General features: G+C 40.8%; 2 long non-coding RNA genes across 2 annotated transcripts; both read left to right on the top strand.

The window, feature by feature from the left end:
• Window positions 1-40000: 40000 nt before the first annotated feature.
• LOC117531225 lies at window positions 40001-57754 on the top strand. The gene is made up of 3 exons (XR_004566573.1): window positions 40001-40076; window positions 44676-44682; window positions 57621-57754. It is a non-coding gene; the product is annotated as an uncharacterized LOC117531225 (long non-coding RNA).
• Window positions 46638-51780, top strand: LOC117531218. Its single transcript, XR_004566565.1, has 3 exons — window positions 46638-46667; window positions 48301-48431; window positions 51770-51780. It is a non-coding gene; the product is annotated as an uncharacterized LOC117531218 (long non-coding RNA).
• Window positions 57755-72089: the final 14335 nt, after the last annotated feature.

Raw genomic sequence — 72089 nt, 5'->3', positions numbered from 1 at the left:
ACTTCATCTTCAGACAACTTTATTAAATTCACAAGGGGCAGTTAAGTTTGAGCAGCTCATAAAACCAGTGACATATAACATATAAGAACAATAAAACTAAAAATGGATGAAAACAGACTTTGAGAAGGAGTTAAAATGAGTAGCCAGGTAAAATGACAACAACAAAAAACACACCAGACCTGCATTTAAAAGTTGAATTGCCGAGAGAATAATTGACTTTAAAAGAAAGTTTGTTTTACAGACTGGTTAAGAATAACACTATGTAACACAATTTTTGTTCCTGGCTTCTAAGTGTTATATTTCAACTGCTTATGTCTAAAGTCTATGGAAAAATGACTACATTCAGCACAAACTTTGATTTTATTTTTTTTTTACGTTCTAGAAAGTTCTAAAAGTTTCTTGAAATTTGTAGATAATTCTGGACAGTTCTAGCAGTTAAAGAATATTCTAGAAGACTACTCAGTAGTAGTGAAGGCGAATCGAAAATATTCTTGAAAACAGACAAATTTCAAAATATCATTGTCCTGATCACAGAAGCAAAGTTTCTGTGGAATAACAGCTATGTTCTATTTATATAAGGCATAACTGGTTAGGAAAACACACTGTGTTCTCAGGAACAAAACAAAAATAAAAATTTGTTACATAGTGTAATGGCGCCCCGAAGGCAACAGAGAAAACTCCCCTGACACAACATGACCTGACAAAGAAAAAATGCTGACATCCTTCCAGAGGATCTGTTGATTACAAAAAGAGTTTAAGTCTTTTTGTTTCACGCCAATAATCTTTGAGCAGGTTGTAACAATGTTTTACAGGCTGTTTCTGTCTTTGACTGAGAGACTATGAAACCAACAAGTAAATGAAAAGCACACAAGACATTAAAGGGACAAAGGGCGACAGGCCTGACAGAAAAGGAATTCAGCTTACAGAGAAGATAAATTCTCTGCTTTCCCCGCTTCACAGTTGCGTCTGTGTTTACATCAAATTTCAGCTTGCCATCACCAATAGCACCAAAATACTTACAGTGCTATGAAAAAGTTTGTGCACGCTCAAGGTTTTACATGTTAGAAATTTTTAGGTCATCAAAAAAATAAAATAAACAAAAACAAAAGTTCAGGCTTTTTATATTTAAAATTTCTAAAATTCTGCCCTTTAAACTTGCATTGAAAAGTAATCTGTACATCTTGAATTAAACTAAATAAAAATCTAAAAGAAAAATGATGGTGTGAATAAGTAAGTACCCTCTTTTTAGTGTAACACATACAAACCATCACTTTTACATTCAGTCTTCTTCAGACAAGTCAGGGGATGGATACATCAACATTTCCAAGACACTGATTATGTCTTGGTCTTTATTTACATCAATTATGTGGAAATACAAACAGTTTGGCACTCTATGGTAAATCTCTGTGGAGCAGACAGTTCTCAAAAAGTAAGGGACCGTACAAGAAGGAGACAAGTGAGGAAAGTCACCAACACATCCAGACAACTCTGAGCAAGTTATAGGCTTCTTTGGCAGCGACTCGAGAATTTTATACTAAAGGGGGCACTTATTTATTCAAACCATAATTTTGGCTTTTCGATTTTTTTTTTTTGTTCTTTTAATTCATGATGTAGAGATTACTTTTCACTGTGAGTTTAAAGGGCAGAATTTTAGAAATTTTAACATAAAAAGCCTGAATTTGTTTTTTTTTTTTGATGTCCTAAAAAATTTCAAACATAAAAGCTTGAGGAGGCACAAACCTTTTCACAGCACTGGATGTGACATGCTCCACTTTTTCATTATGTAAAGTGCAGTCCTTGGTCACATCCCTGTTATGTCTGAAGTCAATGGTCAATTCTTTGCTTTTGGACACATTTAAATCCAAGAAGTTATCACACCAACAAATGAAATCCAATAAAGCAACTCCATGGTCTGATTCTGAACCATGGAGAAGGGACAGCAATACAGTGTCATCAGATAGCTGTCACCTTGAGAACTGCTGCAGCTGTCTGTATACATGATAAAAAAGAGGGGTGAAAGAACACACCGTTGTGGTGAGCCTGTGGACAACACAACAGAGTCCAAGAGGCAGCCACTTACAGAGACCCTCTGCTCTTGGTCAGATAATTGTTTTTTGTTTTTCTTACTGTCTTTTTTCTTTGGCTACTTTGTTTATGAGTTTTGTTGTTGTATATGAGTGAAATTTTGTTGCATGAGTGTCTAATAAATCCAATTCAATTGAAATTTTGTCAAACTCCATGCAGCAATTTTGATGTAATCCTATTAACAGTCAGACAAATGAATAAATAAATAAAGAAATGCTAATGATATTATGTCCTTTGCAAACGTAATAACTGTCAAAGTGCCTCAATGAATTCTGGAAAAAAAAACTGTGGAAAAATATTTCCATTCTTGATATTAAATCAATGAAAAAATTCAAAACCCATAAAACAAGTTGGTGAGGCAGGTGGAAATTATCTCGCAGCCTTTGTACTACAAGATACAGCTGCATCGTATTAAATACTAACAAAGTCCACAAACAAGAGTCTGGCATGTGCATGTGTTTCTTCAGTTTATACAAGGAGTCAAGAATAAAAACCTTTGCATCCTCCACCCCACCCTCCCTGCCTGGTAAGCTAATTGAAGTGTGTCATGGGCTCCGTCCACACATTCCAAAATAAGATTCTTCACAATACTCTCAAAGCTTTTCATTATTAATGATGTTAAAGCGACAGGTCTAAAATCGCTAAGTTGCTTCAGTTTAGTTGTCTTTGGGACTAAGTTTGAGGTGCAGTCGTGAGAAAGACAAAGGAGCTTCCACAAAAGCTGACAGAGGAGATTATTTCATCACACTTGACAGGCCTTGGGTGTAAAAATTAAGCCCCGTCAGCTGTTCCCTTGTTTTCACTCGGGGTTGCCACAGCAGATCTGAGGTGGATTTACATGTTGATTTTATTTCCAACTGACAGGGACTTGGTTGGGTTGATTTGGTAATTGATGTTTCCCTGTCAAATCTACTCTTTGAGTCACATCGAGCCTGTGAAGGGATGCTAGAATGTCTGTGATCAAACCTCCTGGTTGTCATCAAAACTCTAGCAGCAGTATTCTGTACCATCTGTAGACATCTCATACTCTTATGTAGAAATATAGAAAATGCATAACAATAGTCAATTCTGGAAGACAAAAGCTGAATTAAAATGGGGGAAAATGTAAAACAAATCCTCCTGAAGTACATTTCCACTCTAGTTCCATCAGTGCTAAAATTTACTGTCATCAGGTCAAACTCACCACTCTGCTACTTTATTTCATTGAGTGCTGTTTTAACATTTATTGTTAAATTGTTTCTTTCCAGACATGCAGCCCTTGTTGGTGATGAAAGAAGAAACTCTCCCTGAACACCAGGAATGGAGTCTGAGTGTCGACCAGGAGGACATTAAAGAAGAGAAGCTGTGTATAAGTCAGCAGGGAGAGCAGCTTCAGCAGCTGGAAGAGGCAGATCTCACCAAGTTTGGTTTCACTGCCGTCCCTGTGAAGAATGACAATGATGATGAAAAACCAGAGTCATCACAGCTTCATCAAAGCCGAAGTGATGAGAGCACAGAGGCTGAGCCTGTCGCCAGCAGCTCATCTGTACACAGAACACTGACAGCAGAAACTGATGGAGAGGATGATGGTGGACCACAACCAGCCAGCAACTCAGGTCCAAACAGTCATTTACAACCAGATACCAGTGGCAGTAGCTCAGACAGTTCTGGAACTGAGACTGATGACAGTTGTGACTGGAAACAGACAAGAAAACTTCTGTCACATTTTAACTGTCAAAAAAATTCAGGCAACACTGATGAGAAACAATCTAATTACTCTAAATATGGAAAAGGATCTGGTCACATAAACAACTCAGAGCAACAGAATGGGAGGCAAGTAAGCAGAAAACCATTTCGTTGTTCTGGTCAGAGTAAAAGACAAAAACAGAAGGGAACTCTGAACAAACGCATGAAAATTCAGACAGGACAAAAAACATTTGTCTGTTCCGAGTGTGGTAAAAGATTTAGACAAAAGCGCACTCTGAACACACACATGATAATTCATACAGGGCAAAAAGCATTTGTCTGTTCTGAGTGTGGTCAAAGATATGGACTAAAGAGCACTCTGAACAGACACATGATAATTCATACAGGACAAAAAGCATTTGTCTGTTCTGAGTGTGGAAAAAGATTTGGACACAAGAGCACTTTGAAAAAACACATGATAATTCATACAGGGCAAAAAGCATTTGTCTGTTCTGAGTGTGGAAAAAGATTTGGAAACAAGAGCACTCTGAACACACACATGATAATTCATACAGGGCAAAAAGCATTTGTCTGTACTGAGTGTGGTCAAAGATGTGGACTGAAGAGCACTCTGAACAGACACATGATAATTCATACAGGGCAAAAAGCATTTGTCTGTTCTCAGTGTGGAAAAAGATTTGGACACAAGAGCACTCTGACTACACACATGATAATTCATACAGGGCAAAAAGCTTTTGTCTGTTCTGAGTGTGGTCAAAGATTTGGACAAAGGAGCACTCGGAACACACACATGATGATTCATACAGGGCAAAAAGCATTTGTCTGTTCTCAGTGTGGTAAAAAATTTGGACTAAAGAGCAACCTGAACAGACACATGATAATTCATACAGGGCAAAAAGCATTTGTCTGTTCTGAGTGTGGTAAAAGATTTGGACGAAAGAGCAGCCTGAACACACACGTGATGATTCATAGTTGAAAAATTCTGGAGACCACTCTTTGAAGACTCAAAACAACACCAAGAGGCAGAGTGGATTGAAATTATAAAACATAAAAACAAAGACAAACAGCAAATGCCAGCAATTGTAATCACTGAAGATGAGATTAGAAAGAAAATGAGTGAATACAGTAACGTCAATGCACCTGGCATTGACAAAATCCCAAATTTTTGGTTGAAAAGACTGACAGCATTGCACCACCACTATGCCGTGGCTTTCACAAAATTATTGAATGCAGAAGAGGACACACCAGACTGGCTAATGACTGGGAACACAAGCCTACTTCCAAGGACCAAGGAAACACAGCTTCCCAACAAGTACACACTCCTGGATCATGAGGTGCTTAGAACTCTACAACATCAATGAGGAAATAAGATCTTTCCTGAGAGCACAAATGAACAAGTGGAACATCACCATCACCCTCAATCACACAGAGGGACAAATAACAATCCCAGACGTACGAGTTCAGAGAGGGATATTTCAGGGAGACAGCCTCTCGCCACTTTTATTCTGCTTAATCATAGACCCGCTTAGCAAGATCCTGAAGGAGCATGACACCAGGTATGACTTAAGTAGAGGCAGAGGACGGAAAAATCAAAAACTTGTGAACCATCTGTACATGGATGATTTGAAAATCTATGCCAACACAAAAAAGGGACTCAGTCAGTTCATAGAAACAGTCCATAAGTTCTCCAAAGACATTGGTATGGAATTTGGACTGAACAAATGCTCAAAATGCACAATCAAAAAAGGTAAAAAGACAAAAACCAAACTTGCAAAAAACTTTGGCGGAGAACTCTTACAAGAGAGAGAAAGCAACAGTCTGACGCGTGCATCAAAACTAACAAGACAGACCAGAGAACAATACAGCAAAAGAGAAGAAAAACATCGAGTGGACAGATGGAAACAACATAAAAGGGCCGGGCGATTCCAAGAAGAACTCAAAAAGGAATATACATTGACAAAGTTGAATCAATGCAGTGGCTGAAAAATGGAGAACTTGGATTTGATGGAGAAAAAAATTCTAATTGGAGCACAAGATCAGGGACTTCAAACAAATGGCTTCAAAAAATGGCAGGGATCTCACAAAATGATAAATGCAGATTCTGTCATACAGCTGTTGAGAGTGTAAAACATCTCACATCAGCATGCCAGATCCTCATGGCAGACAGACATTATATACTCAACAAAAATATAAACGCAACACTTTTGGTTTTGCTCCCATTTTGTATGAGATGAACTCAAAGATCTAAAACTTTTTCCACATACACAATATCACCATTTCCCTCAAATATTGTTCACAAACCAGTCGAAATCTGTGATAGTGAGCCCTTCTCCTTTGCTGAGATAATCCATCCCACCTCACAGGTGTGCCATACCAAGATGCTGACAATAAAAGGCCACTCTGAAAGGTGCAGTGTTGTTTTATTGGGGGGGGATACCAGTCAGTATCTGGTGTGACCACCATTTGCCTCATGCAGTGCAACACATCTCCTTCGCATCATCCGTAAAGAGAACACCTCGCCAACGTGCCAAACGCCAGCGAATGTGAGCGTTTGCCCACTCAAGTCAGTTACGACGACGAACTGGAGTCAGGTCGAGACACCGATGAGGACGCCGAGCATGCAGATGAGCTTCCCTGAGACGGTTTCTGACAGTTTGTGCAGAATTCTTTGGTTATGCAAACCGATTGTTTCAGCAGCTGTCCGAGTGGCTGGTCTCAGACGATCTTGGAGGTGAACATGCTGGATGTGGAGGCCCTGGGCTGGTGTGGTTACACGTGGTCTGCGGTTGTGAGGCTGGTTGGATGTACTGCCAAATTCTCTGAAACGACTTTGGAGACGGCTTATGGTAGAGACATGAACATTCAATACACGAGCAACAGCTCTGGTTGACATTCCTGCTGTCAGCATGCCAACTACACACTCCCTCAAATCTTGCGACCTCTGTGGCATTGTGCTGTGTGATAAAACTGCACCTTTCAGAGTGGCCTTTTATTGTGGGCAGTCTAAGGCACACCTGTGCACTAATGGTGTCTAATCAGCATCTTGGTATGGCACACCTGTGAGGTGGGATGGATTATCTCAGCAAAGGAAAAGTGCTCACTATCACAGATTTAGACTGGTTTGTGAACAATATTTGAGGGAAATGGTGATATTGTGTATGTGGAAAAAGTTTTAGATCTTAGAGTTCATCTCATACAAAATGGGAGCAAAACCAAAAGTGTTGCGTTTACATTTTTGTTGAGTGTAGATGCAGATACAACAAGATCTGTCAATATCTCCACTGTAAAGTATGCAAGGAACTGGAGATGGAAGTCAAGGAAAACATCTGGGAGCATGAGCATGAGTCTCATCCAACAGAAAAGTAACTGTCTTCTACGACAAAGAGATCCCAGCAGGAAGACATATCAGAGGAGGTGCAATAAAACCTGATATTGTCATCTGGAACAAACAAGACAAAAACAGCCAAAATCATTGATGTGACAGTCTCCGATGACTATGGCCTGAATCAAGCTGGAAGGGGAAAGATCACGACATATCAAGACCTGACAAATGACCTGCGAACAACATGGTCTTTGAAAGACATCACTATCATCCCAGTTGTGGTGGTGCAACAGGCCTGGTGAAGAAGAACCTGAAAAATACCTTGAGGCAATCCCCGGTCACCCAAGCGCACATGAAGTGCAGTTGTCTGCAATTAAGGGAACGATCACCATCTTGAAGAGAGGCCTCGGATACAATGCCAGCCATGGTTAGGGTAACTGTAGAGCCTAGGGTGCAACTTTAGACCCCGGGTCTGGGGCCCACTGCATTCTTTTAAAAAGAAATCAAAGATAAATGACAAAACAAAGGCAAAAAAGACATACCAAGAGGGCGACTCACCACCCAAAGGCACAACTTTGTCACACAGAAACACCTGGGATTGGCTAGACTCGTCCCAGAAGGATCTGCATTGACAGATTTAAACTGTCTATATTATGAAGCCACAATGGAAAAAGAAATTACATAAAAAAAATCAGACGTCTGAGATCAGAGCTCTCCCTTATGGCAACATTTTTGGGTTGGCCAAAACCACAAAAGGAATCTCCTTAAAAAGTCAGTCGCATTAAAAGAAAATAAAATGTTGAAGATAAACAACTTGGTGGGACGCTGGCTGAACATCAAGCCTTAGTGAAAGCTTTTGCTGCACAGATTAGGAATAAAGACAAAAAATAAATAAATACAAGCAAAACAGATAAACAAGCAGTTTGCAAAAAAAAAAAAAAAAAAAAGACTAGTGTACAGGAAGTTGGCAAAGGACACAGTAGAAGTACATCAGCCACCCGAGAAAGAAACAGTTGAAAAATTCTGGAGACCACTCTTTGAAGACTCAAAACAACACCAAGAGGCAGAGTGGATTGAAATAATAAAACAGAAAAACAAAGACAAACAGCAAATGCTATTCAGTTTTTTTTTTGTTTTGTTTTGTTTGTTTGTTTTTTGCTTAATCTAAGCTCTGTTCAAAATTCTTACTCCCTTCAGTTTTTGATTTTAATTCTGATGGTGGTTCATTTAAAAACTGTTCACAATTCCTCCTCACAAAACTAAATTTTGTTGTAAACAGATTAGTTGTTTGAAATATAATACATTTCATTCAAAATGCTTCTTTTCTTCCAGTTTCTGATCAAGTTTAATTTTGATAGTTTTGTTTGATTCATCAAAGCTCTGTTCTTGAATGCAGAATTTTGAAATTTAAATTTGAGGAAAATCTAAATCCAAAATTGAGCATGGTCCTGAATTTCATGTTTTCTGATAGAAAAAAAAAAAAAAAACAAGACAGCATTCAAGAAAATTTACAGGTTGTCATTAAATTTTTGGAAAAGAACCTCAACTTTCAGAAAAAATATTTCCATCAAATTTCTGTTCCCCTGATTCAGTTGACACACTGCTGTCAACATTTCAGCTGGTACTTCAGGTTTCATTCAAAAGTCTATTTACACAATAGTGTAAACACTAAAGGGTGATTCTTTAACTACGGGCACTATTGGCCTTGTAAATGTAATTTCCACCACACCATTGCCTTACAATATAAAGCGCCTTGGGGCAACTGTTTGTTGTGATTTTGCGCTATATACATGTGCTCTGATGTCACTGTTTATCTCCATAGAAACTACCCAAACAGTCTTTCATACAAACTGTTTAAAGGGACATTACAGTGTTGTGGTGGAAATTACGGCAATAGTGTGGGACAACTACATTTTGTTTAAAAATATCGCAACAGTTGTATGACATTGAATACCCCAATTATGTTTTGATTATTTTACTGATATTTTATTCATAGATATTTTAAAACATTAGAAAAAACGTTTCTTTACCATTCATTTTTATCATTGAAGATCAAAAGTCTGGGTGTGGGACAAGCACAAAACGGCAATATTTGCATATAATGATGCTGGAAAAAGGTGAAAAAGTCATCATAGACTACTAGAATAAATTTCACACACTTTCATTGTAAAGATAACTATAAAAGTGTGAAATTTCCCCTTTTTTCTGTTTTTCATACAATATGATCAAAGGACATAATAAGTGCCCGTAGTCTAAGAATCACCCTAAAATGACTTACAAAATTTACAGCCATTGGTAAAGAATTTTATTTGGGGTATGTCATCATTTTCCTCACCTGCATAGTGCGGGGAAATAGTTGGGAGAATAAACCTGGCTGAACTCTGGTTATTAACTAGAACTGGTTCATGATGTCTGCTGCACCTGTAGGGATCCTTAATGTACTGTTTTGTATATTCGTGAACATTCAAGGAAATTGTATATGTATAAGGGAAAGTTATGTTTTAGTTCACTATTGTGTCCACCTGAGGGCAGTGAATCATCATGAGTTCCTGTGTGGATGTAACAGTCTGATATATTTATATTACATATTTTAAAATCTGTTCTAATGTCTGCATTATTCTGACTGAAATTCATGACGTTGTAGTTCAGCATTATGTCCACTTGAGGGAAGCAAACACTCAGTTTAATTTCAACTCAGAATTTGATTGGCTTAACATTTTTGTTGTAAATAATCTCTGCAGCAATGTCTACATTATTCATTCAATGTGGTGTTTTGTATATTTGTGAATATTTAATGAAAAATATAGCTGCCTGCTGTGCTACATTGTTATGTCTCTTCCAGAGAGTGATGGAGCTGGAGCCAGAAGTTACGGGTCATGAACTGATTTTTGTGGATGAGGCAACCTGAGCACATGTGACAGACGTGAAAGTGTCTGGAGAAGCTGTGGAGAACATTATGCTGCCTGAAACATCACTCAGCACGACCTGTTTGGTGGTCTGATCTCATGCTGATGTAGTGGGTCCTGGGTTCCTCCTGGTGTGGTCCCGTGGTGAGAGTATGCAGGCAGTTCCTGGTGACCCCCACGCTCACCTGACCTCAATCCAACAGACATTATGTTTTGGTCAATCTGACACCACCAGGCTGCACCTCAGTTAACTGATGCCCTGATCCAGATCTGAGAGGACATCCCCCAGCAGACAACCTGTCCTCTTTTTCAGAGTCCTGATGTTGTCAGGCAGGAATACAAGCACATGGGGGCCACACAAACTACTCAGTACTATTTGAGTTACTGTGAAGAAATTTTGGCAAAATGCACAATCCTGCTGCATTTTTTTTTTTTACTTTGATTTTCTGGGTGTCTTTGAATTCAGCCCTCTGTAGGATGACAATTTGCATTTCCATCAAACGATGTGGCGTCCTTTCATTCCTCACACATTACCCACAACACATCAGGAAAGATAATCAGGATTTTTTTTTCCCCCTTTGATATGATGTGTTTTACAAGGACTGGATTCTTTGATAGTTAATTATACATATTTTGGACAAAATTGTTGGTACCCCTATATTTTCTGACCACCCTTTCAAATATGCTGAGAAATAAATGCAAACAAAAAGCAATTTTGTTTTGTTACAGTGTTGTCATTGTTTTGCAAAAACAGCAACTGAACTTCAGTGTTTCACTTATGGATGGTGTAATAATAAAAATGTATTTATTTATTTTCTTTGCCTGTTGATTTCAGCCAAGAGAGACACATCCATGAATTCACAACGTGCAATGAACGCTGTGACATCACCGGATAAAATGGCCAACAGCCACTTCAAAACACGATCGGTCAATTTAAAGAAATAAATAAAAACACAACCAAACAACTTGTAAAGGGAAAAACCACATCTCCCACAAAATACACCAGTTTAATGCTAGATCTCAGTGTGTCGGCCATTAAAGAAACACCTGAATGCTGAGTGACTCTGGGAAGATGATGAACAATCAGGACATTTCAGAGGAGGTTTTCTAGGCAGCAACACCTTTGAACATCCAGGCAGGTTTTATGATTAGTGGAATTTATCTGCTGAATCCAGATGTTTTTCTGGATAAACTCCACCCTCCTCCTGCCACAGAGGCTCACGACACCTCCAAAATCCAGGTGAGTGAAGCTGTCAGAAACCTGGATCAGAGTAGCTGAACGGCAGCGTTGTAAATCTGGACACCCTATTGTCCTCAGTTCATGTTCGTCTCTTCTGTCATGTTGATCTTCCAGCATTTCTGCTGCCAAATTGTCTTCATGACAGAATCAGAAACGCCACTGATTCAGGAAAACTGTTGTTCCCCTTTAAGACACTCCTCATTCCACCTCCACCATCGACTTCTGTCACCGCTGATGGTTTGACCTCTGACCTTACAGGTATAGCAGCAGACATCATGAACCAGTTCTAGTTAATAACCAGAACTCAGCCGAGTTAAGTCTCTCAACTATTTCCCCGCAGTATGCAGGCGAGGAAAATGATGAACTCCAAATAAAATTCTTTATCAATGGCTGTAAATTTTGTAAGAGTCATTTTAGTGTTTACACTATTGTGTAAATAGACTTTTGAATGAAACCTAAAGTAGCAGCTGAAACATTGACAGCAGTGTGTATCAGGGGACAGAAATTTGCTGGAAATATTTTTGCTGGAAACAGGTTATTTTCCAAAAATTTAACGACAACCCATAAATTTTCTTGAATGCTGTCTTGTTTTTGTTTTGGTTTTTTTCCCCCTATCAGAAACATGAAATTCAGGACCATGCTCAATTTTGGATTCATATTTTCCCCCAAATTTAAATTTCAAAATTCCCATTCAAGAACAGAGCTTTGATGAATCAAACAAAATTATCAAAATTAAAACTGACCAGAAACTGGAGGAAAAGAAGTATTTTGAGTGGATTTTATTATTTTTCAAACAACTAGTCTGTTTACAACAAAATTCAAAGTTTTTAAATGAACCAAGCAAAACCATCAAACTCCTACATCTCCTTTTGCGTGAGAGGTTGGCTTGTTCTGGTGTTATTTGCTGGATATGTGTTTGCTGAGGAGAGTCATTTGTAGGTTGTGTGAGAGGACATATACCATACCATTTTTGTCTTTTTTTTTCATTTGCCTTGAATTTCCTTCTACTAGAGTGCAGTGGGCCCCAGACATGTCCTGTATGAATTATCATGTGTTTTTTAAGGTAGCTCTTTTGTCCAAATCTTCAACCACATTCAGAGCAGCCAAATTGTTTTTGTCTTTTTTTTTTTTTTGCCTTGAATTTCCTTCTACTAGAGTGCAGTGGGCCCCAGACCCAGGGTCTAACGCTGCACCCTTAACATTAAAGACTTTGTATCCAAGGGCTCTCTTCAAGATGGTGACCTTTCCTTTCCTCAAATACTGCCTATGATCTCCTGCCCCACTTCTCATGTTTGAGTAAGCGAAGCAGTGAGAGATCTTTTTCTTCTCCCCAATGGACCAATTTACAATGATGCAGTTTCACTGGATTCTTTTAGCCCTTTGATGGTATTGTTGCTGGGGTCCAGGATCAGAACTATCTGGTGGATGACACCGCTGATCTGGTGGATGACCCAGCTGAGTGCTGCTACAGAAGAGATGTCTCCCTACAGCACTGGGAGAAGTTGCACCATTTTCTTCATACGCCCTGATGCCTAGGCGCTTTGTGGAGGATTTAGCTGGGGTTTGTTTCTTTTGAAACATCCTCATACCAAGATCTCTCCTGGCAAACCCCTTCACAGTGGGACTGAGGACACTTGAGGCTCGTGTCCAGTAGGAACTCCAACCCACCATTTTTCTCGTTTTTCTCATTTTTCTCTTTTTTTCCTGTATGAATAATTATGTGTGCATTGAGGTTGCCTTTTCTTCCAAAACTTTGACCACACTCAGAACAGTCAAATGGTTTTTGTCATGCCTGAATTCTAATGTGTTTGTTCAGAGTGCCCTTCTGTTTCTGCCTTTTACTCAGATCAGAACAGCTAAATGGTTTTCCGCTTGCTTGCCTCTCCTTTTGTTGTTCTGAACTGTTCATGTGAACAAATGCTTTTCCATATCTAGAGCCTTTAAATTGTTTCTTATCAGTGTTGCCTAAACGAACAATATTGGTATTTTTTTGACAGTTAAAGCTTGACTGATGTTCTCTGCTCTGTTTCCAGTCACAACTGTTATTAGTCTCAGTTCCAGAACTGTCTGAACTCCTGCCACTGGTATCTGGTTGTAAAGGACTGTTTGGACCTGAGTTGCTGGCTGGTTGTGGTCCTCCATCATCCTCTCCATCAGCTTTTGCTGTCAGTGTTCTGTGTACAGATGAGCTGCTGGCTACAGGCTCAGCCTCTGTGCTCTCATCCCTTTGGCTTTGATGAAGCTGTGATGACTCTGGTTTTTCATCATTTTCACTCTTCACAGGGATGGCACTGAAACCAAACTTGGTGAGATCTGCCTCCTCCAGCTGCTGAAGCTGCTCTTCCTGCTGACTTATCCACAGCTTCTCTTCTTCTTTAATGTTCTTCTGGTTAATACTCAGATTCCATTCCTGGTGTTCAGGGAGAGTTTCTCTTTAATCACCAACAACGGCTGCTGGTCTGCAAAGAAACAAATAAATGTTAAAACAACACATTAAAGTATTAGAGTGGTGGGTTTGACCTGATGACAGTAAGTTTTTGCACTGATGGAACTGATAAAGTGGAAATGTACATCAGGAGGATTTATTTTACATTTCACACATACTTTACTTTTTTCAAAGAGCAAGATTCTGCTTTGGACGACTTCTTTATGAGTTTGATGCATAAAATCAACACAACGTGGTATTTGTGTCCAACAATATATTTGGTTAAGATAGCCATGACAGAATTATTCAACACCAATATAATATTGTTGATTTTAAAGCTGTCTGACAGTTTTTATGGTCTAAAGTGGAGCTGAACCATAATTAAGTCTTTGGGAACTAGAAAATGATCATTTGCTTCTGCTGTGTTGTAAATATAAACCCCACCCATGAAGGTATTCAAGGTGAGGTCCAATCATGGGAAAGATAAAGGCTGAGAGAGGACATTATTTCATCACACCTGAAGGGTCTTGGGTATAAGAAGATTTCCAAAAAATCTAACATTCTAAAAGACACCTTTGGGAGCATTATAAGGAAGTTTAAAACTTACGGAACAGCTGGAAACCTTTCCTGGCCTTGAAAGAAAGCCCATCATTTCATCAAGGACCTTTAAGGTGCCTTAACACTTGCCCGAATTTGATCCGTGCAGTGGCACGCAATCTGCCATGCAGGAGAGTAACCTTGTTATAAACTCATTGAAAACCACTGTAAACTGTGCGCGGCTTTGTGCAAATGTGCAAAGAAAATTTTGAAATGTTCAAACTCCACGGAGACTGATCTGTATAGCAGATACAAATCAGTGTCCCTGGAACTCCGCGAGAAAAATCCCTCTTTTGGTGTAAACATCCGTGGGAGCATTTTCATTCTTCTGAGTTGAACCGGAGACTTTCCTAATCCTCTTAGCGGCATTTTCTTTGTTAAAAACGACTAGCGACAAATCGAGCTTCTATTTCTGGTGGGGTTTTTTTGTAGCTGCTTGTGTTTGGAGACTGACTTCTATCACTCTTTCTGACTTCTATCGCAGTTTCTGTCCCTACCGAGCTGCGGGTGCTGCTGAGCTCCTCCACCGTCACAAAGCACTCACAGGCGGACAAACTTCACACTAGCCTCCCGCCAGTCCCAGGTAGTGAGCTAGCTAGGTAGCAAGCTGCACATAATAGCAGACAATTTGAATGTTGTGGACCGGATTTTGGCGAAGCCATTTGATAGTCTTCCTTACAAAGAAAAACGTAGAGTTAAACAGCAGGGCAGATCAACTCCTCACATTACGTGACTTGGTGCAAAAGGTGGGGAAAAGTAGCTCAGCTGTCAATGGTTTGCAGGCCAAAGTTAAAGCAACAGCCCCCAGTGCAATGTTTGTGCATTGCTATGCACACACATTGCTGTTATGTTGTGGATTTCTATGTTCATTTTGGAGATTATTTAAGTATTTATTATTTAAGTATTTAATTTTGATTAAAACTTTATTTTTCTGTAAGATGATGTGAATGTCATTTGATTCTATTTTGTATTTGGATATTGAACATTTGGCACACCATTGCACATCTGAAAGAAATTAAACTATTTAACGTGTTTACTATAAATGCAGTCTCCTGCCTGCTGATGTTGCTTTCAAATAGTTAAATTAATGAGCCATACTTATACAAGTCTGTTAGAAAAGTATCTACGGCTGCAGCTATCGATTATTTTTGTAATCAAGTAATCTATCGATTATTCTGGCGATTAATCGAGTAATCGGATAAAAAGTACTTTTGCTTTTTAAAACATTAACAGTCCAGGGCTCTCCCTAAGTAATGGCACAATGTCACTGCGTCATCACAGAGATTGTCAAATTTAGTGTATCCCTTTCTGTTTTCCTGGGTAATTATTTATGTTTTCACATCAAGTTTTGGATCTTTCCTGGTGTCAGGAGCTCAGCCAAATTCAGGCCAAGGTCTTGACATTTTGCTCAAATGGTGATGGGTTGTGGCTTTCTGTTTTTTGTTTTCCCAAATTGTAAAATGCAACCATTTTTATTTATTGATTGATTGACTTATTAAGGTGGTGGACTGGGTCCCTACATGAATTTCTTAACACTGCGATTCAGCCAATGCTTTTCATTTTCAGCTGGAGGTTGAACATGCAGCCTCGCAGTCACTGTTTTTTATTATTATTATTTTATTTGAGTTCCCGTTTTTGTGAAGCATTGCGTGTTGTCCAAAAAAGCGAAACACTTATTACGAATCTAAGCAAAACGCAGAAGAAAGCGTGGACTTCTTCCAGAGACTCTGTGGCCGGGACGGAGCTGTGTGAGGGCAGTGCTGAGCCGCTCACACCGTGTAGAGAGAGACAGCAGCCGGCCGCCACGCGTAGAGCGGCCAGTGGACGAAACTGTGTTGTTTAAAAAAAAAAAAACCCACACTGCTTTGCTTTAAATGCACAGTAAACTATTTCAGATGATCAGCGTGGACCGTCTTTTTCATAAAAGACTTTATTTCATTCTGTTTGTCGCGTTGGAAAGCTGTAGCTATTGAGCTAATTTGATTAGCGCTTGCTCTAGTCTTCTTATGTTTGTTTTTCTGGGGACGTTACAGCGCCACACACAGGCCTGGCATATGTACTACAACGTTAAACGAAGCTTCGAGGCACAGAATTTGCCTCGAACATTTTTTGTAATCGAATGATTCGAATTACTCGACTAATCGTTTCAGCCCTAAAAGTATCCGACCTTTTTATTTTTTTCAAAAACTATATGGATTTGAATCACGTGTGATTGCATCAGACAAGCTTGAACCTTCGTGTGCATGCGTGAGTTTTTTCACGCCTGTCGGTTGCGTCATTCGCCTGTGAGCAGGCTTTGTGTGAGCAGTGGTCCACTCCTCTCGTCGGATTTTTATTGCGAATAAATGTTTGAACGATTTGGAGCTTTGCTGCATCAATTTTTTTCAGAAACTGTGAGAGCCCTCCAGGTGGTAACCATTCGGAAAATTCAAATGGCTTTCAGGGACGATTTTATGGGGATTACACAGATTAAGGAGTCCTCCAGCCGGTTTAAAGACCGCCCACAGCTGCTGAGAGCACGCCGCGCTCAACAGGCTCAAACCCCGCTGAAACAACCAGATCATTTCCAACGTGAAGGCTTTGTTGATCCGGGACGTGGTCTGACTTACACAAAAATGGCAGGAGACGTGGACATCAGTACTTTTTCGGCACATTCCACTGTTACAGGAGTTTTTTTCATGGAAAGAAAAGCGGACGGATGCGCCACCATGCCGCTATAGCGCGGCACAAAACCACCTCCGTGTTGGTGTCACAGGACGGCTTTGAGATGGCTTTCAGACGGCTGTCGTTGGGTTTTCAGTCATGTGACTATCCGAGAAATTGTGGATGAGCCTGGACATGCCAGAACGTCCTGTGAGGCTTCATCACGGCATTGCTTTGCGCCATGCGGCTCCGTCCCGACGCGCGGAATTCCTCCGCTCTTTCCATGACAAAAACTCCTGTAACAGTGGAATGTGCCGTTAATTTCCAAACTGGACGCTGTGTTTTATCCGGGATGTCCTCTGACTAGCACAGGAATTGTGGAAGACGTGGACATCAGCACTTTTTCGGCACATTGAGACAGACGTGCAGAGGAATTCCGCGCGTCGCGGTGGAGCCGCATGGCACAAAGCAGCGCTGTGATGAAGCCTCACAGGACATGTTCTGGTATGTCCAGGCTCATCCACAATTTCTCGGTTAGTCACACGTAAATTTCACAGTCACAGTAAATTTTCAATAGCATCAAAGTCATAAGGTGTGGTGACACAAAATTCACTGCACACAACAGCTGTGTCCTGTTGATTATACTACAGGACTCAGTTTGGGAAAAAGTCATTTTAAAAAAATTTTGGAGAAATTTTTATTGTTTATATTTTCAATAGCATCAAAGTCATAAGGTGTAGTGACACAAAATTTACTGCAGACAACAGCGGTGTCCTGTAGATGATACTACAGCACTCAGTTTGCAAAAAAGTAATTTTAAAAAATTTTGGAGAATTTTTTATTCATTATATTTTCAATAGCATCAAAGTCGTAAGGTGTAGTGACACAAAATTTACTGCACACAACAGCCATGTCCTGTAGATTATACTACAGCACTCAGTTTGGAAAAAAAGTAATTTTAAAAAATTTTGGAGAATTTTTTATTGTTTATATTTTCAATATTTTATAATATATATTTTTTGCCAGCTTGCACTCGGCCGAGATGGACGCACTTTTCTCTTCTCCCTCCCTCCTTATCTTTCCTGCTTCTGTGGCGTGTTGTCTGTGAGGCTGCAGCTTTGCTCTTCTGGAAAACGACAAAAATGGATCTGTTAAAGTGGTCTCTGAACGCAGTTGACACTATTTTTTCTACAAGACATTCGGGGGCAGAGGACCCGACCTGTCCTGCTGGGACGCATGTGATGGGTTACGTGATGGACTCGTGGAGGAGATGGCAGGTCATGTGCCTTTACATGCTTTCTGTGGAGGATGACAAAGATGTGTAAATATTCGGCTTGGTGGTGACCGGCTTTCTGATGTGTGGAGCGGCACTATGCTGGTTTACTGGAAAATCAAGAAAGTGGAAGCAGCTTTGATTGGTCCTTCCAGGCTGCCCTACATGATTGATTCGATTGGGAAGGCAGTGGCTGCGCAGTCGGCGGGGGTTAACTGCGCGTTGGAAAACATCTCGAGCAGAATTGCAGCCCTGGAAACCTGCTCTGACCGTTTGTGAAGACCACATTCTACATTCAGATGCATTGAGAGCCACTCTGTTCTCAGAACTGTGGAATCTTTCAGGCGTCTGCTAATCTGGCTATTCATTTGGCTTCCCCAAATACAGCTGCACTTCAAGGTCGCTGTGATAAAACCTCCTCAGAAGATCAACACTTAAGCCTCGCTCCCTGGTCTTCCCCCCTCTCCTCAGCTTCTCCAGCTCTGACGTTGACTGTGTTCAGCTCAGGACTGCTCAGGACTGCGCAGGGCTGCCCTCTCCCCCTCCAGGATTGTCGGACAAGGCCGTTGACGGCGCCAAACAGGCTGCCTCCGGAGTGTTCTGATAAACTGGACCTTTTCAAATCTCGGTTGTCGTCCTGTGTCCTTGTTTTTGTCTGTGTGATTATTGTTTTTCTGTGCTGATGGGGATTTTTTTTCTTCATTGCCGCTGTGTAATGTAGCGGCTATGAGGGTTTTTTTTTTCTCCTTTTCCCTTGTGTTTTGCTTTCATATATATGTTTTATGTACTGGACCGGCCTATGAGTTGTGTGTATGTTGTTTGTTATGGGTCAGTGTTGGTTTGCTCAGCCCTGCTGTTGACCAAGGCAGGGATGTACATCTGGAGCTGGTCCCCGGGCGCCTAATGGCGACTTCTGCTCCTACTGGCAATTAGGATGGGTTAAATGCAGTAGACATATTTCATTGTGCAGGGAACATGTTCTTCTGTGCATATGACAATAACATTTCTTTGAATTTGAATTGAATAGCATCAAAGTCGTAAGGTGTAGTTTTCATATTTAAGCTTCATAGATCCAAAGGATCCAAAAGACCTAGGATAGAATTTTGCCAAACATTGTACATAACAACAAAATACTTTATTATCACAATCAACATTTTTGTTTAAAAAATATCACACAGCACAACTTAAAACAAAATCTCCTGAGGTAGAAGGCTGACTCCAGGAGAGCACTGAGTGGGCGGGCCAGGCTGAGCCTACCTGCATGGCTGTTGGCTAGCGCCGCTGAGCCACGTGACAGCGCAACAACAAAAGACCAGAGGCGGGGAAGGTGCGCTGCTCCTTGTTGTGTGACACAGTGCAGCACTGCTCTTACAGACAGAGAGTAGACTCTGATGAATCTGCGTGCACAGCAGTCAGTCCGTGCGGGAGAGAAAAAAAGCTTGAGTATTGATCTTTTTACATGAGGATCGTTCAATATCAATACCAGTGTTGGTATCGATATTATCAGTATTAGGATCGATCCGCCCCCCTCTACTACACAAGGCTCTGGAACGCTGACCAACCTTGGTCCTGCAGTAAGTGCACATTAACAGTGAATCCAAATAACATTTCACTTTCTGAAGTCCAAGTCGAACACCTACCCCCAGAACCAAACTTTAACTGTTTCAAACAGAAAGGCTGCGTTTCCTCCACGTGAATGCATGGAGCATGTTGCCCAAAGTGGACAAACTTCGTCTGATTGCTGAGGGATCCAGAACTGCCGTTATAGGTGTGAATGAAACCTGACTGGACAATTCTGTGACGGACACGTAGAAACTACAACCCCTGGCAATAATTATGGAATCACCAGCCTCGGAGGATGTTCATTCAGTTGTTTAATTTTGTAGAAAAAAAGCAGATCACAGACATGACACAAAACTAAAGTCATTTCAAATGGCAACTTTCTGGCTTTAAGAAACACTATAAGAAATCAAGAAAAAAAATTGTGGCAGTCAGTAAAGGTTACTTTTTTAGACCAAGCAGAGGGAAAAAAAATCTGGAATCACTCGTGAGTTTTTTCACGCGTGTCGGTGACATCATTTCCCTGTGGGCAGGCCTTGAGTGAGATGTGGTCCCGCCCTCTTGGCTGAATTCCTTTGTTTCACACGCTGCTCGAGACGGCGCGCGTTGCTTTATCAAAATTTTTTCTGGACCTGTGAGGAATATCCGAGTGGATCCAATTCGAGAAATTAAGATGGTTTTCGGTGAAAAGTTTAACGGCTGATGAGAGATTATGGGGTGTTTCTGTCGCTGTAAGGAATTCCCACGCAGCGGGACGTCGCACAGCGCTTCCAGGTGCCGTCGTCGGCCTGTTTCGACCTGAAAACATCCTAATTTAAGGCGTAATTCACCCAGGACGTCGTGAGAGAACAGAGAAGATTCAGAAGAGGCCGGCATGAGGACTTTATGCGGACATTCCACTGTTTAAGGACATTTTGTAATGAAAGACGTGCGCGCAAATTCGCCGAGTCGTTTCCGTGACGACTCGGCAAATCTGTGCCTTACAGTTTTGAAAAAAATTTGATCAAACAAAGCAGCAGTCTGAGCCATTCCTAAACAATGAAAAAATCGACGAGAGGGTGGGCGACTCCTCACTCAAAGACTGCCCACAGGTGAATGACGTAACCGACAGGCGTGAAAAAACTCTTGCATGCCCACGAGGGTTCAAGCAAGTCTGATGTAATCACACGTGATTCAAATCCATATGGTTTTTGAAAAAAAAAAAATAAGGTCGGATACTTTTCTAATAGACCTCGTAAAGCAATAAACAATTTACTTCCTGGAAATATTAAAAACATGTTCTTTAATAGAGTAGGGGATTATAATCTGAGGGGGGAGGTTAACTTAAAACATAAGTGGGCACGTACAACATTAAAAGGTTTTTGTATTTCTGTTTGTGGAGTGAGTATGTGGAACAGATTGAGGGTGGAGCTCAAGCAATGTCCAAGCATGAACCAGTTTAAGCAGCGGTACAGGTACATGTTTTTTTCTAGGTATAAGGAGGAGGAAGGGTGTTGAGGGTTAGGGTGTTTTGTTGATCATTGTTTAGTTGTGTGCACTTAGTTTTTCTGTCTTGTAAATATGTCGTATAAAATCACATACATTGCATATGTGTGTAGGTATGTGTATATATGTATGTAGCTACACTAGAGATGTTTATGATGACAGGACTTGAGTTTGTGTTGTGTTAAATGTGTTTGTAGCATGGCCCAAGCAGAGGGTCACCCCTTAGAGTCTGGTCTGCTTGAGGTTTCTTCCTCAATACATCGGAGGGAGTTTATCCTTACCACTGTCGCCTGTGTGCTTGCTCTGGGGGTTGGTAATGAGTATATATGTATGTTTGTATGTATATAAAGGGTGGGCGTTTATAAGCTTTGCTTCTGCTCTCCCCCTTTTGGTCACACGTCACTGTGGAATTGTCTTGTGTATCAGTTTTTTGTTACTGTTGAGTTTGTGTGCCAAATAAATTCATTCTTTCATTCATTCATATATTCACCTCTGTATGTTTATATTGATTTTACAAAATAAACTCAGTTAATTAGACAGTCCACACAAACACTATATATATATATATATATATATATATATATATATATATATATATATATATATATATATATATATATATATATATAAAATATACTGATGCTGCAACAGTGAAAAGCATGCTTGCTCTCGGGGGTGGTAAGGTTAGACCTTACTTGTGTGAAGCGCCTAGAGGCAACTTTGTTGTGATTTGGCGCTATATAAATGAAAATGAATTGAAATTAAGAATGTTTAACTCCGCGCACGCTGCTGTGCTGCTGCTGTCAACACGAGGGAAGTCCGTGATCGGTGAAGCTACAGCATTTAATTGGTGCAGTCGCTGAACCACTTCCTGACTGTGTCAAAATAAAAGCCTTGTAAGAGTTTCATACACAGTTCAGTCATACACTAGGTTTGTTTTATTTCCGTTTGATCCTACAACGGTGAATGACAATCAGCACAATGACTGACATAACGAAGAGCCAGTGACAATTGAAAGAGCACACAGGATGGCCAATCAGATTACCAGGAGAGCGGGGTCACCCTGCCACCATGAAAGACGAATTGGCTCCAGTGACCGGACAGAACAATGCTCTTCGATTGAGTATAAGGTTGGAATCGTCTCTTTTATCTTAGTTACCTGTGCATTGCTTTTGTTAGTCTTTACGTTCAACAGCTGCGGATTTTAGCTCATGAGTTTAGTGCTGTGTGAAGTCTAGCAGTGGTTAGCTTCTCGTTAAAGTTTATCTTGCGCTAGCTTTCGGTCCTCTCTTGTTTTCTTCGTGCGCAACTCTTTAAAATAACTTGTGCGATGTTGTCACACAGGTTGGCCCTCTGAGAGAGCCGTGCCCGTAAGTTAGAGCAGCTTCTGAGTTCAGAGGAGTTAAATATCACGGACACTCCAGACGATCTGAATGTCTGGTCGGCTAGCGGGCCCGTTAGCATTAGTTTACCTCCGCCGGCTAAGACAAGCTTTCAGCCATAGCTTCGCCCTCCGAGGTTGCTGGGAACTAACTTACGTAAAATTATAAAGATATTCACAGATTCGAAGTTCACGGCTCAAAAGATGTTAAGAGAAATGTTGTAGAAAGACAAACACCACTAGTTTCTAACCTCAGGAAGGTAGACAACAAGCTACAACCTTATTTTTTATCCATATTAGCCGTCCTCTGAGCTGAAAAAATAACACTGATCTGAACGGGCAGCCGGCAGAGAAACGGAAGCTTAGGGACCGTCTTCAAAGTGCATACATGGAAAAAAAAAAAAGACACCAGAAAATTATTGAATAAATCATTGTAATAAGGAGTGATATCACCAAATTGTGCTGCTTATTCTGCTGATTATACTACAACCCCTGGCAAAAATTATGGAATCACCGGCCTCAGAGGATGTTCATTCAGTTGTTTAATTTTGTAGAAAAAAAGCAGATCACAGACATGACACAAAACTAAAGTCATTTCAAATGGCAACTTTCTGGCTTTAAGAAACACTATAAGAAATCAGGAAAAAAAATTGTGGCAGTCAGTAACGGTTACTTTTTTAGACCAAGCAGAGGGGAAAAAATATGGAATCATGAAAAACAAAAGAACGCTCCAACGCGTCACTAGTATTTTGTTGCACTACCTCTGGCTTTTGTAACAGTAAACTGAATGAACATCCTCCGAGGCCGGTGATTCCATACTTTTTGCCAGGGGTTGTAGTATAATCAGCAGGACACCACTGTTGTGTGCAGTAAATATTGTGTCACTACACCTTATGACTTTGATGCTATTGAAAATAAAAAAAATCAAAAATTCTCCAAAATTTTTAAAAATTACTTTTTCCCAAACTGAGTGCTGTAGTATAATCAACAGGACACGGCTGTTGTGTGCAGTGAATTTGGCGATGCCACATCTTGTGACTTTGATGCTATTGAAAATTTATACAATAAAAAATTCTCCAAAATTTTTTCAAATTACTTTTTCTCAGTGAGTGTTGTAGTATAATCAGCAGGACCCCACTGATGTGTGCAGTGAAATTTGGTGATATCACTCCTTATTACAATGATTTATTCAGTCATTTTCTGGTGTCTTTTTTTTTTCCATGTATGCACTTTTTAGACGGTCCCTAAGCTTCCGTTTCTCTGCCGGCTGCCTGTTCAGATCACTATTTTTTTCAGCTCAGAGGACGGCTCATATGGATAAAAATAAGGTTGTAGCTCGTTGTCTACCTTCCTGAGGTTAGAAACTAGTGGTGTTTGTCTTTCTACAACATTTCTCTTAAGATCTTTTGAGCTGTGAACTTTGAATCTATGACTATCTTTCTAACTTTACTTAAGTTGGGAACTTCTACCCCGATCCCCAGACCAGAACACCGTGCATTAAGCCGTGGTCACAACCCGCCGTACTTGCACGTGCGTGCAGACTACTTGCAAAAACGTGGGCTAAATTTGGAGATCCGTACGTCATAAGTACTGCCTCAGTACGAATTTAGGAACACGCAGACACGCCGTAGAGGTTTTAGTGCATGCAGAACTTTCGCTGCGGTCAGGCTGCGGATTCACCAGCAGTACAGATGACGCACGTTGTGAGTACTGCCTCAGTACGGATTCAAAGCAGCACATTTTCATTCAATTACTATTGAATTAACCAAATACGTACGTAGGCAGTAGGCTACTCACCACATACTATGAAATTAAATTGTAGGTATCAGATCTTGAAGATTGTGATACACATATATCAATTAGAATTAAGTCGAAATTTAAAAATCTGGTAATCAAGTGTGTAGTGAATATATTCCTCTATCAGTGTTTCACACCTTGTGTGACTTTTCACTAACTCTGATGTGGGGAAGCCGATAGACTTGCATGCACGACGCAGCTTTTCACTTGAACTTGGACTTTATTTCCAAACTTCAGCAACACAGACACTCCACAGCTTCAGTCTGATAACTAGCTGTAACTTTTCGAGGCAAGTAAACACTCGTACAACTGACTGCTGCAGGCTGGACATGCTCATGCATCGCTGACGCCGAAAAACACCTGTCGCTCCGGTCCCACCATAAAAAAGAAAACGACCCCCCCGCCACACACACACTGCTTTATTGTCATCTCTATTTATCGTTATACTCCTAGAGATGTGCGTTGAACGTACTCCCTCCCTCCCTCCTCTTGCTACTGCCTCCGTACGTTTTCACAAAAACGTAGTGGCCATGGCATCCGCAGAAAACGTACGGCGAAAAAAAACGCACGGTGGGTTGTGACCAGGGCTTTAGTGAGAGGGGATTTACTTCGATTTGTATAATAATGTAAAAACAAGAATACATTAAAATACAGGGTAGCACACACAAAGCAACAAATGCACTTTTCCCCATTGTGGCCCAGTAAGAATAAGACTAGATAATGGACATGCCATGGGTTTCCGCTCTGGCGCATTTCCCATGACCCTTTGCGCTAGCCGTCATGTTTTGTGGCACTGATTCAGTTTAACAAAAGAGACACTGGCACATATTGTCCCAAGCGACAGTATCATATCTTCAGAATCATATCTTCAGCATGGTCAATGGATACCAAGTGGGTATTAGGACCATCTGAGATTAAAATAGGACAGCTTAATTAAGATTTCTGTTGCTTGTATATTGTATATGGTAAATTGTGTGCTCCAAGAAATTTAAAAAGGGTAATTGTAATAAATATCTTGATTTTTAAGTTCAGTGTGTAATCTTGACTTGAAGGTGTTGATGTTTTCAGCTGTTACTGTATGACAAGATAGCTTGTTCCAGATGGGGATGACTCGGGTGGCGAAGAAGTGCTTTTGTGGACCTGTTGCTGGTTGTACCTGTAACTTATAGGGGTGACCCTGTGTTGTTGATGCCAGGCTGGTCTCAAAGAGCACCTTAACACCACACACCAAGCAGTCTGTGATGGTGGTCATGTCGTCAATGCCTCTGATGACCTTGAAGCATTGCAGAAGGTCTGCTCTGTGACGTCTATACAGTAGCGTTGGTAGATTGAGGTGCTTCAGGCAATCCTCATAACTGTGGTGCCGAATTTTGTCGTACCAGCTTCGTTGCCCGTCATTGGATGCTCTCGATCTTATCCATGTCCTTCTTGTAACGTGGTGACCAGATATATGAAGCGTGCTGAAGAATGGGGCATTCCATAGATTTGTAGAGCTGGAGAAAGACTTTCATGTCAGGGTACCTGAAGGTGTGGGCCAGAAATCCTAGGATCTGGTTGGCTTTGACTGTGATCTCCTCCACATCACAATCCAGGCACATTTTTAGTATAGCGGAGCTGGTGGTAATTATCACCCGAGGCGGCGTGCGTTGCAAGTCATTTTGACTGGTTTTAGATGCATTGAAAGCAAGAATAATAGACAAAAAAATGACGCTTATGTTGTAATATCAGAGTTCTTTTTTGCATTTTTCTGTCTAAGTTAAGAAAATAAATAACATTGAAAAGTTTAAAAACACATTGTTTGATTGACATAACATTTGCTGTCTTCTTTAAAAATGACACACTGTACCTTTAATCCAGTAAGACAGGCAGAGTTTTTCTGTCATGTTGACAGTGCAGCTTTTTTTCAACATTTTTGAGTGGGATTGCATACTTATTTAAAAAAAACAAAAACAATATAACCCCTAGTTGTCTTGTTTGAAAAAGAGCTAAATCTGGACTGATTTGATTGTCAAATCAGAATCAGTTTTACTGCCAAGTAAGTTCTCACATACAAGTAATTTGATCTGGTGTCATTGGTGCACAAACAACAATAATAAAAAAAATGAAAAAAAAAATTCTGGAAGAAGTAACTGAAAGAAGTAAAGGTGTAAATCTGCTCTTTTAATGATGAGATCCTGGATGGAAAAACTTGACACTGTACTGTTTCACTGAAGCTGTGTGGTGAAGATAATGGTTTTTTTTACAGCGTGTAGCGTCTGCTGTTCACACTGTGTGTGTGTGTGTGTGTGTGTGTGTGTGTGTGTGTGTGTGTGTGTGTGTGTGTGTGTGTGTGTGTGTGTGTGTGTGTGTGTGAGGGAACGAGAGACTCACCACTCTCACATCGTATTTCAGCAAACTTTGGAAACATGAAGGCTTTCAACTGTAAAATAAAGACTATAAGTGAATTTCTAGAGCTATGCAAGCAGAAGGAGTGCTTTTTATCTGAGGACTTTGACGGAGTTGTTTTTTCACTGCGTGCTCTCTCAGCTGCAGCGCTGTTCTGGTCGGCTCTCTGCCGGCGGTGGAGGGGTGAGCAGGCAGTTCAGCACAAACAGCCTGACTAGATTTTAGAAAACTACCTGAAAGCAGAGAACAATATAACGGCTCTGTGATAACTCTATAATGGTGTAACGCCGTTGTCCCATTGTCTGGGGAGAACCCTGCATACTGTCGCTGTTCATCAGAGCAAGAAGTAAAACTTGATGTTTAACTGTGAATTGTTTCAACATGACTTTTAGCACTCAGATGTTGGTGAATTATTCAAAGCACTCGATTGATACTGGCTCAGTAATAATAAAAATGCCAGTGCTGCTGCGGATCAACGCAACAACTGGGTGCAGCGTAAATCCCGGTGTGATTGTTCAGCCAGCAGTAGCCTGAATCATCCTCGTCTGCACGTACACGACAATTGTAGGCTTTCATTTCCTCTAACGTGTACGCACTCATACCATATACCAAATAGTTGACAAGATCTGGAAGGTAATGGTTGGGAGTGCTTCCTCCTCCGAGCACCGTTCTTCTTTTCTGATTGGGTCCTTATTGGCAGTTTCAACAATTTTCTGTAAATGCCTCGCTTTGCAAATTGGATTCAATGTGTCACGATATATTGGTTTTTCCTTCTTGCTATTTTTATTCGGCTTTGATGTCAACATTATCGTGGCGATGTTCAAGGATTCAAGGAAATTTTGTTGTCATATGCACAGAACAGAAGAACATCTTCCCTGCACAATGAAATGTGGCTACTGCATTTAACCCATCCTATTTGCCAGTAGGAGCAGAAGTCGCCATTAGGCGCCCGGGGACCAGCTCCAGATGTACATCTCTGCCTTGGTCAACAGCAGGGCTGAGCAAACCAACACCGACCCATAACAAACAACACACACAACACATAGGCCGGCCCGGTACATAAAACATATATATGAAAGCAAAACACGAGGGAAAAGGAGAAGAAAAAAAAACCCCTCATAGCTGCTGCATTACACAGCGGCAATGAGGAAAAAAAAAAATCCCATCAGCACAAAAAACAATAATCACAGAGACAAAACAAGGACACAGGGCGACAACCGAGATTTGAAAGGACCAGTTTATCAGAACACTCCGGAAGGCAGCCAGTTCGGCGCCGTCAACGGCCCTGTCCGACAGTCTGGAGGGGGGAGGGAACAGCCCTGCGCGGTCTGAGAAGTCCTGGACAGTTCTAACACAGTTCACGTCAGAGCTGGAGAAGCTGAGGGGAGGGGGGGAAGACCAGGGAGCGAGGCTTAAGTGTTGATCTTCTGAGGAGGTTTTTATCAGGGCGACCTTGAAGTGCAGCTGTATTTGGGGAAGCCAAATGAATAGCCAGATTAACAGACGCCTGAAAGATTCCACAGTTCTGAGAACAGAGTGGCTCTCAATGCATCTGAATGTAGAATGTGGTCTTCACAGACGGTCATAGTGGGTTTCCAGGGCTGCGATCTTGCTCGAGATGTCTTCCAACGCGCGGTTAACCCCCGCCGACTGCGCAGCCACTGCCTTCCCAATCGAATCAATCATATAGGGCAGCCTGGAACGACCAATCAAAGCTGCTTCCATTTTCTTGATTTTCCGGTAAACCAGCAGAGTGCCCGCACCACACATCAGAAAGCCGGTCACCACCAAGCCGAATATGTATACATCTTCGACGTCCTCCACAGAAAGCATGTAAAGGCACATGACCTGCCATCTCCTCCACGAGTCCATCACGTAACCCATCACATGCGTCCCAGCAGGACAGGTCGGGTCCTCCGCTCCCGAATGTCTTGTAGAAAAAATAGTGTCAATGTTACCGATCTCTATATAATAGATCAGTGACTGAGAAAGTTGACTCACAGCATGGCGGACTGCGGAATTGTGGGAAATCTGTGACGTCATTGGAGACACATTTATATTGACAAAAATGAAAACACAAGAGTATAAGTATGGTATTTACAGAAAATAAAGTCTAGAAATAGACAAAGTTATCAGTAAAATTGTTGACCATCAAGGAAAAAACATGTTTTTATCCTGTTTAGAAAATCATCCATCCATCCATCCATTTTCTTCCGCTTTATCCGGAGTCGGGTCGCGGGGGCAGCAGCTCAAGCAAAGCCGCCCAAACCTCCCGATCCACACACACCTCCCCCAGCTCCTCCGGGGGAACCCCAAGGCGTTCCCAAGCCAGCCGAGAGATGTAATCCTTCCAACGTGTCCTGGGTCTTCCCCGGGGCCTCCTCCCAATGGGACGCCCCCGGAACACCTCTCCAGTGAGGCGTCCAGGGGGCATCCGGAAAACATGCCCGAGCCACCTCAACTGACTCCTCTCGACGTGGAGGAGCAGCGGCTCGACTCCGAGCTCCTCCCGAGTGACCGAGCTCCTCACCCTATCTCTAAGGGAGCGCCCAGCCACCCTGCGGAGGAAACTCATCTCGGCCGCTTGTACCCGTGATCTCATTCTTTCGGTCATGAGCCAAATCTCATGACCATAGGTGAGGATCAGAACGTAGATCGATCGGTAAATATTATAAATTATATTTATAAAGTCAATTGTGTGTAAATCAAGGCTGTTTCTAACCTTAGCACCAGTATAAGAAAAATATGTTGTCCCAAAGGACCCAACAAAGGGTATAACCAAGCAGGGGTGGATCCAGAATATTTTCAGGTGGGGGCACAAGCGGTAACAACTGTTAAACTTGGGGGGGGACCCAAAGTGACACAATGAAGGCTGTCGCCGATCTCTGTCTTTAATATTTAGTCTTCTAAGTGGGGAAAAAAACTTTTCTTAGATTGTACAGTTGCACAGTGTATTTTTGTTCTGTTTTTGTTGGCTACATTAACTCTTATCTTGTAAGGAAGGTGATATGACCTTTTCATTTTCCACAGTTAGCATTAAAATACTGACAGACATGTCCCATTGTTTATAATATTCTCATCAACATCTGGCTCTTATGTGCAACTGGTAAGCTCACCAAGAGGAGCTGTTACTGCATTGTTAATGATCACATCACATATTGCAATATTTATTTATTTATTTAAATTATTACATTACATTATATTCTCACTGTGAAATTGAGAACAATAACAACATTCTGTACTCACTACTTAGTGCTCAGCTCTGTAAATATCTGAGTGTTCTATATAGTACTCAGTGTTACACAGAATAAGTACCACTCAGATTGTCAGTGGAATTTCAGAGTTCTTATCATTTAGAGGTACAGACACTTCAGTACAACTGTATTTTGGAATTTCCATGATGGCTACTAAACAACCTTATGAACTCGTCCATATCCAATGCCTTGGCTCTCTTGAACTCCACATGTAGCTCCCCAAGATCACTGTCTCTCACTGTTCATAGTGGTGTGCTAGTGAGTTCTTCTTTTTTTTTTTAAATCACTTTCAATGTGGAAAAGCTGCGTTCACAAGCAGCTGTGCTTGCAGGTATGGTCATGGCAATTTTGCACGATCTGAACAGTCCAAAGAAGACCTCACTGAATGGGAGGGATGCGACCGATCCTGGATAATTCATGTATCGGAAAATACCTATTCAACCCGCAACATTTTCCAATACCGGAGAAGAGCCACTGTGAATTCTCTCAACTGCTGTTGTTTGCTCTCTGTTTGTTTGCTGCCTAGTGGGAGGTTTTCTGAAGCCAGGCTGTTTGAGAGAGCTCTCTTCTACCATGTTCTAGCTGTGGGTAGCGGCAAATTTCCACTCGGCTCTCCGGTTCCAATTGTCTGTTTGTCGACCACGGATTTTCTGAAAAATTAACTGAATTGTTGCTGAAAATGTGTGCTAAAAAGTTAGCCCCTTCACTATCCCGAGGCTGTCAAACGCTGTGAAACGCCAGCTCAGTGTGCAGCCGAGGAGGAGAAGCTGACAGAGATTCTGTCCACTGAAAAGGAAAAAGTCTCCATTGAAATCCTGCGCTTGAGCGTCGGTGATGATACATTTATTTTTACAGTTGAAAGGCTTCATGTTTGCTTCAGTTTGAAGTTTGCTTAGCACAAAAACAGGAACAGAGAAAGGGGGAGAAAGAAAGCAAGTGAGAGAGAGAGAGATGGGGGGAGAGAAAAGGGGAGCGAGCGAGAGACAGAGAGAAGGAGAGAGACAGGCAGAGATAGAGAGACAGAGGACTTAATTTTTAATTTTTATTCTGTAACGCTTTGACAATGTAAACACATCAATAAAGCTCCATTGAAATTGAAAAATGAGAAGGTCAGACAGAGTGCTGTCTTTTCTCTTTAAGTCTATAAAAACAAGGCTACAAAAGTCTATAAAAAATAAAAGTACTTAATTCGTTCACCAAAACATCAGATCTAGGCTTTCATCTTAGATACACCTTCTGGCAAATCGTAGCTGAACTTTCAGGTCTCCTTTTTAAGTAAATCCTCATATAAAATCAACAGTTATGATAATAATATTATTAAACCAAACAGAGCTCTGGTATCGGATCAGAAAAGTATAGATATTGGCAGATATCCAAATTCAGGTATCAGGATCGGATCGGAAGTGAAAAATTGTGGATCAGTGCATCCCTAGAGCAGAGCTGGTCTTTGGCTGCCTTCTGGAAACCCTCCGGGTGTTAATGTTGCACTGCTGAGGAACGTCCACCACTTCTGTCCACAGCTCCTCAAAATATGCTCCTGCAGTGCCTCAGTGAGTTCAACTGCTCTGGCGAAGTTCAGTGATGAGGATCGCGGCTTATCACTCAGCAACTTTGTGTCTCCAAGTATCCTCTGAAAATTTGCCAGAGAAGTTTAGGTCTATCTGCCCACGCAGTCCACATGCCTCTACGCATCTGTCTCCATTGTTCTCCTCCTCCAGTGTTATGGAGGACACGGAGAACAGCTGGAAGCTGGTCCATAAGGTTTCGACAGGCATAAAACCTGCAAGCCCACCTAACATCACTGAGTCTCTGGGCAGCTCTTGAGGCTGACCCCCCAGATACATTGAGCGCTGTATGTCCTGCCACCTCTGGTGTACATATGATTCAGACAGAAATGTGTATACGAGGTCTGTTAGAAAAGTAACAGACCTTTTTATTTTTTGCAAAAACCATATGGATTTGAATCACTTGTGATTGCATCAGCCAAGCTTGAACCTTCGTGTGCATGCGTGAGTTTTTTCACACCTGTCGGTTGCATCATTCGCCTGTGAGCACCGTTTGTGGGAGGAGTGGTCCAGCCCCCTCGGTGGATTTTTATTGTTAGGAAAATGGCTGAGCGACTGCCGCTTTGCTCCATCAAAATTTTTTCAGAAACTGTGAGAAACACCCAGGTGGACATCATTCGGAAAATTCAGATGGTTTTCAGGGACGATTTTCTGGGTATCACACATCGACAGGCTGAAAGGACCAGATCGTTTCCGAAGTGAAGGCTGTGTTGATCCGGGACGTCATTTGACTACCAGAGGAAATGGCAAGAGAGGTGGACATGGCACTTTTTCGGCACATTACACTGTTACAGGAGATTTTGTAGTGAAAGACGTGCGGTGGAATTCGCGCGTCAGGACGGAGCCGCGTAATGGCGCACAACAAGAATCACCTCCGTGTTGGAAGTCTCACGGGACATGCCCAGCTCTTCCACAATTCGGAAGATTCAGATGGCTTTGGGTGGCTTTTCAGTTGAGTGAGTATCCGAGAAATTGTCGAAGATCTGGGCATGCCACATGTCCTGTGAGACCAACACAGAGGTGCTTTCGTTCCGCGCCATTAGCGGCTCCGTGGCGAATTCCTCCGCTTCTGTTTTCATGACAAAATCTGCTTTAACAGTGGAATGTGCCGGAAAAGTGCTATGTCCACCTCTCTTGCCATTTCCTCTGGTAGTCAGACGACGTCCCGGATCAACACAGCCTTCACTTTGGAAATGATCTGGTCGTTTCAGCCTGTCGATCACCGCTCGGAGCGCGGCGCGCCCTCCGCATTGTGCGCCATCTTTAAACCGGCTGTAACACTCCTTAATCTGTGTGATACCCAGAAAATCGTCCCTGAAAGCCATCTGAATTTTCCGAATGGTGTCCACACCTGGCTGTTTCTCACAGTTTCTGGAAAAATTTGATGCATTGCTGCTCCAGCCGTTCAGACATTTTCCTCACAATAAAAATCCGACGAGGGGGAGGACCAGTGCTCACTCAAAGCCTGCTCACAGGCGAATGACGCAACCGACAGGCGTGAAAAAACTCATGCATGCGCATGAAGGTTCAAGTTTGGCTGATGCAATCACACGTGATTTAAATCCATAAGGTTATTGCAAAAAATAAAAAGGTCCATTACTTTTCTTACAGACCTCGTATGTGCCTTTTTATGTGCACTGCTTCATTACGGATAAAAGCAGCAGAAATGAGATTCCTCTGTCAGGTATCTGGGCTTACACTCCTGGACACACGGGAGAAGCTTAATTATCTGGGAGGGACTCGAAGTGGAGTCGCTTATTTGCATCGAAAAGAGCAAGTTGAGTTGGTTCCCTGGTCGTCTTCCCAAGGAGGTCTTTCAGGCACGTCCAACTGGGAGGGGGCCCCGGGAAGCCCCAGGACATGCTGGAGAGATTATATTTCCCAGATGCTTGGAAACGCCCTGGGATTCTCCGGGAAGAGTTATAGGATTTGGCCGAGAATAGGAAAGTGAGGGATGAGCTGCTTGCTCTGCTTCCACTGCGATCTGAACACGGATAAGCAGCTGAAAATGAATGAATGAATTGTTTTTTTAATCTGACATGTTTTCTGCAGGCTTCAGTCAAATTATGTTTTGTAGCAAATTACTCACTCATCTTCAACCGCTTACTCCAATTAAGAGTCGTGGGGGGGCTGGAGCCTATCCCAGCAGTCACCGTGCGTGAGGCGGAATACACCCTGGACAGGACACCAGTCTGTCACAGGGCCACATATAGACAAAAAAACACATTCACACCCGCACAAACACCAAAGGAAAATTTTTGAAGTTTCCAATCCACCTAACCTGTGTGCTATTGGATGTGGGAGGAAGCCGGAGCACCCAGAGAGAACTGCAGCAAATTACTACAAGAGATAATTTGACTGAACCTCTTTCACTTTCCGCCGTGTTTACTCAAGGCAACCGCCGATAACACGTTGAAACTGGCTGTACATTTTGTACGTCGCGGGCAGATTGTGTCATCAGCATGTACTATTGCGATATTGAAATAGAATTAAAATCTCTATCATAGGCCAATTTTGTATCGTTTATGCTGCATATCATTTATATCACCCATTACTACTCATAAAGATCAGAATTGATCAATGTGGGGAAAATAGTGATTCTATTTCTTGCCATATGTCCCAGACCAAACCAGATCAAAAATAACAATTTTTCAACAAACCAAGAAAATTAAATTCACTCAACAAGGCTGCAAATTTGACCATTGAGGCAACGAAACATATACAAATAAATCTAAATGAAAGCAAAAGAAAGTTTTGTCCTTAAAATGAAAGTTTTGAATTTGTTGGCGTGATATTTGGCAATTGTCGCATTCTAAGCAAGTTGCCCTTAAGGGCAACAGACACAACTATAAGTTTATTTTTATTTGTCAGTCCATTTTATTTTCACCAAAAGTTAACTTCTGAAATGAATAAACAGTCAGGATCTTGCCACCCATTGGAGCACCTTTGTTTGCCATCGAGCAGGTGGTGTGATCATTTGCACATACATCCTACCTCAAACATGAAATTTAGTTTTTAAAAAACAAGACAGAAGGAAAAAGCATTTATAAATGTTTAAAATGCATGATTTTTAAAAAACTTGATTATGCACTATTAATGTTTAAACATTTAGATTCTTGAGAGTTTTTTACAGTCCTTAAGTTTAAGGACACGGGAGGTTTTGCCGTAAGGACGGACGGAAGGACAGCAATTTCTCTTGATAAGCACAACTTACAGTTGTGAATCAAATTGTCCCATTACTTTGCCACAAAATGGGGACAATGTCTCACTGTCTTCTTTGTAATCACTGACCGTGTAAGTTCAGAAGACTTAATTTTATTTTAACACAATCTTAGTTTGATTTAAACAAACATATTATGGACATTAATATCATATCTCTCTATCCAGTCAGTATGTAAGGAAAACCTTCATGTCGCTGAGATCAGGGTTGGTGCCTCCTCCTTTAGGACGTCTGTCCCAGCACAGGGACATTTCGCTGTTGTCTCACACTTCTGATTGGTCAGCCTGGGCAGCAGAGCAACAGCAAATGATTAAATTGGCCTGTTTTTAGTCTTTCTTCCACTTGGTCGTTGACTGTCTCTTTCTTTTGTGTGTTTTAAAGTCTTTCTACAAACATGTCTGAAGTCGAGCAGCTGAGGGACATGTTGAAACTACAGCCAACACCTGCTGATGAAGGAATGATCACAGATCAGGAAGATAAAATTAGTAATTTAAAAGAAGAGAACAAAAGAGGTAAAGAGCTGGATGCTGTTTTTAATCCTCCAAATCTCTTCTGTAGAACAGCTGACATCTTATGATCTACGGGCGTCAATGAGGAATTACACAGGGGTCAAAATTTAAAACTGTTCCAATCATATTGAAAGGTATATCATATTATTATATGGCTGCAACACTACGCGCACTCTGATTGGCTAATTACCAGTCGGATATTGTCAATACACCGGTGTCTTCAATAGACCGCTTTCCATGACAATCGGTCTCAAACATGTATTTTCTTTACAAACCAAGAAGCTAAAAACGCGATTAGAAGAAACCAATTTGCACACAAACGTACTCCATAAATATCTAAACAGCATCTGAAAAAACACAGATTGAAAGCTTACCAACTCGATCAAGTTCCTGCTCTGCTCTGGTGTTCTGTTGGGACACCGGCCGTCATCTCAGAGGTGAGTTGAGGTGAGCCACAGTTCATCTCAGCTTCAGAGCTCTAAGGGAATATCAGACCTCCATGTTTTTCGCACGGACTGAGCATCAGCGAGGTCCATACTGACAACACGTTGGTCTGATATTTCCCTGTTAAGACCTTGCAGTTGGTTAATAATCCATTATTATTTGTCTCATCATAACTATTCCAAAAAGGTATAGTTTAGACGATCCTTGACTAAATATTGTGGCGTTACAGGGTAAAAACAGCAAAACGATGACAAAGATCAATTTCAGTTTGTTACAGGGGTCAAATCTTAAATCTTAGTTGCACCAGTTTTGGCAATAAAATGATGCTAATTATTGGTTGAGCTAATAGAATAAAAAAAATTGAGTAATTTTGTCTATGTTTAATGCTTGGTCTCCACAGTAAAGGTCACACTAGGTTGATGTCAGGACAGTCTGTACCAACACCAGTAAAAATGCTGCAATAACAAGGAATTAGGGAAAATACATATGGATATTGAGGTCGAATATCTACAAGTTTTGGGGTGCTTCTGATGTGCATTGGACAGGAATTGTTTTTCTGAGTGGCACAAATATAATTTGTGTGGCATCTTATTGCATGTAAATAGCCACAAAAAACACCTGAAGCATTTCCTGCATTTTAATGTGAATTGTTACCTCCGCCAAGGAGGTTATGTTTTCAGTCGCGTTTGTCTGTCTGTCAGCAGGATAACTCAAAACGTTTTGAACGGATTTTGATGAAATTTTGTGGAGTGGTTGGAAACGACAAGAGGAACAAGTGATTAAATTTTAGTGGTGATCTGGATCACGATCCAGATCCAGGAATTTTTTAAAGGATTCTTCACCATTGCGGGATAGGGGGAATTTTGACATTCTGGTTTCTAACTCCACAAAAACAAGGCAGAAAGGCTTGAAAAAAATTAAGGTGTAACATAGTCAAATGTTCTATCAAACAACAAAGTTTTGTGATGATCGGATCCGGATTCCGGCTCTGGTGATCCAGAATATGCAAAAATATAGGGAAAATAGAAAATGTATCAGTGTGAGGTGACAAATGAAGCTAGAAATGCACAACTAACACCAAATTGTAGCTGAATCTGTACTGATTCAGTAAGGTGTCATCAGATTTGATGTAGCTTCAAATGTTATGGAGCCAGATCCAGAAGAAAACCGCCATTACCGCCATTTTTATACAATAACTTTTCAACTAATAAAGACATAAAAGTGATTCCAAGTTCTAGTGGTATGTTTTCATGGTCAAGGATGTCAAATATACAGGAAAGAAAAGTGTATGTATCATAGTTTTGGTTGTAACATTGGATTGTTGAATAGATCACTGTGCCAAGGAGGGAATCTCTTTAGGGTCAGTGACCCTATGGCCTTGGCGGAGGTTTGCACTCTGAGTTGCCCCTGGAAGCTCATAAAAAACCTTTGAAAATGGCTAGTAGTCTGAATGATGCGGGCCTACGGCAGCATTCAGACTACTGACCATTTTCAAAGGTTTTTTTTTTCTTTGCCCATTCTCATTCCCATGTGAAGCCAATAGGAACTGGTTGCGAGAATAGGCCCGCCCTTTGTAACGGGGAGAAGACTCCCACATTCTATAAAAAGCCACTGTATTTGTGTTTGTAGTTCTTGAACAAGTTTCTGCATGAGCTGCGTTCGGTTAGAACCCAGATCTGTGACTTCACATGAGATTTCAATAAAGTGTCTTTTCTGTATTTAAATCATAAACTTCTGAGCTCTTTGTTCAGGACAGTTTCATCAAAAAACCAGGTCATTACAGCAAGAAAAGGCTCTCAACTCTGCTGACTTTTTTTAACCCTTGGGACACAGAGCAAATCTGCATCCAAGGAGCACAGGGCATGAGGATGCACATAAGGCTTAACAAGTTCAGCAAGATAGTTGAGTTTAGGGTTGAGCATCAAGAACCAGTTCTTTTCGGGTATTGTTAAGAAATGAGTCGATCCACCAATATCAATAGTCTTTTTGCTTAACGATTCCCTTATCGGTCCTTCAGAGCAGCCATTGTTTTTGAGGGTGTTTGTTGGGAAAATTATCATTCCTCTACGTTGATTGGAGACCCTGCAGTGAGTCTGTAATCAACTGTTTCAGCAGGGCGACTCCAGTTTGAAGCATGAATGAATGAAGCAATGCTTCGATCCGCTGGCTTGTTGGTTCTTTGATTTGCTGCTCTTCAGAAGTGGCAAGTGTGCTTCTTAACCTCTCTCAAAGCCATTAAAATATGTTAATCTTGAGTCACGTTTGTGTGGCTTAAAGTCACTAACAGGGACTCATGTCTGGTTGCAGTCAAGAAATGAGAATCATCCTCTGTTCCGTTGGCACAGCTGCAAACGCTGCGCCGCTCTCTGCCGAGACAGACTCTGGTTGGAATTAATAACTTCAAAACTACTACTTTTAGGAGACACAAAGTTCACAAGAGGTATCAATAAGGAATGGGATCGATATGCGAAATCGATCATGGTATTGATTAAAATCTTATCAATACCCATCCCTAGTTGAGTTCATGACCATTTAGAGCTTTATATGTTAGCAACAAAACCTTGAAATCTGCTCTTTGAGGCGCATGGAGCCAGTGAAGGGAAGCCAGAATGTCTGTGGTCAAAGCTCCTGATTTTCATCGAAACTCGAGCAGCTGTATTCTGTCCTATCTGTAGACATCCTATACTATTTTGTGGCAATCCAGAAAATAAACCATTAAGCCATCTTGACACATGCACAAATTTGATCCCTGCACTGCTGCACAATTAGTCGTGCCAGTGAGTCCCACTGGATGCCATGCTTTGTCCTGTTTGATGCCACGTTATATAAAATAATAACTTCATAGCTCATGACTCCTTTGCTGTTGGAACTGTCAGAACCTTAACCCATCTCTCATCACTCTCACAGTTACAGAGAAATTAGCTGTACCTGCAGTTTGTCTCGTGCCCTTTGTGCGGTGGAGAATGTATTTGGAATAGTCTGAAAGGTAATTATTTATTATATATATGGTTTGGTAAACAGTTGCATTTTCATTCCTTCTCATGAATTTGATAACATATCTGTAAAATTACATTTATTATAGCATCTCATATTATAACATCTCATAATCATTCAGACGCGTATTGGCATGCAGTGACAGTCTTTTCGAATTGGTGAGGCAACGTTCACGACGAGAATGCATGCCAGAACTTTTGAACATTTTGAAGATTCCTTGCACACTGGCTCGCAGCTGTGCACAGTTCACGCACAGTTTACAAGTTTATTCACTGACGCACCAGATTGTGTGCCAGTACAGCAGTCAAATTCATGCAAGTATCAGGGTCCCTTTACAATTGTGGAAGACAAAGACATTAATTAAAATTTGTGAAATATAAAACAAATCATGATGTACATTTCCACTTTATCAATTCCATCAGTGCAGTAAGTTACTGTCATCAGGTCAAACTCACCACTCTGATTATTTTAATGAGTATTTGTTCTCACAGTTATTGCTAATTTATTTCATTGCAGACATGCAGCCGTTGTTGGTGATTAAAGAAGAAACTCTCCCTGAACACCAGGAATGGAGTCTGAGTGTTGACCAGGAGGATATTAAAGAAGAAAAGAAGCTGTGGGTAAGTCAGCAGGGAGAGCAGCTTCAGCAGTTGGAGGAGGCAGATCTCACCAAGTTTGGTTTCACTGCTGTCCCTGTGAAGAGTGAAAATGATGACGAAAAACCAGTGCCATCACAGCTTCATCAAAGCCGAAGTGATGAGAGCACAGAGGCTGAGCCTGGAGCCAGCAGCTCATCTGTACATAGAACACTGACAGCAGAAGCTGATGGAGAGGACAATGGAGGACCAAAACCAGCCAGCAACTCAGGTCCAAACAGTCATTTACAACCAGATACCAGTGGCAGGAGTTCAGACTGTATCGGAACTGAGACTGATGACAGTTATGACTGGAAACAGACTGGAGAACTTCAGTCAAGTTTTAACTGTCGAAAAAATACCAATATTGTTAGTTCAAGCAACACTGATGAGAAACAATTCAAAGGCTCTAAATATGTAAAAGCGTCTGGTCATATTAACAATTCAGAACAACAAAAGGAGAGGCAAGCAGGAAGAAAACAATTTAGCTGTTCTGATCAGAGTAAAAGACAGAAACAGAAGGGCACTCTGAACAAACACATTAGAATTCAGGCAGGACAAAATGCATTTGTCTGTTCTGAGTGTGGTCAAAGATTTGGACAAAAGAGCAACCTGAACACACACATGATAATTCATACAGGACAAAAAGCATTTGTCTGTTCTGAGTGTGGTAACAAATTTGGACGAAAGAGCAACCTGAACACACACATGATAATTCATACAGGACAAAAAGCATTTGTCTGTTCTGAGTGTGGTAAAAGATTTGGACAAAAGAGCAACCTGAACACACACATGATAATTCATACTGGACAAAAAGCATTTGTCTGTTCTGAGTGTGGTCAAAGATATGGACTAAAGAGCACTCTGAACAGACACATGATAATTCATACAGGGCAAAAACCATTTGTCTGTTCTGAGTGTGGTAAAAGATTTGGACGAAAGAACAGCCTAAACGAACACATGAAAATTCATACAGGACAAAAACTATTTGTCTGTTCTGAATGTGGTCGAAGATTTGGACAAAAGAGCACCCTGAAAATACACATGATAATTCATACAGAACAAAAACCATTTGTCTGTTCTAAATGTGGTCGAAGATTTGGACAAAAGAGCCAGCTGAAAATACACATGATAATTCATACAGGACAAAAAGCATTTGTCTGTTCTGAGTGCGGTAAAAGATTTGGACGAAAGAACGGCCTGAAAGAACACATGATAATTCATACAGGACAAAAACTATTTGTCTGTTCTGAGTGTGGTAAAAGATTTGGACGAAAGAACGGCCTGAACCAACACATGATAATTCATAGTTCCTACTGGAAACGAGCCTCGAGTGTCCTCGGTCCCACTGTGAAGGGGTTTGCCAGGAGAGATCTTGGTATGAGGATGTTTCAAAAGAAACAAACCCCAGCTAAAACCTCCACAAAGTGCCTAGGCACCAGGGCGTATGACGAAAGCAATGGTGCAACTTCTCCCAGTGCTGCGGGGAGACATCTCTTCTGTGGCAGCACTCAGCTGGGTCATCCACCAGATCAGCGGTGTCATCCACCAGATAGTTCTGATCCTGGACCCCAGCAACAACACCATCAAAGCGCCAAAAGAATCCAGTGAAACTGCATCATTGTAAATTGGTCCATTGGGGAGAAGAAAAAGATCTCTCACTGCTTCGCTTACTCAAACATGAGAAGTGGGGCAGGAGATCAAAGGCAGTATATGAGGAGAGGATAGGTCACCATCTTGAAGAGAGCCCTCTGATACAAAGTCAGTAATGTTAAGGGTGCAGCTTTAGACCCCATGTCTGTGGCCCACTGCACTCTATTAGAAGGAAATTCAAGGCAAATGAAAAACAACAAAAACTATTTGTCTATTCTGAATGTGGTCGAAGATTTGGACAAAAGAGCACCCTGAAAATACACATGATAATTCATACAGGACAATTAAGGGAACGATCACCATCTTGAAGAGAGCCCTCGGATACAATGCCAGATCTGGTTAAGATAACTATAGAACCTAGGATGCAACTTTAGACCCCAGGTTTGGGGCCCATTGCATTCTACTAAAAAGACATCAAAGATAAATGAAAAAACAAAAGACAAAAAGCATTTGTCTGTTCTCAGTGTGGTAAAAGATTTGGGCTAAAGGGCAACCTGAACAAACACATGATAATTCATACCCGAGCCTCGAGTGTCCTCAGTCCCACTGTGAAGGGGTTTGCCAGGAGAGATCTTGGTATGAGGACGTTTCAAAGAAAACAAACCCCAACTAAAATCTTCACAAAGTGCCTAGGCACCAGGGCATGTAAAGAAAGCAATGGTGCAGTTTCTCCTAGTGCTTTGGGGAGACATCTCTCCTGTGGCAGCATTCAGCTGGGTGATCCACCAGATAGTTCTGATCCTGGATCCCAGCAACAACACCATCAAAGGGCCAAAATAATCCAGTGAACCTACACCATTGTAAATCAGTCCATTGGGGAGAAGAAAAAGATCTTTCACTGCTTTGCTTACTCAAATGTGAGAAGTGGAACAGGAGATCATAGGCAGTAGAGAGGATAGGTCACCATCTTAAGGAGAGCCCTCTGATACAATGTCAGTAATGTTAAGGGTGTAACTTTAGACCCCATGTCTGGGGCCCACTGCACTCTATTAGAAGGAAATTCAAGACAAATGAAAGACAATAACCATTTGTCTGTTCTGAATGTGGTCAAAGATTTGGACAAAAGAGCCACCTGAAAATACATGATACAAGACAAGCAAACGAAAATATAGTAAGATAGTCAAACGTTATATTAAACAACAAAGTTTGGTGATGATCGGATCCGGATTCCGGATCTGGTGATCCAGAATATGCAAAAATATAGGGGAAAATAGAAAATGTCAGTGAGGTGACAAATGAAGCTAGAGATGCACAACTAACACCAGTTGTAGCTGAATCTGTACTGATTCAGTAAGGTGTCATCAGATTTGATGTAGCTTCAAATGTTATGGAGCTAGATCCAGAAGAAAACCACCATTACCGAAAAATCATTTTTATACAATAACTATTGAACTAATGAAGACATAAAAGTGATTCCAAGTTCTAGTGGTATGTTTTCATGGTAAAGGATGTCAAATATAAAGGAAAGAAAAGTGTATGTATCATCATAGTATAGTATATATGTATCATAGTTTTGGTTGTAACACTGAATTGTTGAATAGATCACTGTGCCAAGGAGGGAATCTCTTTAGGGTCAGTGACCTCATGGCCTTGTTTAGAGAAGTGTTTCATAAATGTAAAAAAAAAAAATAAAATATTTGCAGTTTAGTTCAATAATAAATTGAATTTTGTCTCTTATTTGTTTTTGTCTATAAGCACATGCAATATCAATATCTGCTCAGATGATAGTACCTCCTGGGAAAGGTGCAAGTTGCAATAAACTGTGATGCCAAGTGCTAAGGATACATGCTGTCCAGTCACAGCAGATTAAACTTTTTTTACGACTGAGCAGACATCATTGTTAGACTTTTTTAGGTTCAGTGATTGCACAGCGTGTAGATGTTATGGCGTCAGTGACCCCATGGCCTTGGCGGAGGTTTGCACTCTCTGAGTGCTTCTAGGGTTGTTTTTTTTTTTTTTTTTTTTTGCAAAATTACTTTATTCTGAAATATTACAAATAGTAAACCAAGTCCCGATGACTGACTGGTCCCATGTTTTCGATCGGGGTCACCACAGCAGATTGAAGGTACAGGGTATCCCAAAAAAGTACCACAAAATAAATCCATAGAAAATGTAAATACTTCTGAATACTGATCCTCATTGGACCAGTCTCAAACTACATCAGAAGACACTCCTCACATATATCTTGATGTCTCAAAAAAAAAAAAAAAAGATTAGCTGTTGCAGAATTAGTCAAATGATTTTGTTGCATTTTTTGGGACACCCTGTAGATCTGCATATTGATTTGGCACAATTTTTATGCCGGATGCCCTTCTAACGCAACTTCACATTACTTGGAGAAATGTGGTACGGGTGGGGTTTGAACCAGGAGTCTTGCACACTGAAACCAAGTGCACTAACCACTTGGCCACCACTCTTACATAATAATAATATCTTATTTGTTTCAAAGTATGAGAATCTGATGAGGAGGTGGAGGATTCTTTTTATGTGCAAAATATGTATTTAAACTTGCTGCAAAAGTGGGCCTTTAAGGGGTTTGGAGGGGGCTCTTCCCCACTCCTCACCCCTGTGGCTCCGCCCCTGCACCGGAGGCCTGCAGTTTGTCTGCAGCTACAGAATTTGCTATCTGTTCTTATTGACTGTGTGCTCTCAAACAGTGACACAGATGATCTTAAATAGACTTGTGTATTTAAAGTGAAGCAGTGTGTTTGCGTATTTTTGTTGAACACAGTGCTGTGTGTCGACCACCTGAAGAGAAAGGATGCACACTTTTTATGTGAATCAAGTAACGAATTAAACAGATCGCGAAAGGGTTTTTATAAAAAGGTAGATGGTGAACAGTTTAGGAATTTTTTTTGTTTTTTTTTCTGCTCTGTTCATAATTCTTCCATAGAGAATTTTGACATTTTTGTGATGAAAAGAGTTAAATTAATAACATTTTCTTCTTCACATTCTGATTATAATTCTGATGGTTTTCATTGATTCATTTAAAGACTGTTCACAATTCTTCCTCACCAAATTTAGAATTTTGTAGTAAACAGACGTTCTTTGGAAAATAATAAAATTCACCCAAAATGCTGCTTCTCCTCCAGTTTCTGGATACATTTTAGTTCTGATGGTTTTGTTTGATTTGTCAAAGCTCTGTTCTTCAATGCAGAATTTTGAAATTTGAATTTGGGGAAAAATATCAACTCTTGGTTATGAAAACTACGAAATTCCCCAATAAATTGAGCATGTTCCTGAATTTCATGTTCTCCGGTAGAAAAAAAAAAAGGATGACTTTCAGGAAAATTTGCAGATTTTCAGTAAAGTTTTGGAAAAGAATCACAACTTCCAGCAAAAATATTTACAGCAACTTTTTGTTTCCTGATCCAATTGACACACTGCTGTCAACATTTCAGCTGGTACTTCATATTTCATTCAAAAGTCTATTTACACAATAGTGTAAACACTAAAATGATTCAAAATTTATAGCCATTGAGAAAGAATTTTATTTGGAGTGTGTGATCATTTTCCTCGCCTGCATAGTGCAGGGAAATAGTTGGGAGAATAAACCCGGGTGAGCTGTGGTTATTAACTAGAACTGGTTCATGATGTCTGCTGCTATACCTGTAAGGTCAGAGGTCGGTGGTGGAGGTGGAACGAGGAGTGTGTTAAAGGTGAACAACATTTTTCCTGAATCATCGGCATTTCTGATTCTGTCATGAAGAAAATTTGGCAGCAGAAATGCTGGAAGATCAACATGATAGAAGACACGGACATGAACTGAGGACAACAGGGCGTCCAGATTTACAACGCTGCCGTTCAGCTGCTCTGATCATTTTAAGTTCTGTATTTTCTGGAGTGTAAGTTACATTTGTTTGGAGGTTACAAAATCTATCTACACAAGTGTTTAGAAAGTCGATCAGGTTTTGTTTACACTTTCTGTTTGTACTTCTGCCTTTAAAATTGTAAATACTTTTATCGGACGCATGAGGGCAACATGTCTGCAGTTTTGTCTGTAGTGTGAACATGTTTATTCTGGGTTTGGGGTCACACTCAGACAGAAAATGTCCAGATTTGAATCTGCTGTCTGGGATGTTAAGAGAATCGGCAAACTGATGAACTGTCAGGTCAACAGAAACCTCACAGGCTTTTATTTTGAAATACATGCTCTTACTGCGGAAGTGCGACATAAACAGTCTTGTTTTCAGAAATGACTTATTTCTCAAAAATATTATTCCGATCACCTTGCTGTTTTCACGGCTTGAATCCTAATGGAAAAAAAAATACACAAGTATGCCAACGGACGAAAGTCAGCTCTTTCTGGATTTCAGTTGATGCTCCGGACACACAAACACACAGAGGCCACTTCACTATGGACGTCGACAACATGTCCATATTCTAGTCCAGCAGGTGGCGGTAATCAGCCTGTAAACTGGTTTGTCCCAGCGTAGAATAAATGTTTCCTGTTGTTGTCCGAGGCTAAAGCTAGTTAGCTGGAGAAGCTGGAAACTCTATATGGTGGGCGTTAGAGTGGGTACAAAGTAACAGAGTGTCGTATTTATTCTGATTCTGCAGCTGCATTGCAAGCTTTGATGGGCGGAGCCTCAGGAGGAGCTCGTCCTGACGTCGTGCTAGAGATTCTGTCTTGCCTCCATCGCGTTGAGTCAGCTGGCTGTTGTGTAAACCTTCACTTGGATTCCTGGGCACTCTGGCATTATAGGTAATGAGATCGTAGATTCATTGGCCAAAGAGTCCCTTCTGAAGAATAACGTTGATGTTAATATCCCTTTGGGAAAGGTTGATTGTTTTAGTATTTTTAAAGAGTTGAGTGATCAGAAGTGCCAAAAGCAGTGGGAGAGTGAGTCCGTAGGGCGGCACTATTTTATGTCAGCCTTCGATTAAAAATAAGAGACTCCTCATCCTGTGTAAGGATCAAGTCAAATTGATTAGATTGAGAGTGGGGCATTGTGGGTTGGCAGCATATTTAAAAGTGATTGGAAAACATCCAGATGGGTTGTGTCAGTGTGGTCAGTTGGAAAGTGTTCATCATGTTTTAATGTGCTGTCCTATGTATTCTAGTGATAGGCGGAAATTGTTTAAAGATTTGTCAGACTGTGGATTGACTGAGTTTTCTTTTAGGTCAATTTTTTCTGAGGGCAGTTACTCGCATTTAGTGGACAAAGCTGTGATTAAGTTCCTCCATTCCACCAACCTATTTGAGTCTAACATGATAAAGTATTTAACTATTACCTGTGGGGGGCAGCATTATGTTACACCAGCGTATAGCCTGCCGGAATCTATTAGAAGAAGAGGCTGGAAACTCTTCTCTGAACAGATCAAACTTCACTTTGTGATCCGACAATGTTTTTTTGAAGAGTTCCAGAAGCACAAAGGTCGACAGTAAACCGGAAGAAGACGAAAAGGCGAAGTTAGCGCGAAAAGGTGGAACAGCTGAGAAGGTTGTTGAACCAGCGGCTAACTGCTGCTAATACCGAGATATTTGAGTTGGTAGAAACAAACCTCACAGAGCAATAAGAAGAAACGAGTGGATTTAAAGAAGAGAAGAAACTAGTCAACGTGCTGGATGCTGTTTTCAAGCTTGAAGTTTGCTGATCCAGAGCAGGTTTGTCCACTAAACTTTATTTCAGACCAAATCCACCACATCAAAATGATAGCTGTTAGTTTGTGTTGGAGTTCTTCAGCTTAGTGATGGACTGATGAAGCCGATCAATCAATGCTATTGATTATAGTTTTTCATTAATTTATACACACAAAAAAATGTTACTATGTACACAATTCGTAAAATCTGAAGCTCATGAATCAACGTCATGACTCCTGAGCACAACACCATGGTTTCCCTCGAGTCATTTAGAATCAGAAGACTTTAATTTATCCTAAAGGAAACTGCTGATGTTCCAACTGCACAGATAAACAGAGACACAAGTTGACATGAAGAGCAGGAGACTGGATAACAAAAATAGCCATCTTAAGTTATTTCAGTGTCTCTCTTTGCTCACAGTTGCCACAGCAGATCTGATATGTATCTGCATGTTGATTTGGCACAAGTATTACACTGGATGCTCTTCCTGGCACAATTCCACATGACATGGAGAATGAGCAGAGGTGCTCTTGAACCGATTACCTTCTGGTTTGGAAGCAAGCACACTAACCCCCACGCTGCCCTATAATAAAAATAACCATATTAAGAAAAAAATTGAACATCTATCTGGATGACTGACGACTTTAAAATCCTCTTTAACACTGTAGGTGAATTATGGCTCCTGATCATGTTGATAATACAAATGATTTATTGCACATTCTGAGAGTGGAAGAGTTGTTGGACATGTGAGCAGCTGCAGACATGTTATTTGAGGAGCATAAAAAGGACTGATGAGACAGTGAGATTGGGGGGGCAGCTGTCATGATACTGAGTGTCAGAGGGAGGATTTATGGAGTCTAATGGATGAATCTGAGGCATCACCACCCACTGTGTTTTGGCCGTTTGTCTGCTTGTGAATGTACTGTACTGTATGTACATCTATCTCTGCTAGATCTATATCAGAGGGAGTCCCACTGATGTTTGGCACATTATTAGAGCTTCACAGTGTTTTCTTTGTCTCTCACACTGCTACCAAACCATTGTTAATTTACAAAATACTTTGAGAGTGTTTGAAAAATTATTTTAATCTAACACTGATTTTTCAATCTGACATGTTTTCTTCAGACTTCAGTCAAATTATGTTTTGTAGTCAAGATCAAAATTTGTTAATATGGGGTAAACAAAAAAAAAAGGTGATACATTTTTTTCCCATGTGGCAACACACAATGTTTTGTTAAACTTAATGTTAGAAATTTGTTGCCACAGTATTTGACAAATGTCGCATTACTTTGCTACAAAATATGGACAATGTTTCATTGTTTTCTTTTCTCTTTCTGATCACTGACCATCTTAGTTCAGAACAGTAGTTTGACTTAAAGGAACATCTTATGGACATTAATATCATCTCTCTCTCTCTCTCTCTCTGTCTCTCTCTCTCATCAGTACAAAAAACATGCACGTCAGGTGATGTTTAGTTTCAGTGTTGGTGTCTCCTGCTTTCGGATGTCTGTCCCAGAACAGGGACGTTTCGGTGGTGTCTCACACTTATGATTGGTCAGCCTGGGCAGTAGATCAGCAGCAGATGATTAAATCGGCCTGTTTTTAGTCTTTCTTCCACTTGGTCATTGACTCTCTCTTTCTTTTGTGTGTTTTAAAGTCTTTCTACAAACATGTCTGAAGTCCAGCAGCTGAGGGACATGTTGAAACTACAGCTAACACCTGCTGATGAACGAATGATCACAGACCAGGAAGATAAAATGAGTCAATTAAAAGAAGAGAGCAAAACAGGTAAAGCGCTGGATGCTGTTTTTAATCCTCCAAATCTGTTCTACAGAACAGATTTTTTTTCACTCAGCTTTGTTTGTGTTACTGATACTTTAGAACATGTTGTTGTAACTGTCAAATGTTTTCCTCATCAGGTATTCCTCCAGTGATTCTATGAATACTTACACAACAGGATGAGGAGGGTTTTAATGGAAGATACATGTAAAATTTCTCCATATTTTGTAAAATCTAATGTTTCACTGAAGGAAAGTGACATCACCACCCTCAATGTTGACTCACTTTGTCCAAGGTCAGCAGAGACTTTGAATTTAGAAATGAACAAAGGTAACTGAAATGATTCTGGTGGCAGTGATTTGTGTATTCTGGCACGTAGAGGTTTGGTTTATTTTGATCCAACACTTGGCACTAAAAGGTCAACATCAGTAACCTGTTGTACACGGGTAAGAGCAGCTCTGGTTATGAGTAGAATAATTATCTTTGCTCCCAGAATTTATTAATCACTGCAATATTAATTCAAAACAACATGACTTCAATAAATAAAATCCATTATTTTCTGCAGTTTCCATCAACAACCCAAGCTACAGAAATTTTCCTTGGTAACTTGCTAGAATTAATAGCCGGCTTTGCTGCCAGGCATGATATGTTGATTCAAGTGTAACCGGTAGTGACTGACTCTGCGTTGTGTTTGAGGAAGAGTCTCAGACGTGTGTATCTTTGGAGGTCGTGAAATAAAAATGAATGAAATAAAAAATAAAAATCCTCCAGTCAGTGGCTTCAACACATGCCCCTCTCCCTCGGACATCAGTAACAAAAGGGCAAATAATACATTAAATCATTTAATGGGATATAACATACCTGACAAACAATGAAATAAAAAATAAAAATCCTCCAGTCAGTGGCTTCAACACAACATGCCCCTACACAAATGACATATATGTTTCAGCACATCGTAGGTACTTTATAACAAACCTAAACTAGCCGATAAACTTAAAAAAATGCAATTAACCAAGGCTAAAACAGAAATTCCCTCCCAAGTGCAAGACGACTTACCTCTCCCTCGGACATCAGTAACAAAAGGGGAGAGGAAAGGCGCAAAAACGCTACTTATAGAGGGCAGTGTCACATTAAAATGTGAACGTAAGGGGACAGGTGCATATTGAAGTTCCACATACTGACCTGGAGGCCCAACCTGTCAGGTATTAGCTAAAATAAATGAATAAAAATCAAATCAAGGTTACACAGATTTTGTGTAATTATACCAATAACTAATGTACAGCATATTTTTGCATACACACATTGTTGCTGCATAACTGACTCTGTTACACTGTAGTGTAAATGTGAAAGTGTGCTGTTGGGCAGTATGTCTCATGGGATATTTGCTACTTCGCTAACTTCACATCTCCTTATATAAATAATAATAACTTCATATCTCCTCTGGAATGCCATGCTACATGTTGTTCTTTTGCTTACCACGCTACACAGACAAAACACAGTTTTACTTTTACAGATACCATTTCAGATAATACAACGTGAGCAGTCACCACATATAAATGTTAAATGCAACATCTTTCAACCAATCATATAACTTACCTGATCCATGCTAAGGGCAATGATCCGCCCATCTGGGTGCTGAGCTGAGGACAGGCAGGAGAGGCAGGGACAGTGCTGTGTGATCAGCTTGCAAGCTGGTTGTAGCAACTTTCTGTTTAGTGAAGGTATCTTTCATTACAGCATCTAAAATTGAAGTCTGTTTTCTGTCAATCTTTGTCTTCTGAGTTCGTGCCCAACATTAAATTACACATTAAACTGGGAAAAATCGAGGCAAACCTCCCTTATAGTGCACAAATGGGGTTTGAAAGAGGGGCTGTGATAGAAGTCTGGTCCCAGAAATAGTCTTTAACAGAACTATCTTTGATTCTGTCTACCGGGCCACTTTACCTGTTTGCATCAGTGATGCGAGCAGTTGTTTTCCGGTCAATCCGAGACGCATCACTGGTTTAGAATGGATGCACATAACTACAGTTTCACGCACCCCATCAAGGCAGGACGTGCATGTCCTCCCTGAGCACATCCATAAACCTCATCTTTGGCCTCCCTCTTCTCCTTCTGCCTGGTGGCTTCATCCTCAGCATCTTTCTCCCTATATACCCTGGGTCCCTCCTCTGCACGTCCAAACCATCTCAATCTTGTCTGACTTTGTCTCCAAACATCCCACCTGAGCTATCCCTCTAATATGTTCATTCCTAATCCTGCCCATTCTCATCAATTCCAAAGAGAATCACAACATCTTCAGCTCTGCTACATCCAGCTCTGCAGGATATTATTATATCCTTCACAAACATAATAACTGTGAAAATGCCTCAGTGGATTCTGTAAAAAATTGTGTAAAAATGTTTCCATTCTTGATATTAAATCAATAAAAAAAAAATTCATAACCCATAAAACAAGTTGGTGAGGCAGGTGGAAATTATCTCTCCTTTGTACTACAAGATACAGCTGCATCATATTAAATACTAACAAAGTCCACAAACAAGAGTCTGGCATGTGCATGTGTTTCTTCAGTTTATACAAGGAGTCAAGAATAAAAACCTTTGCATCCTCCACCCCACCCTCCCTGCCTGGTAAGCTAATTGAAGTGTGTCATGGGCTCCGTCCACCCTTTCCAAAATAACATTCTTCACAATACTCTCAAAGATTTTCATTATTAATGATGTTAAAGCGACAGGTCTAAAATCGCTAAGTTGCTTCAGTTTAGTTGTCTTTGGGACTACGTTTGAGGTGCAGTCGTGGGAAAGACAAAGGAGCTTCCACAAAAGCTGCCAGAGGAGATTATTTCATCACACTTGACAGGCCTTGGGTGTAAAAATTAAGCCCCGTCAGCCGTTCCCTTGTTTTCACTCGGGGTTGCCACAGCAGAGCCGAGGTGGATTTACATGTTGATTTGATTTCCAACTGACAGGGAGTTGGTTGGGTTGATTTGGTAACTTGTGTTTCCCTGTCAAATCTGCTCTTTGAGTCACATGGAGCCTGTGAAGGGAAGCTAGAATGTCTGTGATCAAACCTCCTGGTTTTCATCAAAACTCAAGCAGCAGTATTCTGTACCATCTGTAGACATCTCATATTCTTATGTAGTAATATAGAAAATGCATAACAATTGTCAATTCTGGAAAATAAAAGCTGAATTAAAATGTGGAAAATGTGAAACAAATCCTCCTGAAGTACATTTCCACTCTAGTTCCATCAGCGCTAAAATTTACTGTCATCAGGTCAAACTCACCACTCTGCTACTTTATTTCACTGAGTGCTGTTTTAACATGTATTGTTAAATTGTTTCTTTACAGACATGCAGCCCTTGTTGGTGATGAAAGAAGAAACTCTCCCTGAACACTAGGAATGGAGTCTGAGTGTTGACCAGGAGGACATTAAAGAGGAAGCTGTGGATAAGTCAACAGGGAGAGCAGCTTCAGCAGCTGGAGGAGGCAGATCTCACAAAGTTTGGTTTCACTGCTGTCCCTGTGAAGAGTGAAAATGATGATGAAAAACCAGAGTCATCACAGCTTCATCAAAGTCAAAGAGATGAGAGTACAGAGGCTGATCCTGTAACCAGCAGCTCATCTGTACACAGAACACTGACAGCAGAAGCTGATGGAGAGGACCACAACCAGCCATCAACTCAGGTCCAAACAGTCATTTACAACCAGATACCAGTGGCAGGAGTTCAGACAGTTCTGGAACTGAGACTGATGACAGTTGTGACTGGAAACAGACCAGAAAATGTATGTCACGTTTTAACTGTCAAAAAAATTCAGGCAACACTGATGAGGAACAATCTAATTACTCTAAATATGGAAAAGCATCTGGTCACATAAACAACTCAGAGCAACAGAATGGGAGGCAAGTAAGCAGAAAACCATTTCGCTGTTCTGGTCAGAGTAAAAGACAACAGAAGGGAACTCTGAACAATCACATGAAAATTCAGACAGGACAAAAACCTGGTAAAAGATTTGGACAAAAGCGCACTCTGAGCGGAAAGGGGAAAGATCTCGAAATACCAAGACCTGAAAAATGACCTACGAACAACATGGTCATTGAAAGACATCGATATCATCCCAGTTGTGGTGGGAGCAACAGGTCTGATGAAGAAGAACCTGAATAAATATCTTGAGGCAATCCCCGGCCACCCAAGTGCACATGTATTGCAGTTGTCTGCAATTAAGGGAACGATCACCATCTTGAAGAGAGCCCTCAGATACAATGCCAGATCTAGTTATGATAACTATAGAGCCTAGGGTGCAACTTTAGACCCCAGGTTTGGGGCCCATTGCATTCTACTAAAAAGACATCAAAGATAAATGAAAAACCAAAGGCAAAAAACATTTGTCTGTTCTGAGTGTGGTCAAAGATATGGACAAAGAGCACTCTGAACAGACACATGATAATTCATACAGGGCAAAAAGAAAAAAGCAGTATTTGAGGAACGCATAAAAGAAGCGGATTTACCTACACAAAAGAAAGAAGCCACCACAACCGCAAAACTGGAATCGATTGCCTCACAGATCGCAAAATATCTGACGACTGAGGAAATAAAAAAAATAAAGGAAGAAGCCCAAAAGGAAGCGATAAAAGACTATCAATTGCTGGATAAAGGGAAGCAACTACAGTTTAAAAGGAGTCAGTGGAAGAGGGAGGAAGAATGGATACTGTTGTGGGCAAAAGAATATGCCAAAATAAAATACCCCAAAAATCAGACAAAGACATCCAAAGAATGGCAAAAAATATTCCACCACCACTGCCCAAGTAAGAAAGACATCACTTGTAAGAATCTCACAACCCAAACAAAAACATTTCTCAGATAATGAAATAAAAACAATGCAACAGGAGGTTGAGAAAATGATAAAAGAAGGCATCTGCCCTCTGACGCAACCCATTACACCACCAAAAAATGATTGCCCTCAAAAAAGTTTATCCCCGAAAAAACAAACCATCCACTGCCTCCCGAAAAACCAAACCATTTATTGCCTCCCGAAAAAATGAACAAGTCATTGCCCCCCAAAAAAACGAGCAACTCACTACCCCCCGAAAAACCGAACCATTTACTGCCTCACGAAAAACCGAACCATTTACTGCCTCACGAAAAACCGAACCATTTACTGCCTCACGAAAAACCGAACCATTTACTGCCTCACGAAAAACCGAACCATTTACTGCCTCACGAAAAACCGAACCATTTACTGCCTCCCGAAAAACCGAACCATTTACTGCCTCCCAAAAAACCGAACAACTCAATGCCTCCCGAAAAAACGAACAACTCAATGCCTCCCGAAAAAACGAACAACTCAATGCCTCACGAAAAACCGAACCACTCACTGCCTCACGAAAAAATGAACAACTCACTGCCCCCTAAAAAAACGAGCAACTCATTGCCCACCGAAAAAACGAACAACTCACCAGCTCATCTACAAAATAATTCACAGGTGCACACAGACCCAGAACAGCAGGAACTAGAAGAGGAATTGGCAAATAAGATTGAAGAAACAAGAAAAATGGACATGAAAGAGCGCCCAAAGCTGACTAAACTAAAAGAGAATAAAAAATTCAAAAATATCCTTCAAAAAGTTAACATAGGACTGACCAAACTGGTCCCAAGAGGAGCCACATTGACAGAGTTAAACTCTGTAAATTATGAAGCGGCATGTTACATACAAAGTATGCCACGATGGAAAAAGAAATTACAACAAAAAATCAGCTGCCTAAGAGCAGAGATCTCCCAAATGGCCACATTTTTGGGAAACAAGAACCACAAAAAGAATCTTCTAAAAAAAATAAATCGCATTAAAAGAAAATACAATGTTGAAGACAAACTGCTAGGTGGAAGGCTGGCTGAACATCAAGCCTTAGTAAAAGCTTTCGCAGCACAAATTAGGAATAAAGACAAGAAAATACAAGCAAAACAGATAAACAAACTATTTGCAACAAACCCCAGACTAGTGTACAGAAAGCTGGCAAATGACACAATAGAAGTACAACAACCACTTGAGAGAAAGGAAATTGAAAAATTTTGGAGACCACTCTTTGAAGACCCAAAACAACACCAAGAGGCTGAGTGGATTGAAAAAATACAACAGAAAAACAAAGACAAACAACAAATGCCAGCAATTGTAATCAATGAAGAAGAGATCAGAAAGAAAATGAGTGAATACAGTAACTTCAAGGCACCTGGCATCGACAAAATCCCAAATTTTTGGCTGAAAAGACTGACAGCATTACACCAACATTATGCTGTGGCTTTCACAAAAATATTGAACGGAGAAGAGGACACACCAGACTGGCTAACGACAGGGAACACAAGCCTAATTCCAAAAACCAAGGAAACACAGCTTCCCAACAAGTACAGACCCATCTGCTGCCTAACAACAACATACAAATGGCTGACAGGAATCATAGCTGATGCCATTTATGAACATCTTGACAATGGTGGCTACCTGGAAAATGAACAGAAAGGATGTTCCAAAAGAAGATTAGGAGCTAAAGACCAGTTACTGACAGACAAAGCTATCCTGGAGGACTGCAAAACAAGGCAGAGGAACCTCAGCATGGCTTGGATTGATTACAAAAAGGCATTTGACAGTGTACCACACTCCTGGATCTTGAGGTGCTTAGAACTCTACAACATCAATGAGAAAATAAGAACCTTCCTGAAAGCACAAATGAACAAGTGGAACACCACCATCACCCTCAATCACACAGAGGGACAAATAACAATCCCAGACGTACGAGTTCAGAGAGGGATACTTCAAGGAGACAGCCTTTCACCTCTCTTATTCTGCTTAATCATGGACCCGCTCAGCAAGATCCTGAAGGAGCAAGACATTGGATATGACTTAAGTAAAGACAAAGGAAAGGAAAACCAAAAACTTGTGAACCATCTGTTGTTCATGGATGATTTGAAAATCTATGCCAACACAAAAAACGGACTCACTCAACTCGTGGAAACTGCCCATAAGTTCTCAAAAGACATTGGCATGGAATTTGGACTGGATAAATGCTCAAAATGCACATTGACAAAAGGAAAAAAGACAAAAACCGAAAACATACAATTGGATGAAGGGAGCTACATTGCAGACCTGGCTGCAGACTCCACATACAAATACTTGGGAATTGAACAAAGTAATTCAATTGAACACAAGAAAATGAGAACAAAAACAACAAAAGAATACCTAAACCGCTTAAAAAAGATCTGCAAAACACAGCTGACACCAAAAAATAAAATCACAGCCATAAACCAGTTTGCAATACCAGTGGTGACCTATGGATTTGGCATAGTGAACTGGCCACAATGCGAACTTAACAAATTGGACACAAAAACCAGAAAAATGCTCACCCTCCACAAAATCACATACAGAAATCAGTGCATGGACAGAATATACCTACCTCGCAGAGAAGGCGGTATGGGTCTTACTGAAATCAACCAGGCCTACAGAGCATCGATAATAAGTATTGGACAGTACTTAAAGAGCTCTGAAGAAGAAATCATAAAAACGGTCACACAACACCACGAGGCCATAACTGAACGGACCTCAATCACTAAACTGGCAAAAAACTTTGGCGGAGAACTTCTACAAGAGAGAAAAAGCAACAGTCTCATGCCTGCAACAAAACTTGCAAGACAGACCAGAGAACAATACTGCAAAAAAGAAGGAAAACATCGAGTGGAAAGATGGAAACAACACAAAAGAGCCGGACGTTTCCAAGAAGAACTCGAAAAGGAATACATCGACAAAGTTGGATCAATGCAGTGGCTAAAAAATGGAAAACTTGGTTTTGATGGAGAAAGAATTCTGATTGGAGCACAAGATCAGGGACTTCTAACTAATGGCTTCAAAAAAATGGCAGGGATCTCACAAAATGATAAATGCCGATTCTGTCATACAGCTGTTGAGAGTGTAAACCATCTAACATCAGCATGCCAGATCCTCATGGCAGATGGGCATTATACATCCAGACATAACAAGATCTGTCAATATCTCCACTGGAAGATCTGCAAGGAACTGGAGTTGGAAGTCAAAGAACATGTCTGGGAGCACGAGCCAACACCAGTCTCATCCAATGGAAAAATAACGATCTTCTACGACAAAGAGATCCCAGCAGGAAGACACATAGAAGGAGGTGCAATCAAACCTGATATTGTCATCTGGAACAAGCAAGAGAAAACAGCCAAAATCATTGATGTGACAGTCCCCAATGATTACGGCCTGAATCGAGCTGAAAGGGGAAAGATCTCAAAATACCAAGACCTGAAAAATGACCTAAGAACAACATGGTCATTGAAAGACATCGATATCATTCCAGTTGTGGTAGGAGCAACAGGCCTGATGAAGAAGAACCTGAAGAAATACCTTGAGGCAATCCCCGGTCACCCAAGTGCACATGAGGTGCAGTTGTCTGCGATTAAGGGAACGATCACCATCTTGAAGAGAGCCCTCGGATACAATGCCAGATCTGGTTAAAATAACTATAGAACCTAGGATGCAACTTTAGACCCCAGGTTTGGGGCCCATTGCATTCTACTAAAAAGACATCAAAGATAAATGAAAAAACAAAAGGCAAAAAGCATGTCAGATCCTCATGGCAGATGGACATTACACAAGCCGACATAACAAGATATGTAAATATCTACATTGGAAAGAATGCAAGGAACTGGAGTTGGAAGTAGAGGGACACGTTTGGGAGTGGGAGCCAGCACCAGTCTCATCCAATGGAAAAGTGACTATCTTTTATGACAAAGAGATCCCAGCAGGAAGACATATCGAAGGAGGTGCAGTAAAACCTGATATTGTCATTTGGAACAAGCAAGAGAAAACAGCAAAAATTATTGATGTGACAGTCAGACAGTCCAAGAAATTGATATTATACCAGTTGTGGTGGGAGCAACAGGGCTTATGAAGAAGAACCTGAAGAAATATCTTAAGGCAATCCCTGGTCACCCAAGAGCTCATGAGGTGCAGATATCCGCCGTTAAAGGAACAGTCACCATCTTGAAGAGAGCCCTCGGATACAATGCCAGTAATGATTAATGATTAGGATGCAACTGTAGACCCCAGGTTTGGGGCCCATTGCACTCTGTAAAAAAAGAAATTGAAGAGAAATTTAAAAAAGGCAAAAAGCATTTGTCTGTTCTTAGTGTGGAGAAAGATTTCGACACAAGAGCACTCTGATCAGACACATGATAATTCAGACAGGGCATAAAGCATTTGTCTGTTCTCACTGTGGAAAAAGATTTGGACACAAGAGCACTCTGACCACACACATGATAATTCATACAGGGCAAAAAAGGTGGGTTGGAGAGAGATCTTGGTATGAGGATGTTTCAAAAGAAACAAACCCCAGCTAAAACCTCCACAAAGCGCCTAGGCACCAGGGCGTATGAACAATGGTGCAACTTCTCCCAGTGCTGCGGGGAGGCATCTCCTCTGTAGCAGCACTCAGCTGGGTCATCCACCAGATCAGCGGTGTCATCCACCAGATAGTTCTGATCCTGGACCCCAGCAACAACACCATCAATGGGCTAAAAGAATCCAGTGAAACTGCATCATTGTAAATTGGTCCATTGGGGAGAAGAAAAAGATCTCTCACTGCTCCGCTTACTCAAACTTGAGAAGTCGGGCAGGAGATCAAAGGCAGTATTTGAGGAGAGGAAAGGTCACCATCTTGAAGAGAGCCCCTCGGTTACAAAGTCAGTAATGTTAAGGGTGCAGCTTTAGACCCTGGGTCTGGGGCCCACTGCACTCTTGTAGAAGGAAATTCAAGGCAAATGAAAAAAAAAAATGGCAACAAGGGACACGTTTAGAGGGACACATTTGGGAGTATGAGCCAGCACCAGTCTCATCCAATGGAAAAGAGCATTTGTATGTTCTGAGTGTGGTAAAAGATTTGGACGAAAGAGCAGCCTGAATACACACATGATGATTAATAGTTGAAAAATTCTGAAGACCACTCTTTGAAGACTCAAAACAACACCAAGAGGCAGAGTGGATTGAAATAATAAAACAGAAAAACAAAGACAAACAGCAAATGCCAGCAATTTTAATCGCTGAAGATGAAATAAGAAAGAAAATGAGTGAATACAGTAACGTGAACGCACCTGGCATTGAGAAAATCCCAAATTTTTGGTTGAAAAGTCTGACAGCATTGCACCACCACTATGCCGTGGCTTTCACAAAATTATTGAATGGAGAAGAGGACACACCAGACTGGCTAACGACTGGGAACACAAGGACCAAGGAAACAAAGCTTACCAACAAGTACACACTCCTGGATCATGAGGTGCTTAGAACTCTACAACATCAATGAGGAAATAAGATCTTTCCTGAGAGCACAAATGAACAAGTGGAACACCATCACCCTCAATCACACAGAGGGACAAATAACAATCCCAGACGTACGAGTTCAGAGAGGGATATTTCAAGGACACAGCCTCTCGCCACTTTTATTCTGCTTAATCATAGATCCGCTTAGCAAGATCCTGAAGGAGCATGACACCAGGTACAGTAGTGTTTAGAATAATAGTAGTGCTATGTGACTAAAAAGATTAATCCAGGTTTTGAGTATATTTCTTATTGTTACATGGGAAACAAGGTACCAGTAGATTCTCACAAATCCAACAAGACCAAGCATTCATGATATGCACACTCTTAAGGCTATGAAATTGGGCTATTAGTAAAAAAGGGGTGTTCACAATAATAGTAGCATCTGCTGTTGACGCTACAAACTCAAAACTATTATGTTCAACTGCTTTTTTTTAGCAATCCTGTGAATCACTAAACTAGTATTTAGTTGTATAACCACAGTTTTTCATGATTTCTTCACATCTGCGAGGCATTAATTTAGTTGGTTTGGGACCAAGATTTTGTTCATTTACTAGTGTGCTTGGGTCATTGTCTTGTTGAAACACCCATTTCAAGGGCATGTCCTCTTCAGCATAAGGCAACATGACCTCTTCAATTATTCTGACATATCCAAACTGATCCATGATACCTGGTATGCGATATGTAGGCCCAACACCATAGTAGGAGAAACATGCCCATATCATGATGCTTGCACCACCATGCTTCACTGTCTTCACTGTGAACTGTGGCTTGAATTCAGAGTTTGGGGGTCGTCTCACAAACTGTCTGAGGCCCTTGGACCCAAAAAGAACAATTTTACTCTCATCAGGCCACAAAATGTTCCTCCATTTCTCTTTAGGCCAGTTGATGTGTTCTTTGGCAAATTGTAACCTCTTCTGCACGTCTTTTATTTAACAGAGGGACTTTGCGGGGGATTCTTGCAAATAAATTAGCTTCACACAGGCATCTTCTAACTGTCACAGCACTGACAGGTAACTCCAGACTGTCTTTGATCATCCTGGAGCTGATCAGTGGGTGAGCCTTTGCCATTCTGGTTATTCTTCTATCCATTTTGATGGTTGTTTTCTTCCACGCGTCTCTGGTTTTTTTGTCCATTTTAAAGCACTGGAGATCATTGTAGATGAACAGCCTATAATTTTTTGCACCTGCGTATATCCAATCAATTTTTTAATCAAACTACAGTGTTCTTCTGAACAATGTCTTGAACGTCCCATTTTCCTCAGGCTTTCAAAGAGAAAAGCATGTTCAACAGGTGCTGGCTTCATCCTTAAATAGGGAACACCTGAGTCACACCTGTTTGTTCCACAAAACTGATGAACTCACTGACTGAATGCCACACTACTATTATTGTGAACACCCCCTTTTCTACTTTTTTTTACTAATAGCCCAATTTCATAGCCTTAAGAGTGTGCATATCATGAATGCTTGGTCTTGTTGGATTTGTGAGAATCTACTGGTACCTTGTTTCCCATGTAACAGTAAGAAATATACTCAAAACCTGGATAAATCTTTTTAGTCACATAACACTACTATTATTCTGAACACTACTGTATGACTTAAGTAGAGGCAGAGGAAGGAAAAATCAAAAACTTGTGAACCATCTGCTGTTCTGAATGATTTGAAAATCTATGCCGACACAAAAAAGGGACTCAGTTGGTTCGTAGAAACAGTCCATAAGTTCTCCAAATACATTGGTATGGAATTTGGACTGGACAAATGCTCAAAATGCACAATCAAAAAAGGTAAAAAGACAAAAACCACACTTGCAAAAAACTTTGGCGGAGAACTCTTACAAGAGAGAGAAAGCAACAATCTGACGCGTGCAACAAAACTAACAAGACAGACCAGAGAACAATACAGCAAAAGAGAAGAAAAACATCGAGTGGACAGATGGAAACAATACAGAAGGGCCGGGCGATTCCAAGAACTCGAAAAGGAATATACATTGACAAAGTTGAATCAATGCAGTGGCTGAAAAACGGAGAACTTGGATTTGATGGAGAAAAAAATTCTAATTGGAGCACAAGATCAGGGACTTAAAACAAATGGCTTCAAAAATGGCAGGGATCTCACAAAATGATAAATGCAGATTCTGTCATACAACTGTTGAGAGTGTAAACCATCTCACATCAGCATGCCAGATCCTCATGGCAGACAGACATTATAGATGCAGATACAACAAGATCTGTTAATATCTCCACTGTAAAGTATGCAAGGAACTGGAGATGGAAGTCAAGGAAAACATCTGGGAGCATGAGCATGAGTCTCATCCAACAGAAAAGTAACTGTCTTCTACGACAGAGAGATCCCAGCAGGAAGACATATCAGAGGAGGTGCAATAAAACCTGATATTGTCATCTTTAACAAACAAGACAAAACAGCCAAAATCATCGATGTGACAGTCTATTGACTATGGCCTGAATCAAGCTGGAAGGGGAAAGATCACGAAATACCAAGACCTGACAAATGACCTACGAACAACATGGTCATTGAAAGACATCAATATCATCCCAGTTGTGGTGGTGCAACAGGCCTGGTGAAGAAGAACCTGAGAAATACCTTGAGGCAATCCCCGGTCACCCAAGCACACATGAAGTGCAGTTGTCTGCAATTAAAGGAACGATCACCATCTTGAAAAGAGGCCTCGGATACAATGCCAGCCCAGCAAGACATCGGCACCAATTTGATCAGCTGGCGCTTAGCCTAGGTTCATGTGTTATACATCATACTGACAAAGTGAGGAACCTTGAGGTAATCTTTGATCCTACGTTGTCCTTTGACCTCCACATTAGGGACATTACGAGGACTGCTTTCTTTCATCTGAGAAATATAGCAAAGATTCGCCCCATCCTGTCTATGGCTGATGCTGAGACTCTGATTCACGCATTTGTCTCTTCTAGATTGGATTATTGTAATGCTTTATTTTCTGGTCTGCCGCAGTCTAGCATTCGAGGATTTCAGTTGGTGCAGAATGCTGCTGCCAGAATTTTGGTCATTGAAAGACATCAATATCATCCCAGTTGTGGTGGTGCAACAGGCCTGGTGAAGAAGAACCTGAAAAATACCTTGAGGCAATCCCCGGTCACCCAAGCGCAAAGCTTTTGCTGCACAGATTAGGAATAAAGACAAAAAAAAAAAAATACAAGCAAACCAGATAAACAAGCAGTTTGCAAAAAAAAAAAGAAAAGAAAAAAAGACTAGTGTACAGGAAGTTGGCAAAGGACAGTAGAAGTACATCAGCCACCAGAGAAAGAAAAAGTTGAAAAATTCTGGAGACCACTCTTTGAAGACTCAAAACAATTGATTGTTTAAATTTTCAATAGCATCAAAGTCATAAGGTGTAGTGACACAAAATTTACTGCACACAACAGTGGTGTCCTGCTGATTATACTACAACACTCACTTTTGGAAAAAGTCATTTTCAAAAATTTTGGAGAATTTTTGATTGTTTATATTTTCAATAGCATCAAAGTCATAAGGTGTAGTGACACACAATTATACTGCACACAACAGTGATGTCCTGCTGATTATACCACAACACTCACTTTGGGAAAAAGTCATTTTTAAAATTTTGGAGAATTTTTGATTGTTTAAATTTTCAATAGCATCAAAGTCATAAGGTATAGTGACACACGATTTACTGCCCACAACAGTGGTGTCGTGCTGATTATACTACAACACTCACTTTGGGAAAAAGTCATTTAAAAAAAAAAAATTGGAGAATTTTTGATTGTTTAAATTTTCAATAGCATCAAAGTCATAAGGTGTGGTGTCGCCAAATTCACTGCACACAACAGCCGTGTCATGCTGATTATACTACAGCACTCACTTTGGGAAAAAGTCATTTTCAAAAATTTAGGAGAATTTTTGATTGTTTAAATTTTCAATAGCATCAAAGTCATAAGGTGTAGTGACACAAAATTTACTGGACACAACAGTGGTGTCCTGCTGATTATACTACAGCACTCACTTTTGAAATATAGTAATAATTTATGACAATTAATGAACTAAATAAAAGAGACCCCTGCTGTTCAAACTGAGCACTGCTACTAAAAGGTGATGACACAGAAATGATGTTTCCTTTTTGGTAGGTATAAAGACTTCCTCAGCATTGAGTGAAAGTCAAAATCTCCAAGCCAAGTGTTGTAGTGTAAACAGCATGATATGGAGTATATGTGCTGATGTTTACATCACCCTACAGCTTATAAAAGTGCTGTAGTATAACTAGCAGGACACCACTGATGTGGTGGACACCTCCCCCATCTCAACACAACCTCCTTCACAAATCACTGTGGACCAAGTCAGAGAACAGCCAAGGAAACTTCATCCCATGAAAGCGGCAGGCCCCGACTACTGAAGACCTACGCAACTGAACTGGGAGAACCGCTATGACATATCTTTTCCCTAGCCTGCAGTGAGGGAGAGTGCCCACCCTCAGTTAGACTTCATGCATCCTTCCAGTTCTTTAGAAGAACCAACCCTGCCAGCTAAATGACTTCTGACCAGTGGCACTCACTCCACAACTGATGAAGTTGGAGCGGTTCTTCCTCGACTCCCTCAAACCCCAGGTGCAACACACCCATGACTGTCTGCAGTTTGCATATAATGCAGCTGTTGGTGTGGAGGATGCCATCCTCTACCTGCTACATGTCCACTCACACCTGGATAATGGGAAATGGCACAGTGAGGATTCTCTTCCTGGACTTCTCGAGTTCCTTCAACACCATCCAGCCCGTTGTGCTCCAGGACAAACTGAATAGGATGTGAGTGGACCCCTGCCTGGTCACTTGGATCTCCAGCTACCTCACAGACAGACAGTATGTCAGGCTGAGGGACACCATATCTGACGTTGTAATTGACAGCACCAGCACAGCTCAGGGCACGGTGCTGGCCCTTCTTCTCTTCACCCTGTAGACCTTAGACTTCTGCTACAACTCTGAGCTGTGTCACATTCAGAAGTTCATATATGACACAACCATTGGATGCATCAGGGACGACAGAGAGGAGGAGTACAGGAGCCTAGTGAAGGACTTTGCTGCCTGGTGTGACAGAAACCATCTACAGCTCAAAACCTAAAAGACAAAGGAGCTGGTCATTGACTTTTGGAAGTCCAGACCAAATCCACAACCAGTTCTGATCCAGGGAGCTGAGGTGGAGGCTGTAGATTCCTAGAAGTACCTCAGGCTGTGGCTGGACAGCAAACTGGACTGGACAAACCACACCATCCACCTGTACAGGAAGGGACAGAGCAAGCTGGACTTTCTGAAGAGGCTGCAGCCGTTTAACAGGAAACTCCTGTGGACGTTCTATCAGTCCATAGTAGCCACCGTCCTCTTTTAAACTTTGGTGTGCTCGGGGAGTGCAGCATATCCAAGAAGGACACATTCAGGCTGGACAAACTGACCAGGTGGACTGACTCTGTGGTTGGCATGAAGCTAGGCTCTCTGGTGATGCTGGCAGAGAAGAGAACACTGGACAAACTGCTGGATATTATGGAAGATGTCAGTCACTTTCTGCACACCGTCATTAGAACCAGAGGAGCCTCTTCAGCCACAGACTGCTCCTTCTTAAGTGCAGGACCAACAGACTGAAAAACTCCTTTGTCCCTCATGCAATCAGACTGGAGAACTCCTCACTGGGGGAGGAGGAGTAACAGGAAGACCGATGATGGGAAGGAGAGAAACAGTAGGAGCCAGTAAACCAGTATTGATCCGTATGTCTGGTATTTATATTTATATTTACAAACAGTTTTTTTTTTTTTTTTTTTTTTACTTTCACTTTTGATACTTTGTGTGCTTCTTACCCTGTGTGATGCTATACAGTGCTGCTGGAACCTCGGTTTCCCTGAAAGGAGTTTTCCTAAGAGATCACAAAAAGTTATATCTAATCTAAGCAGATGTGTGCAGGAAATTTTGTGTCATTACACCTTCTAACACTGACACAGTTGTAAATTTAAACAACAAATCTCTCAAATTTTAAACAATGACATTTTTCCAAACTTTCCATGTTTGCACTTTGTAGACGGTCCCTAAGCTTCCGTTTCTCTGCCGGCTGCCCATTCAGATCAGTGTTATTTTTTCACCTCAGAGGACTGCTCATATGGATAAAAATAAGGTTGTAGCTCGTTGTATACCTTCCTGAGGTTAGAAACTAGTGGTGTTTGTCTTTCTACACCGTTTCTCTTAAGATCTGAACTTCGAATCTGTGAATATCTTTCTAACTTTACCTAAGTTAAAAATGCTCGCAAAATACGTGTTAAAATGCCATTTTTTTCCTGGATATTGAGCCAGCAAAATTAAATTACATTAAATTATGTCAGGAAAGTATTAAACTTACTCTGACACACACACATTCTCAAATATTAGTGTTGAAAGTTACACGGATCTGAGCTGCTGCTGTTCAACGCAGCGCGGCTCCTAAAAAAACCCATTACAATACTTTTATATTATATTTTTACACAATTATCCTTTATTGACCGAGTTTCATTTATGAAGTCAGTGGTGTGTGTGTGTGGCAGCACAGCGCGGGTCATTAATCTCATTATTTTAAGGTGCAAAAAAAAAAAAAAACGCCCCAGTCTTGTCCAACAATTTTTAGTCACTAACGATAAGAATTTTAACTAGACATTGGTCTAGCAGTGGAAAATATCAACTAGACATAAGTGAAATTAATGATCTGTACTGCAGGAGACATACAGCTGTTTATCATCCAAATATCACGGACAGAGTGACAAGAAGAACCAAAACCACTTACTTATGGAAGGAAATATTGTCTCCCTTGTTCCTCCGTTTGTGACTTTGCCAACATGCGCAGCTTTCCGGCATATTCCACCTGTTTCTTGACGAGACTAAGTGAACTTCTATGCACACAAATCACTAACTTGCCCGGAATTAAAATGGCGATCACGCCTCCTTGTCGGCACACGGCTCAGCGCTACTGCGGGCGTTGCTGCCATCTACTGGAATAAAAGAGCATTACACCATCTGCCACACTGTGGTGATATTTGATAATTGCCCACGGCACCCCTGACGATCGATCACGGCACCCCGGTTGAGAATCACTGGCTTAGATCACAGAGATACTGGGGAGAGCTGACATTTGCTGTTTGGTGTGCTTATGTATTTTGGGTCAAACGTAAAGTTGATAGAACTAATATTTTTTGGAGAAATTAGTGATTTTAGCTAACCAGTAAACAATGGACATTGTGCTGCAATGCACCATGGACAATCGGGGTTTTAAATGTTATTGTGGTTCATGTTAAACAGTGTTAGTGTTATTGGTGTATTGTAGTATTTTGGTATAGTTACTTTAGTTAAGTGTCATGTTGCCATTGCCATGAGTGAAATGTGTATTGCCTTTGATGTCTTCCGCCACAGTCTGTTTGTGCATGTCTAACAATAGACATAACTGCTTGTGGCAGAATGCGTCAAGGATGCACACTGCCAAAACAGAACATTGATAGGACAAATATTTTTGGAGAAACTATGGATATTCGCCAACATTGCTAATTACATGCTGGACTAACATGCTATTCCAGCAGGGGCAGTAAATCATCTTTAGATTAAAAGCGTGAGTGCATGTCTGCGTGATTTCACTTGGTAACTTCAGTGTAAGTACATAATTATAAATGTGTTAAAAATACATGGATGACACAAGAAAGTGAAAACACTTATTTCCATAGGGGTCCATTTAAAAATCAAATGACAAAATAGAAGTAATAATAAAATAGAATAATAATGACAACAATAATAATAGCAGTTGTGTGTTAACAAGTACCAAAGCAATTTACAAATACATCACGACAGTAAAATTAACATAAAAAACACAATTAACAGGAAAAAAGGGTTGAGTTCTTCATCTAAAAAAAAAACTGTTGTGGTCTAAGGTTCTAAAAACATTCTGGACTCGCATGCCATTTCAACTCATTATCGAAAATTTGCACAATTTATTACCACCCTTGAAAATTGTCAGCTTCTTATTTTATAAACATGACCCAGTCTAGAGGCTGATCTCCACGGGCAGCAGTGTGTGTATTATTTTTATGCGTGTGTGTATGTGTATGTATGTATGTATGTATATATATATATATATATATATATATATATATATATATATATATATATATATATATATATATATATATATAATCATGGAGGGGTCTGGAATTTTCATCTTAGGTGCATGTCCATTGTAAGAGACATAATCTAAAAAAAAAAAAAAATCTGGAAATCACAATGTCTGATTTTTTTTTATTTTTTTTTTATAATTTATTTGTATGTTACTGCTGCAAATAAGTATTTGAACACCTGTGAAAATCAATGTTAATATTTGGTACAGTAGCCTTTGTTTGCAGTTACAGAGGTCAAACGTTTCCTGTAGTTTTTCACCAAGTTTTCACACACTGCAGCAGGGATTTTGGTCCACTCCTTCATACAGATCTTCTCTAGATCTTTCAGGGTTGGAGTTTCAGCTCCCTCCAAAGATTTTCTATTGAGTTCAGGTCTGGAGACTGGCCAGGCCACTCCAGGACCTTGAAATGCTTCTTATGGAGCCCCTCCTTAGTTGCCCTGGCTGTGTGTTTGAGGTCATTGTCATGCTGGAAGACCCAGCCATGACCCATCTTCAGTGCTCTTACTGAGGGAAGGAGGTTGTTTGCCAGAATCTTGCAATACATGACCCCATCCATCCTCCCTTCAATACGGTGCAGTCGCCCTGTCCCCTTTGCAGAAGAGCACCCCCACAGAATGATGTTTCCACCCCCATGCTTCACGGTTGGGATGGTTTTCTTGGTGTTGTTCTCATCCTCTAAACATGGTAAGTGGAGTTGATTCCAAAAAGCTCTATTCTGGTCTCATCTGACCACATGACCTTCTCCCATGCCTCCTCTGGATCATCCAGATGGTCACTCGTGAACTTCAAACGGCCTGGACATGTGCTGGCTTGAGCAGGGGGACCTTGCTGCACTGCAGGATTTTAAACCATGACAGCATCATGTGTTACTAATGTAATCTTTGTGACTGTGGTCCCAGCTCTCTTCAGGTCATTGACCAGGTCCTCCTGTGTAGTTCTGAGCTTTCTCAGAATCATTCTTACCTCACAAAGTGAGATCTTGCATGGAATCCCAGACCGAGGGAGATTGACAGTCATCTTGTATTTCTTCCACTTTCTAATAAATAATCATAACAGTTGTCTTCTACCAAGCTGTTTGCCTGTTGTCCTGTAGTCCATCCCAGCCTTGTGCAGGTCTACAGTTTTGTCCCTGGTGTCCTTTAGACATTGCTGCAGAGATTATTTAAATAAATGTTTCAACAATCGAATTCTGAGGAATTGAAACTAAACTCATGTGTTTACCGCCCTCAGGTGGACATAATGTGAACTACAACGTCATGAATTTCAGTCAGAATAATGCAAACAGAACACATTTTAAAATATGAAATATAAATATATCAGACTGTTACCATCCACACAGGAAATCATGGTGATTCAATTATGGACACAATAGTGAACTAAAACACAATTTTCCCTTATACATATAGAATTTCCTTGAATGTTCATGAATATACAAAACACTACAGTACATAAAGGATCCCAGCATGAATAATATTGATGATAATGATGATTAATTAATTAAAACAGGAATGGATTTACAGGTGGAGGCCACCAACATTTTTCCCCATCATATTTTCTGAGTGATTTTTCACTAGTTTTGCATTTGGGTCGGGTCAGTGTCACCACTGGTATCATGATGAGGTACCTGGACCCAACACATACATCAATATGTGCCTTTGCCAGAAGGTTTGCTGTGTCTTTCAGCACAATCTCAGGAGCACAGAGGAAACAGGAAACAGGCAGAATGTCCTTAACCCATCAGCAGGACCGGTATCTGCTCCTTTGTGCAGGAGGAACAGGATGAGCACTGCCAGAGTCCTACAAAATGACCTCCAGCAGGCCACTGGTGTGAATGTCTATGACCAGATATTCAGAAACAGACTTCATGAGGGGACCTGAGGTCCTGACGTCCTGTAGTGGGCCCTGTGCTCACTGACCGACACCATGGAGTTCGACTGGCATTTACTATAGAAGACCAGAATTGGTTGGTCCACCACTGTGCTTTTCACAGATGAGAGCAGGTTCAACCTGAGCACATATGACAGACGTGAAAGCGTCTGGAGAAGCTGTGGAGAACATTATGCTGCCTGCAACATCACTCAGCACGACCGGTTTGGTGGGTCAGTGATGGTCTGAGGAGGCATCTCCCTGGAAGGACACACAGACATCTACAGACTAAACAACAGCACCCTGACTGATATCAGGTATCAGGATGACGTCCTTGGACTCATTGTCTGACCCTGTACTGGTGTAGTGGGTCCTGGGTTCCTCCTGGTGCTGTGGTCCCTTGGTGAGAGTATGCAGGCAGTTCCTGGTGGTCCCTACGCTCACCTGACCTCAATCCAACAGACATTATGTTTTGGTCAATCTGACACCACCAGGTTGCACCTCAGTTAACTGATGCCCTAATCCAGATCTGAGAGGACATCCCCCAGCAGACCACCCATCCTCTTTTTTGGAGTCCTGATGTTGGCAGGCAGGAATACAAGCACATGGGGGCCACACAAACTACTCAGTACTATTCTGAGTTGCTGCGAAGAAATTTTGGCAAAATGCACAAACCTGCTGCATCATTTTTTTTTTTCACTTTGATTTTCAGGGTGTCTTTGAATTCGCCCTCTGTAGGTTGACAATTTTCATTTCCATCAAACAATGTGACATCCTTTCGTTCTTCACACATTACCCACAACACATCAGGAAAGATAACCAGCAGGATTTTTTCCCCTTTAATATCTGATGTGTTTAAGCGTTGGATTCTTTGATTGTTAATTATACATATTATGGACAAAATTGTTGGTACCCCTATATTTTATGTCCACCTTTTAAAATATGCTGAGAAATAAATGCAAACAAAAAGCAATTTGTTTAATCAAAATATTTGTTTGAAAATGCCCAAAGCTATTTGGTGAAAACGACAAAACAAAAAGCTTTCATAAAGCACAACAAAAAATCCTGACATCAAATGTGTGCTGGACACAATTATTGGTCCCTTTGATAAATTTACAACAAATCAACACTTTTACAGCCAGTTTTCTTTAGACAAGTCGGGATGGATACATGAACATTTCCAAGTCACTGTATATGTCTTGGACTTCATTTACACCAAGCTTTAAGAAATACAAATAGTATAGTACAATCTGTCTGGAGGAAGCAGTTCTCAAAAAGTGAGTAACCGTGCAAGGAGATGAGTGAGGGAAATATAGAGCTACCAACAGTTGTATCCACATATGTATATTTATATATCACACACAGTAGCTTTAGTCTTTAATTACAGTGTTGTCATTGTTTTGCAAAAACAGTAACTGAACTTCAGCGTTTCACTTATGGTGTAATAGTAAAAATGAATTTATTCATTTTCTTTGCCTGCTGATTTCAGCCAAGAGAGACACATCCATTAGTTCACCACGTGCAATGAACGCTGTGACATCACCTGATAAAATGGCCAACAGCCACTTCAAAACACGATCGGTCAATTTAAAGAAATAAAAACACAACCAAACAACGTGTAAGGGTGATTCTTAGACTACGGGCACTTATGTCCTTTGATCATATTGTATGAAAAACAGAAAAAAGGGGAAATTTCACACTTTTATAGTTATCTTTACAATGACAGTGTGTTAAGAAATTTGTTCTAGTAGTCTATGATGACTTTTTCACCTTTTTTCAGCATCATTATATGCAAATATTGCTGTTTTGTGCTTGTCCCACACCCAGACTTTTGATCTTCAATGATAAAAATGAATGGTAAAGAAACATTTTTTCTAATGTTTTAAAATATCTCTGAATAAAATATCAGTAAAATAATCAAAACATAATTGGGGTATTCAATGTCATACAACTGTTGATTTGTTTAAACAAAATGTACTTTTCCCACACTATTGCCGTAATTTCCACCACAACACTGTAATGTCCCTTTAAACAGTTTGTATGAAAGACTGTTTGGGTAGTTTCTATGGAGATAAACAGTGACATCAGAGCACATGTATATAGCGCCAAATCACAACAAACAGTTGCCCCAAGGCGCTTTATATTGTAAGGCAATGGTGTGGTGGAAATTACATTTACAAGGCCAATAGTGCCCATAGTTAAAGAATCACCTGTAAAGGGAAAAACCACACCTCCCACAAAATACACCAGTTTAATGCTGGATCTCAGTGTGTCAGCTGTTTAAAAAAAAAAAACACCTGGATGCTGAGTGACTGGGAAGATGATCAACAATCAGGACATTCCAGAGGAGGTTTTCTAGGCAGCAACACCTTTGAACATGAAGGCAGGTTTTAGGATCAGTGAAATTTATTTGCTGAATCCAGATGTTTTTTCTGGATAAGCTCTGCCCTCTTACCGCCACAGAGGCTCACTACACCTCCAAAATCCAGCTGACTGAAGCTGTCAGAAACCTGGATCAGAGCAGCTGGACAGCAGTATTGTAAATCTGGACACCTTGTTGTCCCCAGTTCACGTCCGTTTCTTCTGTCATGTTGATCTTCCAGCATTTCTGCTGCCAAATTGTCTTCAGACAGAATCAGAAACACCTCTGATTCAGGAGAACTGTTGTTCACCTTTAAGACACTCCTCATTCCACCTCCACCATCGACTTCTGTCACCACTGATGGTTTGACCTCTGACCCTACAGGTATAGCAGCAGACATCATGAACCGGTTCTAGTTAATAATCAGAGCTCACCTGGGTTTATTCTCCCAACTATTTCCCCGCACGATGCAGGTGAGGAAAATGATGACATACCCCAAATAAAATTCTTTACCAACAGCTGTAAATTTTGTAAGTCATTTTAGTGTTTACACTATTGTGCAAATAGACTTTTGAATGAAACCTGAAGTACCAGCTGAAATGTTGACAGCAGTGTGTCAACTGAATCAGGGGACAGAAATTTGCTGGAAATATTTTTGCTGGAAGTTGAGGTTCTTTTCCAAAAATTTAATGACAACCTGTAAATTTTCATGAATGCTGTCTTTTTTTTTTTTTCTTTTTTTTTATCAGAAAACATGAAATTCAGGACCATGCTCAATTTTGGATTCATATTTTCCTCAAATTTAAATTTCAAAATTCTGCATTCAAGAACAGAGCTTTGATGAATCAAACAAAACTATCAAAATTAAACTTGATCAGAAACTGGAGTAAATGAAAC

Source organism: Thalassophryne amazonica, chromosome 18 (assembly GCF_902500255.1).
Source record: "Thalassophryne amazonica chromosome 18, fThaAma1.1, whole genome shotgun sequence".
NCBI classification, from domain to species: Eukaryota; Metazoa; Chordata; class Actinopteri; order Batrachoidiformes; family Batrachoididae; genus Thalassophryne; species Thalassophryne amazonica.
The sequence above is the reverse complement of the archived record's forward strand: the minus strand, read 5'-3'. Positions and strand labels throughout refer to the sequence as shown.